Genomic DNA, 72,089 nt, shown 5'->3' with positions numbered 1-72,089 from the left:
CCACCACCCATTTTAATTTGTTGGTCTGGTGAGGACGGGTTTTGTTGAAGCTAGTTCTTCTGTGTTTACAGGGTTTTGAGGATTCTCTTTTGCTGTTGTTCAGTTGTTTGCCCCGGGTAGTTTCTCCACTGCTTAGTTTTACTTTCAGATAGGTCTTGGATTGAGGTTTGTGTGGTTTCTATTCCCTCTTTCACCTTCTTCTGTTGTTATCTATCAGTGGTTCCTTTGTTGGGTGTCCTCTTCCAGTGGGTATCCTGGTGTTCACCGCTTCCACCTACTCTTTTTTTTTGTGATCAATTGAACAGGAAGGCAATATGGTTTATGACAGCAGGAGTGTATTCTATGATATTTACAGTAACAGCCCGTAGAGAAGAGATAGGAGATACTTTGGGCATGTATAGTGATAACCATACTCTCCAACCCAACTAGCCACTTTTTAGAAAGGATAGAAAGAAAGCAAGGTTCTTCTTGGGGAGGGAAAGTTTGTGAGTTGGATCTAGAAAGCAGTGAGGTCATGGGAGGTCAGATCTTGAAGTAAGGTGAGAAAAAAGGATGGTAAATAGGTGTAGTGCGAGAGAGAATAGAGTTAACCACTAAAGTATTATAGTTCAGGAAACAAGGAAGTGGGCTAAGATCTGGGGGGGGGGGGTGTTGTGTAGTATTTACAATAGTATGGAATAGCTATTATTTACAATAATATTAGAGCAACAATCATATGACAGAATCTATGAGGTACCAAGAATAGGGAGTATTGGACCTTCAATAGTGTGTTGATGGAGCACAGGTGAAGTAAAGGCAGTAAATTAGCAATAGACTATGAATGAGGGGACAGGGGAAACCTGTCAAATGATACAATATATCCAGCCAAGGCAAAGAAGACTATACAGAAAGAGGAGGAATACAAAGATACTATTAAAGTAAAAGATGTAAGAATAATGAAAAAATAATGAAAAAAATAATAATTCAAATATGCAGTAACTTGTAGTTTCTCTGCTATAGCAAAGTGAAATTTGTCTCTCTTTCTATACTGTTGGGATGCCCCCTCTTTGGGTCCAACTCTGGTCTTTTTGCAGTTCCAAATTTTTGTCTCATTTGTTGGGGGAAGAAAACAAACAAACAAAAAAAGGTAGCAGAAGAGAGGAAAAAGTGATAAGTTTGAAAAGAAAGAAAGAAGGAATAAAACAAGAAAGAAGGAAAGAGGGAAAAATATCGAAAGATAGAACAATAGTAAAGTTGAAAAAATAAAGATTACTTAAAAAAAGAAATAAAACACCTCTTGTTGGTTTCTAGCTGGCCAAACCAGTTTTTGTGGTCTCAGTGGCTGCAGCAGTCTGAGGGGTGATTGGTGTGGCCTTTCTCCCTTCTCAGTGAACTCAGCCAGTCTCAGGAGCACTTTCCCAATATCCAGATCAGTGCCTCTCCCCAGCACCCCACCAAGGGAATTTAGGTCCTTTTTTAGAGCACTTTTTTCTGGGAGTTACTGCTGGGGGCTGGGGTGCGGGCACCCTACCAGGCTTCCCTGGTCCCTCGGGCTTGGGTGGGAACCTTTCTCAGGGCTAAGGAGGAATGCAAGGGTGACTCTCAATTCTCCAAAGCTGGTGACCACAGACTCCACGGGTGATCAAGGCCCCCTTGTTTGCTTCCTTGTGCCCATTCCTCTCTCTGACACTTCAAGCAAACAGGTCTCTCCCAGTATTTTTCAAACTGCTCCCAGCTGGGTAGGGAGTGAGCTCATGACCCTGCTCTTTCCCAAGGACCTTGCTGCCAGCCCTTAGCTCCCAAAGAGTCCGTGGCAGACCTGTCCCAGGCCCCTGGCACCTGGCCTGGCAGAGGGGGCAGCCATGGCCTGTGGCCTCTGTGCTGGTCCCTCAGATCTTATTGACCTACAGCCATCTCCTCGCCATCTTGTCTTTCAGCGTTCCCTACAATTTCTGGACTCCCATTTTCCTATATCCTGGGGCACTGTTGGCTATTTGCTGTGTTTCTCCGCAGATCGGCTGGGTTATTCTCCCATGCGTGGGGGGAAGCGTAATCCTTTTTGTCCTACTCCGCTGCCATCTTTCCCATTCCCCTAAAGAAAGAATATTTTTTAATGGGTGATAATATTGCTTAATGTATTATTTAAACTTTTAATTATATTGATAATTATAATGGTGTCAGAATTATATATATATAAATGGGATTATAAAAAATATAATACACTCATTTCATTCATCTCTTTGATAAACCAATATTATACCCCAGTGGCCATGCTTGCTATGATATAGTTCTTGTAGGCCGTGTTGCAGGTAATTACAGAATAGCAGCTAAGGGAGAGGAAGGGTATGTACACTGGGAGCATGATAAAGTTTTCCAGTTGTTTTCTAAGATTCCACACTGTTTTGATTACTATGGCTTCATAAATACATTTTGAAACTAGGAAGTATGATGCCTCCAGCTTTGTTCTTCTTTTCAAGATTGCTTTGACTATTGGGGGATTTTGTGGTTCCATACCATTTTAAGATATTTTTTTATTTTTTGAAATATATCTTTATAATTTTAATAGGGTTTGCACTGCATCTGTAATAGACTGCTTTGGGTTGTATGGACATTTTAACAATATTTATTTTACAGTCCATGAGCATGGGATATCTTTTAATTTATCTGTGTCTTCTTCAATTTCTTTCATCAGCGTTTTATAGTTTTCATTATACAGGTCTTTAACCTCCCTGTTTAATTTTTTTCTTAGGTATTTTATTCTTTTTGATGCAATTGTAATAATTGAGTTTTCTTATGAGGCTCATGGCTTTATAAAAGTGATCACTATTGAGCAGAATGTTTGAAGAAGGATAGGTATTTTCTAGAAAGAACAGCATGATGAAAGACATAAAAATGTGATATATCCTGAGGTATTGAGAGGTTAAAAGCACTTTGCCATGCCTTGAAGGGTAAGGCAGGGAAGTAGCAAAATGAGTGAGAACCTCACATACCAAACAAGTAGCTCTGATTAGGCTCTATTGGCAAGGGAGAGACACTGAAATATTTTGAAGTGGGAGAGTTAAAATTAATAATTAACTGCAAATCAAAAACTGTTTGCTTTCTTACAGAAATCCTCCACAGCTATGTGAAAGAAGGGTGCAAGGAACACAAGAGAATGGATCATCAGGATGCTGAAGATGTGAACACAAAAACTGTCCGAGGAAGGATTTAGAGAAATTGGTAGCTATATGGATATGCTCTTTGTTTTTTGATTTTGTGTCTGGGTGAATAAAGAAAACACCGAAAGGAGAGATGGGGGAAAGTTGAGGTCCTTTGTTACATTTATCTATTAGAAAAGCCAAATGGGTGGATTAATGTCAGGCACAGAAAATGTGGTAGACATGTAAAAGATTTGGTGGATGACTGTGTCTATGTATACACATACATACGTGTGTACATGCACACACTTATGTGCCCTTACTGATATATACTTTCTGTTTTCTTACTTTTATACAGTTTCATAGAAACCAGAAGCGTGAATGCAATTGCTCAAGAAAGTAAAGGGATTAGCAGGGATGTCCAACCTTTCTGTGTGTCTGGGCCACACTGGAAGAAGAGTTGTCGTGGGCCACACATTAAATACATTGTGATGTGTAATCACACACACGAAAAACTCATAATGTTTTAAGCAAATGTATGATTTTGTGTTGGGCTACATTGATAGCCATCCTGGGATGTGTTCGGCCCAAGGGGCACAGGTTGGACACCCTTGATTAGAGCATCGGTTGGGGTCACAGCCTTAGGGACATTCGCTTTTAAAGGGTAGGCAGAAGAACATGATCTAGAAAAGGATTCTGAAATAGAATGAAGAGAAAGAGGTCAGCTAACATTACCAAATAGCACCAAAGATAAAGTGCTGTAGATTGATGACTGAAACACATGTATTGACTTTACCCATCAAGAGTACGTAGATAACTTGAGCCAGGACAACTTGAATGAGATGATAAAGGAAGTAGGCTTGCAGTGGGTTGGAATGAATGCAACAAAAATGATAGAGGTACAAATGTATTTTTTTAAAATAAAATTAGAGTCTGTTTTTTTTTTTAGTTGCTATGATTGGCATCCAAATCTTCATATGGAAGGTAGAGCAAAATGTTAATAATTTACTAAAACTACAGAAAATTTCCCTAAAAGAACATTACATATTTGAGAAATTGAGGTTATAGCAAATCTAATGTCTTTATTTGATTCTCTGCAGAGTTATTGAGATTTGACTCTCAGCAGTTGCCTGAGGCATGTAGGTCACACTTTTCATACTTGGGATGGCCTGGAGTGTGACGCAGCCACAGAAGTACAGAGATAGCGACCAGCTCATTTAGTCTTATAAAGGAAAGTACAATTGGTTAACTAGATTTCCCTTTTCTTTCTGAAAAATTGATTTTGAATTAGTGCATGTTTTCACTAATATTTACAAAAAAGTTATTTCATTTACTGATGCTGATATAGGTGCCTTACATGCAGCTGAACTGAAATCTAACTTTCCATTTGTTATATATTTATAGTATTTCTCATTTTGCCTATTATGGACCATAGGTGGTTTATCCTACTTGTTATTTTTATTATTATTATTCAATTCTGTCTGTCAATATTTATGCTAGGGATGTGAATTTTGTGCCCTGTATACAAAGATGGCTTAGACATACTTCCTGCTCTTAAGGTGCTTCAATTTATCTGTGTTGGGTGGGAAGCAGATGTAGTAATTGAACAATTTCAATGTCTTTTTATTTATTTATTTATTTATTTATTCTTATTCAAGTACAGTTTTCTGTTTTATAGTCCCTGCCCTGCCCCCCTCAGTGCTCCCCACCTCCCTCCCATTTCTGCCCCCACCTTAATTATTGTCCATGTGTCTTTTATACTTATTCGTGTGAGTCCCTCCCCTTTTCCCCTATGATTTTCTCCCCTCTCCCCTCTGAACCCTGTCAGCCTGTTCCGTATTTGATTGTCATTGGTCATATTTTGTTTGCTTGTTTGTTTTGTTGTTTAGATTCCTGTTAAAGGTGAGATCATATGGTATTTGTCTTTCACCGCCTGGCTTATTTCGCTCAGCATTATGCTCTCCAGTTCTATCCATGCTGTTGCAAAGGGTAGGAGCTCCTTCTTCCTTTCTGCAGCATAGAATTCCATTGTGTAAATGTACCATAGCTTTTTGATCCAGTCATTTACCGATGGGCATCTAAGTTGCTTCCAACTCTTGGCTATCGTAAATTGGGCTGCTATGAACATCAGGGTGCATAGGTTCTTTTGGATTGGTGTTTCAGGGTTCTTAGGATATACTCCTAATAGTGGAATTGCTGGGTCAAAAGTCATGTTCATTTTTAGGAGATGACATGATAGTGTACATGGAAAATCTTATAGCCTCTACCAATGTCATATTTAAAATGTTGTAATAGCAGAATCTGTATTGATAATATTACAATTTCTAGCACCTACTGCATGAAAGGAACTATTTTAAATAATTTATGTAAGTTATGGCATTTAATGTAATAGCCCAAGTATTATTATCTGCATTTTATGATGAAGAAACTCTGACAGAGTATGGGCCTGTCACAAGTTGCAGTGCTGGGGAGTGGCCAAGTGGGACCAAGTCCAGAATTGCTTCCAAACTTTGAATCCCACACACGTAACTCAATGCTAAATGGCTTCCCCTTGCAAAGGCCTCAGGGGAGCACACAGGACCACAGATAACTGTTATCAGGGAGTGCTTTCCTGAAAAATTAAGAATGGATTTGGAGGCTCATGTCAGCATTGCATGTGGCAGCCAGTCTAGACATTGATAGTGAGAGACACCCAGTAGATGATGCAGACGGCAGAGCTTCTCTCCCTGGCTATGGTTCTTTCTGACTTGCTGCAACATGGCTCCAAAGCTGATGGGGTGCCTTCACCTTCGCAGATGTGACACTTATGTATTGTCTTGAAAGATATTTGAGAATGTAATAAATAGAGAAAAAAGGGAAAGACATTCCAGATAAAGGATTAGCAGGTGTGCATGTATAGAGTTATAAAACAGTGTGACCAGGGTATGATTAAAAAAATTCAGCTCATCTTCTCCCAGTATGCCTGGGGGGTGAGCAGAGAGGTGTGGAAGCTGGACGTGCACCATGCAGATAGTTTCAGTTGTATCCTGTGGCTCAGAACATCCTGAAAGTGGATCTCACTCCTGATAAGACCTAAGTCACCAAATAAATGGTGAAGAGCCAGGTTGCAGGATCTTTTTGACTCTTCCAGAACAAAGTGACAGCTTAGCAGTAGGACACAGGAAGGACAATCAAGATAAACATCGATGCAAGATAAAAATGTAACCAAACCTGATGTCAGTGATCTTGTAATATTCTTTCTACCTTCTGACTGTATTTATTCTTGCTACCTTGAAGTGTGCAGATGGGCCACATTTGTCTAGCTGATCCAACAGCACTGGTTGTCCTCCCAGCAACCACGCACTTAGCATGAAGAGAGGGGACAGAACGAAGTGAAATTGCTGTACAGTATAACAGTGATCCTAATACTGTAAATTATGTTAAGTATTATTTTTAAAATTTAAATTGTATTATTTTGAAATGCATTTTCACCAAAAGGACAATATTGGCAATGCTTTAACATTCAAGACTCTAAGCTCCAGTTTCACGTAACAATTTACTTAGAACTTCTAATTCCCCGAAAACCATTACTTTACTCAAGGTGGTGTATTATCATCCGAGTAAAGTTTTGCCACTGGCTGCTATATTTATGTGCAAATGAATGTGATTTAGTGAACACTATTCTGCCTGTAGCCTAGTGGCTTATTTAGCACAAATTAAATGAGTTCACCTCCTTTGGCATCATTTCTTTGACCTGAAAGAGAGGACTACTCTTTAGTGACATCTGCTGGATCGACCAGGTTTGTGGAGGAGGAAGAAATCTGGGACTTTCATCAGGGTTTCCTGTTTTCTCTGTTTCCATGTGTAGGAAGCCTACTCTTCAAAGTTATTATGTTTTCTTTTACATTTTGATGCTTTGAATGTTCTGACTAATGCAGCTGGACACTTGTGTCCTTGCTGACTTATCTTGGACTGGCTGACACTTTCCATTAACACCGTGAGTTCATTTGTACAAATAAGGGGTGCTTGTTAATTCTAACCACATATTCCTTGAAAGACTAGGGATTCAGAATAGAATACTAACTTCTCTGTTGGAGGGAAGTGGGAATTTGTTTAGGATAATAAGGTAGAAATTATACTGAGATAAAAGTCAGGAAAACTGTTTTCTGATGCATATGAAGTCAGAGGTTGGATATGTAAGACATATCCTTCTTTTAAAAAATTAAGTTCTTAAAGATTATAATATTAGTCCTTGTTCCCTATAACAAACTGGGACACAAGGGAAAAGTACAACTTTTAAGTTTTTATGTTTATGTGATGTGTTGCTACCTTTCAAGTTGTACTTCCTGTAAACCCTTGACAGTAGCTCAGCACTTTACAACTCATAAAGTTTTGGGGTCTTATTTTCTCATCCTAATGATTTTGTGAACAAGTACTTCAGTGGAGAGTTTCAGTCCAGCCTGGGTTAGTTCATAGCTTCAGAGGAGATGCAGTTCATTTCTGGAAAATAGTGTGGAACTGGGATGAAACTTTTATGAAGAAGCAAAATAAGAAACTAGATTTAAGAACTGGTATAAAGTTGTTTTAGAATCTTCTCTGAAGCCCTTATAGTATTCTGATTTATGTAAAAGCACTTTAGCCATTTTTGGCGATATGTAGATGAGTCTCAAACATGTGAAAAAATAAAAAGTAAAACAAAAACAACGCAGCACCATCTGCCCTGCACCAACTCTAGGCAATGTTCCTGTGCCTGCTTTCTTTCCTGTGCCCTTTACTTGGGGGTCTCAGTAGAACTGGTGAGATGATTCTCACTAAACACTACAGCAGCCCCTTTTTGGGAATGGAGACTCTCAAAGACAGTGCTCGGGGTCACTGTCCTTAGAACTTTTTGATATGCAGATCTGAGGTTGGCAGGTCCTTTACTGACTGCACATATTCTATATCAGTTTGGAAGTCCTACCTGAACCTCCTGGCCCAGGCTTTCAGCCCAGGAACCCAGGCTTGTTTCATTCATTGGCACTATATGCCCCACCCTTGCAAGGGATGGCACTTAGCCAAGTGGGGAAAAGGTCTTCAGAAAAGCCTCATTAAATGAGAGAATGGATGGACACCACTATTTTTACTTCAGCAGAGAGAGAGGGTCATATAAGGCAAACCAGAGTTCTTCAGAGAAACTGAACCAATAAATAGGATTAAAAAATCAATAAGATCTCAAAGAGGGAGAGAGAGAGAGGGAGAGAGACAGAGAGAGATGAGAAAGACAGATGAGAGAGATGATAGATAGATAGATAGATAGATAGATAGATAGATATTGATTTTAAAGAATTAGCTCATGCTGTTGTGGGAGCTACCATGTTCAAATTCTTCAGAGCAGGCCAGCAGGCTGGAGAACAGGGAAGAGCTGATTTGCAGCTCAGACCTGAAGTCACTCTGGCGGAGAATTTTCTCTTTCTCAGGGGTCCTCTAATTGTTCTTTCTCAAGGCTTTTAAGTGACTGGATGAGACCCACCCAGATTAAGGAAGATGATCTCTTTACTCAAAGTCTACTGATTTTAACTATTGGTCATATAACAAATACAACTTCACAGCAACATCCTGACTGGTATTTGGCCCAAAATTAGGTACCATGGCTTAGCCATGTTGACACATAAATTAGCCTTTACTAACAGGTTAATATCAGCCAGACAAAGAGTAACAGATGACGGTCTCAAGCTCTGGATGCTTGGCATTTGGTAGACAGAAGATGCACCTGAGTTCAAAGAAAAAGACATTTCTCAGCTGTGGAAATGATTGGGAATCAAGCATGTACTAAGTGGTGCTCTCAGCCATTTGGTTGAGATCTTTCTCAGGTCTGGAAAGAGGGATATCCAATCCCTACCCTGAAAGAGCCATAACATGAAAAGAAAAAGTAGATTTTTAGGGCAGAGGGGAGCTGCAGTGAAATACCTTACATTCTTCTCCTGACTCCAAGTTCTGGCAGTGAGGGTGGAATTGTCCAGACACTATGGATGGAGGGATGGCATGAAGGACAGGGGCTGAAGAAGAAAACAAAGGGCTATAGCAGCTCCATGGGCTGGGCTGAGTGACTGGAAGACTGGGCCACAGATAGCATAGTATGCACTGTGTCTGATTCCAGGGACAGACCAGAGGCGGGAGGGCAGAGATGTGAACTCCTGGCAAAGAAGATAATGACCAGCTGTCAGGAGTTATCTTGCTTCCTTCTCCTGCTCTCCCTGGAAGCGTGCAGTTGTATGCTTTTGTTTTAACAGTGACTTAGTCACCTCTCTTCTTTTAATAAGAATGCTTTGGGTTCAAATACAGATCTATTCATTTTTTATGAAGGTAGGCTTTCTACTAGAATGAATATTTCTCAGTTATGAGAGGAACAAGTAGCACACTCAGACAGAATACAACCTATTAAGATGCTGCTCTCTAAGAGTTTCACCTTATTTGTTTTGATCTCTCTGTACCAGATTCTCAGCTATATTGCTAGGAATGGGCACACTTATTGCATGTGTTCACTTTGTAACTTGAAAGATCATTTACAGTCTGGGACATTACTAGGAAGAGTCATATACTGTAGTGGGACCAGATGAGCTGCGTGGCCTGGGTCTCACCTTTGTCAAGAGACTCAAATTTAGACTTTTGATTTTATTTCCTAATGAAATTGTACATTCAATTGCAGAGCTAGACTAAAAATATTTTAAGAGCAATGCCATCTTACAATTTAACCTATACTGTAAACATTGCACATAATATAATATCCTCAAAATGAATTCCACAATTATTTTGTGAATTAGAGAATTATAGACAATTTTATATACTAATCTGTTTTTGTATATTAATTTGTATGTTAATTTACTTGCTTAATGTACTTTTATATATTAATTTAGTTGTTCAATGTTAACATTTGTTAATTTTAAGTTGTCCACTTATTTAATATTAATATAAACTATGCTCTAAATTTTGTAATTTATAAAGTATACTGGGATCTGAACAAGTTCTAGTCTCTCTCTCCCTCTATGTGGTCTTTCTCTGGATGTTTCCACACATTTACATGGCATAACTCCATTTAACCCTCTGAGAGGAGATATATCAGGCTGTGACATAGGGGCTGGTCTCTGACACAGTTCCTTAGAGGATTAAATGGTGTAATCTTGAGCTCTACTAATTTTTCGGGGAGCTAATTCATGCTGTTCTCTCCCCATTCTTGCTCTCTGAACTCTTTCTGCAACGGGGAATCATTTTAAACTCCTTTGGCAGAAGAACAATCTGAGCTGAGTTTGAGCTAAAAACTCATCTCTTACTGGTTGGAAACATGGATATCAAATTTCTCACTGTGAACAACACTGAACATTTTTTCCCCAGCTTCAGCAGTATGGGCTAGGGAGGCAGGAGAATCAGAGAGAAAAACAGAGTAACCTGTATTTAGTCAATCCCAGTCAGCTCCATGTGCCCAGCTTTTATCTTGGTGCTATTCTTAGAATTGCTTCTAAACTGTGTAGAAGTAAAACTGATGTTTATATATTAATTTTGTATCCTGTGACTTTACTGAATCCATTTATTTTTTAGCAGAGTCTTTAGTGTGTCTATATACAATATCATGTTACCTGCAAAGAATGACAGTGTTACTTCCTCCTTTCCAATTTGGGTGACTTTTATTTGTTTTCCTTGCCTTATTTCTGTGCCCAAGACTTCTAATACTATGTTGAATAAAAGTGGTGAGAGTGGGCATCCTTGTCTTGTTCCTGATCTTAGATAAAAATCTTTCAACTACCTTGTTGAGTATAATTTTAGCTGTGGATTTTTCACATGTTGCCTTAATTATGTTAAGGTATGTTCCCTCTATGTCCACTTTGTTGAGAGTCTTTGTTATAAAGGGATGTTGAATAATGTCAAAGATTTGCTTCTAAATTGAATTCCAATAAACAATAGTTGGAATAAAAATTGTGCTGGAGAGTGGTTGTTGTTATCACAAACATTATGTTACCAATATTATATATATCATAATGGAATATTTCAATTTTCACTCTAATTATGTAAAGAGTGAAAATATAATGCTACATGTTATGATAAGGAAGGTTTTATGTAAATGACAAATTTTGTGGGGGTAAAATCACCAGTGACACATCTTGACCAAAATAGAGGCAATATGGGGAAATTAGTTATATTTTGGGGTAAACTTATTTATACGGAAAGCAGCATGATCCAAATTTGGTGATCATTTGAATTAAAGTGATCTAATTTTTAGTTTAGCTATATAAAATATTTGGTCTACTAAAATAGGAAAAAACACCTTTTTTTTGCCTGTGTTTTTTCTTTCTTACAAAAAACACTCCTACTTCTGGTTACCAAATTTGCAAAGGCTTTTTGTCACATTAAACAATCTTCTGGATGCCCTACAACTTAATTCTAACACTGTATTAGGAAATAATGTCAGTTTCTATAGATTAAAGTCTCATTATACAAGATTCAATCATACTTCAGATGTCAGTCACAAGTAGTAGGTCTCCAGGTGACCCACAATATCTGTTCATTTTGGCTACAAATTGAAGGTTCCCACAACCCTCTCCTCAAGTTTGATTAGTTTGCTAGAGCAGCTCACAGAACTCAGGGAAACACATTTACTGATTTATTAAAGGATGTGATAAAGGATACAGATGAAGAGCCAAATAAAATGACACCTAAGGCAAGGTCTGAGCACAGAAAGTTCTTTCTTGTGAAACTGAAGTGTACTACCCCTTTGGTATGTGGTTGTGTTCAGTAACCTGGAAGATCTCCAAACCCTATACTTCTGGGATTTTGTGGAGTCTTCTCACCTAAGCATGATAAATAATTAAGTCCATTTCTAGCCTCTCTCTCCTCTCTGGAAAATGGTGGGGGGATGTAATGGAATGTAGATTGAGAGGTCTCAGGGCCTCCCAAAGGGAGGATTTGTAATGGAGTCCGGAATTTGGGGTATCTAGGAATGTAGGACATTTCTATATACCTGGGTAGGGGATTGGAGACATAGAGCTAGGTCATTGAGAGTTATTTTGCATATCAATTATAGCAGAGTTAGCTTCCTGCCTTCCTACCATATATGAAAATGGTTATTCTGAATATCAAAAGCAGGCTAGCTGGGGAGATGGGTGTGACTTTGACCCGTGATGTAGCTGGGAGGCAGCTTCTCCTGGTTACAGCAGCTGCATGAGAGCTTGGAGCCTGTTCACTCCTTGACACCAGGCCACACCTCTCTGGATGAACTACCACAGCTAAAAAAGGCTGAAAAAAAATCTAATAATGTTGGCAGGTGTAGCCAATTGTGGGAGGAGTTGGAAATGGGGTTACGAAGGAGGTTCCAGGCTGGGATTTAAACTATAGGTGGTCCAGCATGAGGGAGAGAGACAGCAGGAGACAAGGAAGAGATCATGTAAGACCATGTGGGAAGGAAAGCTGTGAAAAGACTCTGGCTGGTGGGCCATATGGAGGTGCCATTGGTTTTGGATTAAGAACTGGAGATCATGGTGGCAACACAGCTGATGGTGCTGGGGACTGTGGGAGACCTGCCCAGCTGAGCACAGATTGCTAGGAGGAACCGGAAATCTAACTGAGCCAAGGACTTATATTTCTTTCCTGAGATATGGTATACCTGAGACTGGCCTGAATGGGAAAAGGCAGAACTGTGTGTATGTGTTTGTTTCAAAAGGGACTTTGGGATTTTAATGGTGGCATTCTGCCATTACTCTAAACCTGTATAACTTTTTAAAAAATATTTTATTTATTTATTTTTAGAGAGAGGGGGAGGGAGGGAGAAAGAGAGAGAGAAATATCAATGTGTGGTTACCTCTCATGTGGCCCCCACTGGGGACCTGGCCCATAACCCAGGCATGCACCTTATGATCTAGCAACCCCAGTTCCAAATATTTAACCCAGATGACATTTTCTTCATGTAGACAAGGGAGAATGCATGAATATATATTGCAATACTGTTTGCAAATGGTGTTGTAAAAAATTCAAAGTGACCAAAATGTTGTTAGTAGAGGAATATACAGGATCCAGCAAAAATAATGCCCCTTTTTTATTACAAAATTATAAGCTTGTAATTCTGTAACATAATATCACACTTAATCACACCATATGACCTTTTAGGTGAAATGTTCAAATTCAAACTATAAATCATTAAACCCATATTATTACCCTACCAATCACACTCAAGCAGGTGTTATTCTTTTATATATATATATATATATAAGAATAACTTCCAGGTTACTGAATATTATACTGTAATGGTATAATCAATAATATATATATATATTATTATTGATATATATATATTATTGATATCTATCTATATATATATATATATTATTGATTATACCATTACAGTTGTTCTATTCCCCCCCTTCAATCCCCTCCACCGGCATACTCCCTCCCCCACCATTCTCCCCCCCTTAGTTTATAACCACGTGTCTCAAGTTCTTTGGATTCTATATTTCCCCCACTATTCTCACCCTCCCCACTACCTATTTTCTACCTACCATCTATGCTATTTTCTGTGCCTTCTCCCCCCTTCTCCTCCTCCCACCCCCCTGTTTCTAACCCTCCATGTGTTCTTCATTTCTATGGTTCCACTCCTGATCTAGCTGTCCTCTTGGTTTGCTTTTGTTTTAGGTGTGGTTGTTAATAACTGTGTGTTTGCTGTCCTTTCACTGTTCATATTTTTCATCTTCTTTTTCTTATATAAGTCCCTTTAGCATTTCATATAATAAGGGCTTGGTGATGATGAACTCCTTGAATTTGACCTTATCTGAGAAGCACTTTATCTGTCCTTCCATTCTAAATGAAAGTTTTGCTGGATAAAGCAATCTTGGCTGTAGGTCTTTGGATTTCATGACTTGGAATACTTCTTTCCAGCCCCTTCTTGCCTGTAAGGTGTCTTTTGAGAAATCCGCTGACAGTCTGATGGGTACTCCTTTGTAGGTGACTGTCCCCTTATCTCTTGCTGCTTCTAGGATTCTCTCCTTCATTTTAGTCTTGGCTAATGTAATTACGATGTGCCTTGGTGTGTTCCTTCTTGGGTCCAACTTCTTTGGGACTCTCTGAGTCAAGCAGGTGTTATTCTGCTGGACCTTGTATAAACAAGCTGAGGTCTGTCTTCATGGTGGAGTATTAAAAAACAGGGATAAATTCCTAGAGTTTGATGTGTCAACAGGAATGACTTAGAAAAGGTGTAATAGAGGGGAATGAAAGGAAATTTTTAAAAACTGTGTATAAAGTTTGATATTTTTATAAATTTAAAGTCACTGAGCATTTTATATTTACCTACACTTATTTTAATATTTATATATGTATATATACACTTTATCTTATATTTATCCATATACAAATACATGTATATCTGAAGGAGGGTAGCAAACCCATAGTGATTACATCTGGAAGAGGAGACAAAGTTGTTGTTATTATTTCTCCCTTTATTATTTTCTGAATTTTCAAAACTTTCAAATCTTCAAAGAAAGAAAAGTATTCATCCTATATTTTCTTCCTTCTTTTATTGTTGAAGTCCCAATTTGGGAGGATCATGGTTTACTGAGGAAGGAAAGTCTCCTAATATAAAATTTACATTTTTAAGGGAAACCAATGATTCTAAGTTATTTGAATTGTTAACCTAAAAATAAAGACCAATGTGAGAGGCAACAAGCATTTATTTGAGATCGAAAGAATCACAATCTGGGAAGCCTTGACTCAGGCAGAAACCCAAACAGTGTTCTGACTAGTTGGGGAAGGCAAGGGTCTTTATGAGGAAGGGGAGAGAATAATTACACGAATATATGAATAAATTTCTATTAGTATTAATTAATCAAAAAAGTAATTTCTGTAGGTGCTAATAAGCTAAGTTATTCTTTAGCTGTAGGTGATGGTGGGAATACTAAAAAGTGCCATTTTAGTATTATACTGGAAATATCATTTCCAGTCTGGTAGTCAGATACGTGTTTTTCTGTTACCATTGTAAACAGTTGTTTGCAATACAATATTGCTTTGGCTTAGCCCAAAGGTTATTTTGCTCAGTTCAATCAGGCTAAAGATTTGAGTAGGAAGACGGAAATGTCTTTGGGATGGTGGCTCCAACTCCATTTTGAAGTGTCTTCATTAATATTATTTTTCAAGGGGCCTATATAACTTTATGTCTTGTAGGTTTATGTGGAAAGTCTCACATAACTAATAAAGTTTCATTTAAAATTCTAGACACATAAAATAATAATGGTGCTTAAGCAGTGCATTCTATTTCACAAAAAGGTATATTCACAGTGAGATATTTTAATTGGATGATTTTAACTAAAAACAACTTCTAAGAAATTGTGCATATTTTTTCTAACTCAGTTCCAGAGAAACAAAGTAATAGATAAAATTTTAAGCTAATTTTACAAAGATTTGTGAATCAAGTAATTTTTGAGAAACTGAGGGGAAATAGAGGCTAAAGAGAAGGCAATGACTTAGATTTCATGCCAGTCTCACTGGGCTGGGAAGACAAAGATCAAGGTTTAAGGCCACCAAGACAACCAGCATTAGAAGTTCAGGATACCCAACAGAAGGCAGCTGCAGAATGGTGAGGTGAAGAATGTGCAGCCACTTCAGCAGAGACAATTGCTAAATTAGAACCTACGCCTAAGGGGAGTGACTACCAAAAACTGATGGAAGCAGCTGCTAGCTAAGACTTGAATAGCTAATCAACTTTTGGTAGATTCAAGATACTAGAAAGACAAAATAAAAAGTTTAGGGGCCATCACAGAAAAATATAATCAATCAATCAAACAAACAAACAAAAAACAGGTCCTGATAAATACTTCAGGTTTTAATTTTGTACCTCTGCAGAGCTTTGCACTAAGGGCTCTGGGCCATCCTAGACTGGGCTCTGGGACACCCTAGTCATCCTAGACAGATCATGATGATCTGCTATATTCTGTCTACCTCAGAAAAGCAAATGTAACTGTCTCTGGAAAAATATAAAGTCACCCAAGTACTCTATACTTTTTCATTCATAATGCCTGGCATTTGATAAAAGATTGTCCAAGCATGCCAGAAAACCATGAGAAAAAACAGACAACTGAAAAAGTCATGTTTAAGATTTTGAGCTTATAACATAGGTTTTTAAAAAAAATATTTTATTGTTGTTCAGTTACAGTTGTCTGCATTTCTACAGTTGTCTCTATCACTCCTCCTCACCCCAGCCAAACCCACCTCTCTCTCCCTTGCTTCCACCCTCTCCCTTGGTTTTGTCCATGTGTCTTTTATACATGTTCCTGAAAACCCTTATCCCCACTGCCCCGTTCCCCCTCCCCTCTGGTTATTGTTAGATTGTTCTTAATTTCAATGTCCCTGGTTATATTTTGTTTGCTTTTTTCTTTTGTTAACTATGTTCCAGTTAAAGGTAAGATCATATGGTGTTTGTCCCCCTCACTGCCTGGCTTATTTCATTTAGCATAATGCTCTCCAGTTCCATCTATTCTGTTGCAAAGGGAAGGAGCTTCTTCTTTCTCTCTGCTGCATAGAATTCCACTGTGTAAATGTACCATAGTTTTTTGACTGACTCATTTACTGATGGACACTCAGGTTGCTTCCAGCACTTGGTTATTGTAAATTGTGCTTCTATGAACATTGGGGTGCATAGGTTCTTTTGAATTGTGTTCCAGGGCTCTTGGGATACAGTCTCAGCTGTGGAATTGCTGGGTCAAAAGGCAATTTGAGTTTAAAGGCAGTTTTCCAAGGAAATTCCATACTGTTTTCCACTGTATTTTCTTCCAACAGTGCACTAGAGTTCCCTTTTCTCCACATCCCCTCTACAACTTGTTTGTTGATTTGTTTATGATGGCCATTCTGACCAGTGTGAAGTGGTATTTCATTGTGGTTTTAATTTGCATCTCTCTGGTGGCTAGTGATGCTGCGCATTTTTCATGTGTCTCTGGGCCCTCTGTAACTCCTCCTTGGAGAAGTGCCTGTTCAAGTCTTTTGCCCATTAAAAAATTTTTTTGTCTTCTTGGAGTGGAGTGATGTGAGTTCTTTATATATTTTGGAGATAAAATAACAATATTAATGTATCTAAAATATATGAAAAATAGTAATTTTTATCAGAGAAAAAGAAATTGTTATATGTTTTTCTTAGAATTGAAAAAGAAATGTTAAATTTAGGGATTGAGGGGATTGGTTCAGTAATAGATTAGAATATTGCAGAAGAAAATGTGGGTACAGGATAGATCATTTAAAAATCCAGGTAGTAACACATTAGGAAAAAAGATGATAAATATGGGAAAGATAGTACAAATATGACAAAAATATCTACATGTAATTGGAATCATAGACAGATCAAGGAGAAAATGGGTCAGGAGCAATAATTAAAATAATTTAAAACACATGTAGTTTCTCAAAAAAAAAAAAAACCCAAAAACCTAAGCCACAGATGACACATGCACTGGCTCACAGTGCCCGTGGCATCATGGATGAGACAAGAGACAAATTCACACAGACTACCGAGTTCTGTGGAGGAAATGGGACGTCACGGCTACTCCTTCAAGGGGGAAGTGACTCGGAGCAGCTTGGCAACTCTCTCAAGGGGACAGTGCGCTGACCCTTTGGGTGTTTTGCACAGGAATTCAGGTACAACTTATTAATCACTGTCAGGCAGTAAACAGTAGATAGCATACAGAGAACTATTAGGGCTTCTTCTGAGTCAGGGTCTATTAGCTAAAAGGCTATAAAACTGTGGGAAAATAAACTCAGTTTTTGCTGGGGCCTCTATCATTTAACTAAAAGCATTCTTAGCAAAGCAGACTTCACAGGGATTGTTAGAATTCTTTCTTTTGCCAGATCACCCCGGATTCCACTCTAGCTGGCAAGGGGCTGCACTGTGTTCCCTGTTCACAGGTTTTCAGTGGATTAGAGCCAGGAAGCACTTCTCCCAGAGGACACGGGGACTTGGGCTATGTCAAAATAGCTGGGGGGTGAGGGTCCATCAGTCCCTGTTTGTTGCAGTCCCTCAAGTCCTTCCATGATGGCCTCCCAAGTGACGATGTCTGGCTTAGGTTGCCCCTCCCCTGAGGGGTCATACCCGTCATGGACTAACCGACCAAACATTGGGGGCAGGGGAGGAAGCAGAGACAGCACTTGCTTCTAGAGACAAGCTTTGTCTCCTGCGGCTTGCATTCCGGAGGTCGCTGACTCAGCCTTAGCCATGGGAGTCAGTTACAACTCCTGAAACCAGGCAGAGCAATTTTCAACACACAGATTTAAGAAAACTCTATAAAACATACAGAGCAATAAAAAGAAAGATATACTCAATAACATTGTAATATAATTGCTAAAAACCAAAGACAAAGGGATAATTTAAAACATATTCTTAGGTAAAAATGCATTATCTTTGAAAAAATAACCACAGAATAATGTAAGTAACAAGGAAGATCCATTTTTGAAGTGCTAAAAGAAAGTAACTGAAAGACTTGAATTCTATTTACAAGGAAATTCTTCTTTAAAAGTGAAGGTCAGCCCTGGCTGGTGTGGCTCAGTGGGCTGAGTGCTGCCCTGTGAACCAAGGGGTCACTGGTTCAATTCTCAGTCAGGGCATATACCTAGGTTGCCAGCCAGGTCCCCAACTGAGGGGCAACTGATCACTGTTTCTCTTGCACATCAGGGTTTCCTTCCCTCCCCTTTTTTCTCCCTTCCCCTCTCTCTAAACTATATAAGTAAACTCTTTAAAAAAACCACAAACTAAACAACTGTATTTTGTTTAAAGAGTTAATATAAAGGCACATAAAAATCAGGAGTTTAATATGACAAAAGAAAGCAATTTTGTTATAATAATTGTCAAAAGAATAGAGTTCATGCTGAATAAAAGACCAATTCAATGGGAAGATACAATAATAAATTTGCATGCACCTATAAAATTTATAAAGCTGAAATTAGAAATTAAAAGGAAAAACAGAAATATCCACACACATGTAGTCAGAGATTTTAACACAGTGCTCAGTACAAAGAGAAGAATGGATAAAAATAGAAATGATTTATAACAATCAAATTTTAAAAATGAGCAAAGGACCTAAATAGATATTTCTCCAAAGAGGACATAGAGATGGCTAACAGACATATGAAAACATGCTCAAAGTTCTGGGGGCAACTTTCCTCGCAAGTACCCCCATGTGCCACGAATGAAAGTAAACATGACTGAGACATGATGTGATCTGCTTGGGGAAGAGAGGTGGCCAGTTTCCCAGAGGAAAAAGGCCTTGAGCAGTGGCCAGTTTCTCAGGGGAAAAAGGGGTTGAGCCCCTTCCTCCAAGGGCTTTTATTGGGTTGTAATACACAGGAATATAGGAAGCAAGTATCAAACAGTAGATAACATTTCAAAAAAATCTGAGGGCTCAGTCTGAGTCAGTGTCTGTCAGGAAAGGGGGTTTTGCAGAAACTTTTGGAGACATACTCATTTCCTGTTCGGACCCTTATCATATGAATGAAAGCACTCTTAGCAGAGCAGATTTCACAGGTTTATCAGGAAGTCTTTATGATGCCAGATTTGTTTCTAGGACACACTCTAGCAAGGCAAGGAGCTGCACCCCTCCCCAACAGGTATTCAGGCTTAAGGGAATTAGAGTCAGGAAGCACTTCTCCCAGAGGACATAGGGACTCGGTCTACATCAAAGCCGGGGGTCGGGGGGCCAGAGTCTATTGCTCTTTGTTGTAACCCCTAGAGTCCTTCCATGAGGCCTCCCAAATGATTGTGTCTGGACTAGGTTGCCCCTCCTCTAAGGGGTCTTACCCGTCAAGGAATTCCAGCCATGCTTTGGGAACAGGGAGGAAACTGAAGCAGCATTTGCTACTAGAGACAAGCTTTGTCTCCTGCGGCTCACATTCCAGAGGTCGTTGCTCGCTCATCCTTAGCCACAGAGGGTAGAGTTATAATTCTTGAAATCAGGCAGAGTGGTCCACAACACAATGTCACTAAAAATCAGAGAGATTCAAATGAAAACCTCAATGATATATCACTTTATATCTGTCAGAATGGCTACCATCAGTAAATTTTTTAAAAAGCGCTGGTGAGGACGTGGGGAAAAGGGAACCCTAGTGCGCTGTTGGTGGGAATGCAGACTGGTGCAGCCAGTGTGGAAAACAATATGGAGTATCCCAGAAATTCCACTTCTGGGAATACACCCTAAGGATCCTGAAAAACCAGTACAAAAAAATGCCCCCTTATGTTTATAGCAGTGCTATTTTTAATAGCAAAGTTTTGAAAACAGCATAAGTGACCGCTGGTAGATGAGTGAATGAAGAAGCTTTGGTATATTTATTTACACAATGAAATATTATGTAGAAGTAAAAAAAGAAGAAACTCTTATATTCTGCAACAGCATGGATGGATCTGGAGACTATTATGCGAAGTGAGTTGAGTCAGTCAGTGAAAGAGCAGTACCACCTGATCTCACTTATATGTGGAATCTAATGAACACAATAAGCTAACAAACAAAATAGTAACAGAAGCTTAGATACATAAAACAGACTGACAGCTGCTGAAACAGAGTGGGGGCGGATGGTGAAGAAATTAATCAAAGAACATTTATGTACAACCCATGGACATGGACATGGACAACAATATAGGGATTGATTTGGGGTGCAGAAAAGGTGAGGCTGAGTGGACATGGGGAAAAGGAAACAGCAGGGATAACTGTAATAGCATAAATAATAAAAAAGAAAGAATAAATTGCTGAATACAGTAAAAATGAGTAATAAACATTCTAATTAATTAAATACTAAAAACTTTCCTTCTAAAATAAGAGATGAAATATGGATGCTTATTTACTCTTATAGCTTATAATTAACACTATATTGCAGACTTTTTTGTTGTAAGGCAAGATAAAAATACAAAATGATAAGGATTGTAAAAGAATAATTAAAACAGTATTATTTACATATATATTTATACACACAGAAAAATACTATTCAGATTGACGATTATAATAACTAACAATGTAGTGATGGTATAAAAAGCAAGTATATTTCTGTATTCTAGCAACAACCATTTCAAAAAAATCTTTGTGATTCAATTTGCAATAATATTAAAATATTTAATTACTAAAAATAAATGTAACAAAGCCTGTGAGAAAAACTATAACACATTACTAAGAGAAATTAAGAAATCTGAAATAAATGAACAAATATATCATGGTTATGTATTGGAAGACTCATATTATTAAGATATCACTTTTTAAAACTTGATTTATATATTCAATGACATCCCAGTCAAATATCAGCAGATTGTTTTGTGGAAATGTGTGAGCTGAATCTACAAAGGGCCAAATATAGGTTTTCAAATGTTAAAGAAGGACATGGTAGAAGCCCTGAGGCCACAATATGTCAAAGACAAATACCATATGATCTCATGTGTAACAGGAACCTAAACAACAAAACAAACAAACAAGCAAAATATAACCAAAGATGTTGAAATAGAGAACAGGCTGACAGTGACCAGAGGGGAGGGAATTTCAGGGGAAAAGGGCAAGAGTTTACAGGAAGAGTTTACAGGGACAAGTATAGAGGACACATCGACAAAAACAATGGTGGAAGTGAAAACAGGAGGGAGGTGGGGAGGGCTGGGGGTTGGGCTGGGATGGGAGTAAAAGACAGAAAACTGTACTTGAGCAACAATTAAAATAAAAATAAATAAATAAATAAATAAAAAGACTTATAAACTGTGGGGGCGACTTTCCTCGAAAGTCCCCCCGAGTGCCATGTATGAGAATGAATATGACTGAGACATGATGTGATCTGCTTAGGGAGGAGAAGTGGCCATCTTCCCAGAGGGAAAAGGCCATGGGCTGGTGGCCAGTTTCTCAGGGGAGACAAAGGTCAGCAGTGGCCAGTTTATCTGAGGAGAAAAAGGCCCCGAGTCCCCTCCTCCACAGCCTTTTATTGGGTTCTAATACACAGGAATACAGGACGGCAAGGATCAAACAGCAGATAACATTTCAAAGAAATCTGAGGGCTTCAGAGTCTGTTACGAACAGAGTTTTAGGGTTTCCTGCTCGAATCCTTAACACATGAATGAAAGCACTCTTAGCAGAGCAGATTTCACAGGTTTATCAGGAAGTCTTTGTGATGCAAGATTTTTCCCCAGGACACGCTCTAGCAAGGCAAAGGAGCTGCACCTCTCCCCATCAGGTATTCAGGCTTAAGGGAATTAGAACCAGGAAGCACTTCTCCCAGAGAACATGGGGACACTGGGCTATGTCAAAGCCAGGGGAGTGAGAGTCTATTGCTCTCTCTTTGTTGCAGCCCCCCAAGTCCTTCCAGGAAGGCCTCCTAAGTGATTGAGTCTGGCTTAGGTTGCCCCCTGCTGTGAGGGGTCTTACCTGTCATTAACTTCCCACCAAGCTTTGGGGACAGGGAGAGGAAACTGAGGCAGTGTTTGCTACCAGAGACAAGCTTTGTCTCCTGCGGCTCAGGTCGTCTCTTGCCCTTAGTCACAAGGGGTCGAGATACAATTCCTAGAACCAGGCAGAGTGGTCTACAACAATAAATAAAAGAAATTAAAAGTATGTCACTGGTTCAGTAAAAAAAAAGATTAATGAAACAGAATGAAGAGTTCACGAGCAAACATGTAATGACCACTTGAGTTATTATACAGGTGTACTTCATGGCAGTGGGAAAATGACAATTTTCAAATACATGGTGCATAGGCATTTGGATATACATGTAGAATAGATGGATTTTGCCACTATTTCACTACTTTACTTCATACAAAATAATCTATTCCAGATAGATCATAGATCATGTAAAAACTAAAAATATCAAAGATTATAGACGATAACGGAAAATATATTTATACTCTTTAGACAAAGTTTTCTCAGTAGACACAAAAACTGTAACAATAAAGAAAATAATTGATAAATTTGAGTTTATTAAAATTTAGAACTTTAGAGTACTAAAGATCTATGTGACCAAAATGAGAAGTCAGACTGGGATATTTGCAATCATGTTTATTCAGCAAAAGGTTTGTATCAGGAACTCTTAGAGATTCATGAGTGAAAGACAGAAACTAAACTAAAAAATGGGTAACACTTTTAAATTGCCACTTGGCAAATAACATCCAAATGGCCAGTAAACTCATGAAACAATATTCATTGTAATTTTTCATCAGGGATTACTGACTTCCAGCTTTATTCCAATCGTTTAGAGAAGAAACTTTGTATGATTTCAATCTCTTTAAATTTATCAATAATTGATTTATGGGTTCACACATGCTCTCTTTTAGAGAATGATCCATGTGCACTTGAGAAGAATGTTTATTCTTTTCTCACATTCTAAAGGATGCTTATTCTCTTCTGTTGTGTAGTGTGATCATATAACATACACATGTAATATATACAATCTTACACATGACTATAATTGTCTACAATTGACTACAATTACAAAGATCTTTTATTAAGTTTTAAATAAAGATAACCATTGATAGTTACAAAGTCAAATACATCTATTTGAATAAATACATATGCTTTGTTGATGTTAAAGATATAATTAAATGTGCTGTTGTAAGTGTATTAGACTCTACAGTGAGAAAGGATGCATTCAATGTAAGTTTGGCAGAACAACTTCACAACAGCAGAGCTGATGTGAACAGAAAGCCTAAGGTTACTGTTACTCTGCACTGGGGAGTGACTTCCCCAGGAGTGGAAAAGAAGGGTGGGGCATTTCTGCCTCGCAGGGTACAGCTCGAGGGAGAGGACAGGATGCCCTTTTAATAGTGAGAGGTGAAGTTTCACAGCAAGAATCATAGAATTGTTCTGCTTATTATGTAAAAATATTAAAAGTTTTATGTTGAGGAGAGCAGGTTTTGCATAAGTGCATGTTATGGCACAGGCAGTAATGCCCTGGTCTTCCCACTCAGACAGGGGTAATAAACAGCCCTGGCTTGTTACAACATTCACTGCTCAGTGTTGGTGTTGGGGCAGGGGCACAGCGGTGAACATTTGATTTGGGAGAGACAAGGGGTCAGTAGGTTCAGGTTGAAGGTAGGACCCTTCCGAGGTTTGAGGCTTGATTTTGTCTTCATCAGTTACAGAAATAATTTAGTACACATAACTGCTTTTGGAGAGACACTGAGGCCCAGACTGGATAGGCAGAATCTGGCCCTCCACCTTGTTTTGTCTGACCTGGCACCTTGCTTCTACCCTGCAGCAGCACCGAGCTCTCACTTAACTAACTGTTAAGGAGTTACATTTACACAACCCTAAAATTACATTCGGCCCTTTGAAGGCAACTGTGAGGATGATGTGGCCCCTGGTGAAAATGAGTTTAACACCCCTGCCTTAAGTCCTCACCCCAAGCCATTTCTGCTGCTGTTTGTTCATCTTGCTACTGATGGCTCTTATGCTAATTTACTGTCCTGTGGTACTCTTCATTAGGCTTTCACTTCTTGAGAGGTCATATTATAAAAATGTGTGATGCATCATTCTAGGTGTTATAAAAGTCACTTACTGTCCACATTGTTATTGCTACATTGTCAGGCATTTGGCGGACCCGCAAAAAAATGAAAAAACAAAAAGAATTATCTTCTGGAGGGCAGGCCCCTTGTAGTACAGGCTTCCCCAACTAGGTGAGTATCCATGTATGGGCTGGCAGGTTGTTGTGAGAGGCTGCATTCAGCTTTAGTGAATTTTTGTTTGAAGACTCTTTCGACGTGTTTGCCCATTGCATGATGGGTGATTTACTAGCACACCTGCTCACATAGTGCTGACTGTTCAGCAGTTTTTGATCAAAACCAGCATGCCTCACCCTCCGTATTAACCCCATCTTGCCCCAAGTGACTTTTTTTTTAATTTACCCTAATTGAAAAGTCCTCAAAGGGAAATCTTTTGCAGATGTGGAAGAGATGAAACAAAAAACAGTGGAAGCAGTAAAAAGTTTTGAGCAGTGAAAAAAAGGTCTTGATAGGTGTATTGCATTAAATGGAGAGTACTTTTGAAGGTGACAGAAGTTTATACATGTAAGAATAAATACACAGTATTTTATAAATCAATTCCATTTTTTAATAAATCAATTCCATTTATTTTATAAATCAATTCCATGTTGTATGGGGGGGTTTCCCCTCATACAACATCTTAAACTACACAAAATATCCATCTCTACTAGTTTCCTATTGTAGCTTGGTAAATTACCACAAACTTTGCTGCTTAAAACAATGCCTGATTATGAGCTCATAGTCTAGAAGTTCTGTGAGCAGAGGCCTGGTGGCCTGAGCTCTCAGCAAGGCAGCAGCAGCTGAGCTCTTCACTGGAGGCTGAGGTTCATGAGTTGTCTCAGAATTCAGATCCAGCCCTGGCTGGTGTAGCTCAGTGGACTGAGTGTGGGCCCGTGGAGCAGAAGGTCTCTGGTTTGTTTCCCAGTCAGGGCACATGCCTGGGTTGTGGACCAGGTCTCTGGTAGGGGACACATGACAGGCAACCACACATTGATGTTTTCTCTTTCTCCTCTTTCACTCTTTCACTTTCTCCTTCCCATCCCCTCTCTCTAAAAATAAATAAAATATAAAAAAAAGAAAAATAAAGAATTCAGATCCAGCCAATTATAGGGGAGGTTTCTACTTCTTTACTTGGGCGTCATTCTCACCTCCTACAGGCCTCTCTCTAGGGACAGATGCACCCACCCCCGGACCCATCATCTTCACAGATAGCTTAGGCCCACCAAAGTCTTCCTATGCTTTAAGTCTCTCTAACTTGCTCTTCTGCCAGGAGTAGAAAAAACACTGTTTCTGGCAGTGGTCCCCAACCTTTTTAGCACCTGGGACCAGTCAATAGCAGCAATAGGGGGAGTGGGGAGGCAGAGCTCAGGTGAGCTTTGCCTACAGCCCAGTTCCTAACAGGCCAGACTAGTAATGGTCTGCCTCCTGGGGGTTGGGGACCCTCAAAGGACTCAGGCGATTATATCAGGTCTGTCCAGGTAATTCCACTTTGAGGAGCTCTAAGTTAGCTGTCTAGTATCTTCACATTTGAAAATTCCTTTTTCAAGGTAATTTAGTCACAGACATAATATATCATCATATTCAAAGTCTTATCTGTGGGGAGTAGATTCTGTAGTGGGGCATCTTAGAATTCTGCCTGTCATTCCCTCTCAAGTCTGAATTTCTGCTGCGCTATTCATTCACTTATATACTATATACTATATACTACATATTATATATTTTATGTATAGGGCACAAAAGTAGGCTTAAAGTTGAGTATGCAAAAGTTTATTATTGTATTATTATTTTTACAATTATAAAGTACTTGTGCCCACCCTCTGTATGTATGTATTCTTGTAATGTATTTTAAACTAATGTATCATTTTTCTTAATAAGATTTTATGCCAGCGCATATAGGATATTATTAAAGTACTTTCTAACTTTTGCTATCATTCCATTTATGCTATACAGAGTACATGCTTATATATTACTATAAAGCAATTAAGTACTATTCTAAAACCTACAGATTAGTAGCAACTTTATGATGTGTAGAAACCTATAGGTAGGATGTTGAAAAATGGCGGCAGAGTAGGACAGAGCGACTCCAGTTCTCCTACCTTTGGGAGAAAATCCTGGCAGTTCTACTGAGGAACAGTGCAATCAATTCCCCAACCAACAATTCCCCAGCATTTATGAAAATAAGAGACCAGAGATAGTGACGAACCAGACAGCTACAGGTCATTGGGGTCTCAGGGACGTGAGTAAGGACGGTGGTGGCCAGGCTGCAGCGGCCCTCAGCTGGTGCATAATGGCCCTGGAGCCGCAGCTGCCCAGCAGTCAGGGGCTCAGAGGCTTCTGTCTGTGCCCAGCCATAGGGGCGTCTGCCATGGAGAACTCATCGGGAGCCCGGCAACCCTGAGTAAAGTCAAGGGCAACGGCGGCAGTGGTTCGGCAGCCATTGGCTGGCGCATAAAGACATCAGAGCTGTGGCTGCCGCAGCGGTTGGGGCCCAGAGGCGCCCAGCGACAGGGGCGTCTGCCACAGAGGACTCATCAGGAGCAGGCGCCTGTGAGTAAAGACAAAAGTGGCAGCGGCAGGGCCGGCTGCCCTCGGCCAGCCCAGAATGCCTTGGAACCGCTGCTGCCAGCGCATTAGGGGTGTAGAGGCTTCTGTCTGTGGCCAGTGCCACAGAGGACTCATAGGGAGCCCAGCACCCAGTGGAGCAATGGGCCAGCTGCGGGGTTCTTGGAAGAGCTGGATCCCTCCCTCACCATCTAGGTGGAGCTGAGTGGCAGAGACCTGTCTGCCTAGGTGTGCAGGGAGGGAGGCAAGGACAGGGGGCCGTGTTCAGTTGCGATCTCTGTGGTCCCCAGCCCACCAGCCTGCCAACCCAGGAAATTTGAGAGGAGCATTGTCCTAGCCAGTCAGGTTGGGGATTGGGCTGGGCTGAGAGGCAGGCTTTCTGGAGAACTTTTTACTGGAAAGTGGGCTGAGGTATTCTCCTGTAAAGGCAGCTTGACTTACTTCTCACCCAGCCACAGGACTAGAAAGGACCAGTACCAGATCCCGTGGGACTCAGGCAGCCTGTCGGGTGGGCGGGCGCCCATACCCTAGTCTGGTAGCCTGGCCAGCGGGCGGGTGTGCGCCAGGGCCTATAACTCAGCCCACAGAGGGGTCCTGCCGAAACCATAAAAATCGGATTGGACAGTTTGAAACCAACAAGGGAGGAGTTTTTTGTTTTTTTTTTAAACTTTTTTTTTACATTTTTGTAAACTTTTTTTTTTACTTTTTTAAAACGTTTTTCAGAAATTGTATATTTTTTAAATTTTATTGTTGCTGTATCTTTCAGTACTCTGTTCCTCTCCTTTCTTTTTTCCTGTTTTAGTCCTTCTTCCTTTCACCCCAAACTTATTGCTTTTTCCTCACTCCTCTTGCCCTTTTTATGTGTGTTTGTTTGTTTGTTGCTTTCTATACCACTGTAAATACTTTACAGCACATCTCTCGGGTCTTAGCCTACTTTACAGGTTCCTGAATTCTATTACTGTAGTGATTAACTCTACTTGCTCACATGCTACATCTATCTACTATGTTTTACTCTCACCTTACCTCAAAATCTGACCACCCGCAACCTCACTGCTTTCTAGATACAACTCACAAGCCTTCCCTCCCCAACAAGAGACTTATCTTTGGTCTATACTTTCTTAAAAGTGGCAAATTGGGTTGAAGATTACTGTTAACACTATATAGAGCCTAAAGATCTTCTATCTCTTCTCTGCCAGCTGTGACTGTAAATATCATAAAGTACTCTCCTGCTATCATAAACCATTTTGCCTCCCCCTCCAACTGATCACACACACACAAAGAAAAAAGTAGGTGGAAGTGGAGAACATCAAGATAGCTGCAGGTGGCTGTACCACTGAATTTCACAGGTATTCTACCACAGAAGTTCACACCATAAACCTAGGGAGTCAGAACAGATCAATTTAAGAAGCTGAAGCTAACAAGAAGAGTCTCATAAACAATGGGAAGACAAAGAAACAATGCCCAAATGAAAGAAAAGGTGGAAGTCTCAGAAATAATGTCAGATGAAAGAGAGGCAAGTCAGCTATCAGATATTGAATTCAAAGCACTAGTTATCAGGAAATTCAAAGAGCTCACAATGAGCTACCAGAAACTAGAGGGGAGCTACCAGAAACTAGAGGGAAGCTACAATGAGCTCTCTGCAAACCATATCAACATGAAAAAGGAAATAGAAAGTATCAGCAAAGGCCAAGAGGAAATGAAGAATACAATTTCTGAATTGAAGAACACAGTAGAAGAAATGAAAAGCAGGATCGATGAGGCAGAAGATCGGATCAGCGAGTTGGAGGACAGTAGAAAGAATCTCCCAGAAAGAGCAAGAAAGGGAAAAGAGGCTCAAAAAGAATGAAGAGGGATTAAGGGAAATGCAAGATAATATGAAACGTAATAATATCCGAATAATAGGAATACCAGAAGGAGGAGAAGAACCTATTTGAAAGAGTAATGATGGAAAATTTTCCCAATTTGATGAGATAAAAAGTTACATGAATCTAGAAATCACACAGAGTCCCATTCAAGAGGACCCAAAGAGGCCCACTTCAAGACACATCATCATTAAAATGGCAAAATTTCAAGACAAAGAGAGAATCTTAAAGGCAGCACGGGAGAAAAAGGAAGTAACATACAACGGAGCCCCAATAAGGTTAGCTACTGACTTTTCAATGGAAACACTCCAAACAAGAAGAGAATGGCAAGACATATTCCAAGTAATGAGAACCAGAGGCCTACAACCAAGGCTACTTTGCCCAGCAAGGCTCTCAATCAAGATAGAAGGCCAAATAAAGAGCTTCCAAGACAAAAGAAGTCTAAAAGAATATACCTCCACCAAACCAGCTCTACAAGAAATACTAAAAGGACTGCTTTAAGGAAAGGAAGAAAAAGAGAGAGACAGAGAGGAACTTTGGTAACAAAAATGGCAATGGATAAGTACGTATCAATAATAACCTTAAATGTAAATGGATTAAATGCTCCAATCAAAAGACATAGAATAGCTGAATGGATAAGAAAGCATGACCCACAGGTATGCTGCCTACAACAGACCCACCTGAGGACAAAAGACCATCACAGAATAAAACTGAAGGGCTGAAAACAAATTTTCCAAGCAAATGGTCAAGAAAAAAAAAGCCAGGGTAGCAATTCTAATATCAGACAAAATAGACTTCAAAAAAAGGGCCATAAAGAGAAACCTAGAAGGTCACTTCATAATACTCAAGGGAAGAATCCACGAAGAACACATTAACATCATAAATATATATGCACCCAACATTGGAGTACCCAAATATATAAGAAAACTTCTAGAAGACTTCAAGAAAGATATTGACAGCAACACAATTGTAGTAGGGGATTTTAACACCCCACTGTCAAAAATGGACAGATCTTCCAAACAAAATATCAACAAAGATATAGCTGCACTAAACAACACCCTAGATGAAATGGACTTGACTGATATATATAGAGCCCTTCATCCCAAAGAAGCTAAATACACATTCTTTTCAAATGCACATGGAACATTTTCAAAGATAGACCACATGATAGGACACAAAACAAGCCTCAACTAATTCAAGAAAATAGAAATCATACCAAGCATTTTCTCTGACCACAAGGGACTGAAATTAGAAACCAACCCCACAGAAAAAAAACCAATATACCCCAAATCATAAAGACTGAATGGTATGCTATTAAACAATGAATGGGTCAAGATTGAAATTATAAAAGAAATCAAAAAGTTTCTGGAAACAAATGAAAATGAACTTACAACAACCCAAAACTTATGGGACACGGCCAAGGCAGTCCTGAGAGGGAAGTTCATAGCAATAAAGGCTTACCTAAAGAAAATAGAAACATTTCAAACAAACAACCTAACCCGCCGCCTGCAAGAACTCGAAGAACAACAACAAAGACAACCCAGAGCAAGTACAAGGAAGGAAATAACCAAGATCAGAGCAGAATTAAATGACATAGAGACTAAAAGCACAATTGTGAGGATCAATGAATCTAAGAATTGGTTTTTTGAAAAGATAAACAAAATAGACAAGCCTTTAAGTAGGCTCATTAGGAAAAGAAGAGAGAGGACACAAATAAACACAATCAGAAATGAAAGAGGAGAGATTACAACTGATGTCACAGAAATAGAAGGGATTGTAAGAAATTACTATGCGGAACTGTATGCCAAGAAATTTGAAAACCTAGGTGAAATGGACAAATTTCTAGAAAAATATAATCTTCCAAAACTCAATGAATAAGAAGTAGAAAGCCTGAAGAGACCAATAACAATAGATGAATTTGAAGCAGTAATCAGAAAACTCCCACCACACAAAAGCCCCGGACCAGATGGTTTCACAGGAGAATTCTACAAAGCATTTAAGGAAGAACTAACCCCTATTCTTCACAGACTATTCCAAAAAATCCAAAATGATGGGAAGCTCCCAAACTCTTTTTATGAAGCGAGCATCATCCTAATTCCAAAACCAGATAGAGACACAACAAAGAAAGAAAACTTCAGGCCAGTATTGCTGATGAAAATAGATGCTAAAATTCTCAACAAAATATTGGCAAATCACATCCAACAATACATCAAAAAGATCATACACCGCATCCAAGTGCGATTTATCCCAGGGATGCAAGGATGGTTCAATATCTGCAAATCAGTAAATATAATACACCACATAAACTAAAGCAAAAACAAAACCACATGGTCATATCAATAGATGCAGAAAAAGGTTTTGATAAAGTACAATATCCATTTACGATAAAGGTACTCAGCAAAGTGGGAGTAGAGGGAGCATTCCTCTATACAATAAAGGCTATATATGAAAGAACTACAGCCAACATCATACTGAATGGGCAAAAACTAAAATCTTTTTCACTAAGATCAGGAACAAGACAAGGTTGTCCACTTTCACCACTTCTATTTAATATAGTATCGGAAGTTTTAGCCTCAGCGATTATGCAAGAAAGGGAAATAAAAGGCATTCAAATTGGAAAGGAGGAAACAAAACTGTCATTGTCTGCAGATGACATGATAGTATAGATGGAAAATCCTATAGACTCTACCCAAAAACTGCTCGAACTAATAAATGAATTTGGCAAAACAGCGGGATTCAAAGTCAATATCCAGTAATCAAAGGCATTTCTGTATACTAACAATGAATCAGCAGAAGCAGAAATCAAGAAAAAAACCCTATTCAATATTGCAAAAACAAAAATAAAATATCTGGGAATAAACCTAACCAAGGAAGTAAAAGACCTGCATGCAGAAGACTACACAACACTGAAGACAGAAATCAAGGAAGACACAAACAAATGGAGATGTATACTGTGTTCATGGATTGGAAGAATTAACATCATCAAAATGTCCATACTTCCCAAAGCAATTTACAGATTCAATGCAATACCTATTAAAGTACCAATGGCATATTTCACAGACATAGAACAAACACTTCAAAAATGTGTATGGAACCATAAAAGACCCCGAATAGCAGCTGAAATTTGTAGAAAGAAGAACAAAGTAGGAGGGATCAAAATACCTGATTTCAAACTATTACAAGGCCACTGTAATGAAAACAGCCTGGTACTGGCACAAAAACAGGCACATAGACCAATGGAACAGAATAGAGAACCCAGAAATAAACCCAAGTCTCTACAGTCAATTAATATTCAACAAAGGGGGCAGTAACATAAAATGGGGTAAAGATAGCCTCTTCAACAAATGGTGTTGGGAGAACTGGACAGTGACATGCAAAAAAATGCAACCTGAGCAAAAACTTACATCATACACCAAAATAAATTCAAGGTGGATAAAAGATTTAAATATAAGCAGTTACACCATTAAAGTCCTAGAGGAGAACATTGGCAGGAAAATCTCAGATATTTCACGTAGCAACACTTTTACTAATATGTCCCCTAGAGCAAGGAATATAAAGGAAAGAACAAAGAAATGGGATGTCATCAAAATAAAAAGCTTCTGAGCAGCTAATGAAAATAGTATTAAAAGAAAAAGACAACCAACTGTATGGGAAAACATATTTGCCAATTATACCTCAGACAAAGGTTTATTCTGCAAAATATACAAAGAACTCACATGACTTCGCTCTCAGAAGACAACTAACCCAATTATAAAATGGGGAAAGGACTTGAACAGGCACTTCACCAAGGAGGACATACAGAGGATCCAGAGACACATGAAGAGATGCTCAATATCGCTTGCTATCAGAGAGATGCAAATTAAAACCACAATGAGATACCACTTCACACTGGTGAGAATGGCTATCATAAAGAAAGAAACAAACAACAAATGTTGGAGAGGGTGTGGGGAAAAGGGGACTCTGTTCTACTGTTGGTGGGATTGCAGACTGGTACAACCATTATCGAAAACAGTATGGAATTTTCTCAGAAAACTAAAATTGGACCTGCCTTTTGACCCAGCAATTCCACTGCTAGGATTGTATCCTAAGAACCCTAAAACACCAATACCAAAGAACCTATGCACCCCAATGTTCATAACAGCACAATTTACAATAGCCAAGAGTTGGAAGCAAACTAGGTGCCAGTCAGTAAATGAATGGATCAAAAAACTATGGTACATGTACACAATGTAATTTTATGCTGCAGAAAGAAAGAAGGAGCTCCTACCTTTTGCAACAGCATGGATGGAACTGGAAAGTATTATGCTGAGTGAAATAAGCCAGATGTTGAAGGACAAATACCATATGATCTCACCTTTAACAGGAAGCTAAACAACAAAACAAACAAGCAAGCAAAATATAACCAAAGACACTGAAATAGAGAACAGTCTGGCAGTGACCAGAGTGGAGAGGGGAGGGAATTTCAGGGGAAATAGTGGAGGGATTTAGAGGAATATATATAAAGGATACATGGACAACAACTGAGAAGGGTGGAAATGGGATGGAGGGGGGAGTACAGGGGGTGGGGTGGGATGGGAGTAATAGACAGAAAACTGTACTTGAAAAATAATTAAATAAAAAATTGAAAAAAAAGAATAAAAAGGCAAAAAAAAGAGAAACCTATAATACTAAAATCCATTTGAATACAGATATACTTGATATATTTTCCTACTCATTTAATGGAGATACTGGCAAGATAGTACTTTTTCTGTTCATTTTGCAATATAGTAGTAATATAAAATTATGACTCATGTACCAGTCTTTTGCTAAACTGTTAAATGTTAAACTATATTGCTATTCAGTAATTTAATTTTCATTTCTTTTGAGGTTCATACAAATAAGGATATAGTATCCTGAGGAAGCACACAAAAGTAACTTATTTAGCTGTCAGGAAAAATCATTTTTGCTTCTATAAATGGCTGAGTTGTAAGAAAATCTCAGCTGGAACTATGCAAATGCCATGGTTACATGGTTACCTTAAGAATTAAGCTTTTGTAATATCTAGAATCCTAAGAAAACAATCAGTAATGAGCAAGACATTAAGGGAAAATGGCTGCAAAATGTTGCCTAAAACCACTCAGAATAAATGATAGTATTACATGTAACAAATTAAAAAAATTACTTTTATTGCACATTTTAAGAGTATTTAACCCTCTCCCTTCCACCCCCAGTATTAAAGGCATTTGTAAAACTTTCAAAATATGGAAAATTTCTCCAGGATATCCATAAATAAGGGTACAAGCCGCATGCCATAAGGCAGGGGTGTCAAACTCACTCTCACTGGGGGCCATATCAGCCTTGTGGTTGCCTTCAAACTGCCAAAATAATTTTAGGACTGTATAAATGTAACTACTCCTTAACTGTTAAGGAGTTGAAATTACATTCAGCCCTTTGAAGGCAACAGCAAAGCTGTTGTGGCCCCCAGTGAAAATGAGTTTGACACCCCTGCCTTAGGGGTTACTTTCAGTTTAGTGATAAATTTCATCCACATTTTTCATGGTAACTTCACTGTGTTCAAAAACTACATTTTCAAGTGGCCCCTTAAATTACAATAGGTTTTCATAGCAAAATTTTTGAAGTCTGATCTATATTATATATAGAACATATGGTCCAGATTATGTATTTTAGTCTAAAAATACTTCCCCAGATACATAAGGAATACCTAGAACCTTCACTTATATAAAAGACTGTGGGAATCTAGAAGACCTACCACCTGTTTAAGAAGAGCCATCAACATTTTTTGAGCTCTTGTTAGGAGCAACTTGTGCTACTTTAATTTTCCTGACAATTGTGTACCGGAAGGCATCATCCACCTTAAAAACGAAAGTTGACCAGGTACTTTGTCACCAAAATAATTTATTATGGGAAAAAACAAAGCATTGAAATGCAGTATGCATAGCCATGGTGCACCACATAAAGGAAGAGAGGGAGAAGAATTTAGAAGGCCCTTTTACAGAGGGAATGAAGAAGTTAAGCAAAGGGAGGGCTATTAAATCTTAGAGTTCTGCAGTAAACACGGAGTTCTTCCTGCAGGTCTCTCTCCCTGAGAACCCCTTCCACAGCCATCCCTACTTCTGCTCTGGTTAAGGTCTGTGTCATAAACTTGAACAACTTTATTATTTTTCCCACCGTGCAAGCTAAGATGGCAGATTTGAATGTAGAATTCAAGCTTGAGTCTATATGAATCCAGAGCACCAAACTTTAGCCACCGCACTTAATGACATTCATCAGGAATTACCAGTTGCCACATGGAGCAGTATCTTGTTTTTAAATTTACCCTTATCCAGAGCCCTGCTCTTCCCTAGGAGAGGCCCAGGCACTGTCCTTTTGTGATAGGCAGTTAGACATGAGTAGAGTAAGGATGATCGGCAAGGTATGGAAGGTCACCAGGGTGAAGAGACCCAAGTGCCTTCTAGCAATGGACAAAACTGGGAAAACAAAAACCTTGCTTTCAGGGTGAGCTTTCTTCTTGCTGGCCATGTGGTTTAGAACCCTTGACCTTTCCTATCACTGGTTGTGCCACCCAGACCCTCCCCTGGCCTTTCCTCTCCTGGCATGGCACTATCATGCAGTAGATCCCCTTGGAGGAGGAACAAGGGGCTGAAGAATGGTCTCCTGGGCCTTCCACACAGGCCTTGGCCTGATCACTCCCTTAAGCATCAACCCCTTGAGATAAGGTCTAGGTCTCAGTTGTGTTTCAGCTCCAGGCCCAGAAAAAGAGAAAAACTGAAAATGGAAACAAACAACCTTCATCCCTGTCACATACTGAACCCAATAAGCAGAGACAAGGATTGAATCTTTATGGACGCTTTATTCAGATGGCTGGCAATCTGAGAAGGAGGTGGGTTCACATCCTAATGGACAGTCTTACATTTTGTTCAAGCCAGCCTTTTTATAACACGGGAATATACAAAGTACAGTGAGGGGGTTTGAAATTCAGGGAAAATTAGGTAAAAGAAAACTGCAATATTCTTTCCCTGGGTGGTTAGCCAGTCCCCACCCCCGGGCAGGGTGGTCATCTGTCTCTCTGGGGAGTGGTGGGCCTTATCTGTAGTTCCTGAAACGATAACTTTAACATATGCATCACCTATTAAGCTTATTAACTATTTACCTTAAACTAAAATTTTCCAACTCTTGAGTCCCCTATCAAAACCCAATAAGCAATGCCCTGGCTGGCATCAGGACCAGCTGCATTGATTAAAGACTCTCAGGCCTGGCACTGACCAATCCGTGGGGACCACAGCTAGGAAGAACACGCCTGGAAAGGTAATGAATAAGCTCTTGAGATCCTCCCCTGGGACTCCCCCTAAAAGCCCCACCCTTAAAAGCCCTTAGGAAGGAGGACCCAGCACAGCTCTCTCTCTAAGGTTCTGTCTTTATGGAGCACGTCAGAACCTTTCTCCACCCCTTTCACCCAGACTCATTTTCCTTGACCCTCTCTCTTTCTCCTGAGCTCCAAGGGCCCTTTCTTTTGCCTCTGTAACTTGTTTTTTGAGCCCATTTCTTCTATGGCTCGTTTCTTCTACCTCTGTGACTTTCTAAATGAACTTTCTTTTACAGTTTGAGGCTTAATTCTGAGCTCTTTCCTAGCCAGAACTCAAGTACTGAGAGGTTGTTGCACCGAGGTCCAACACCTGGTGCTCTTTTTGCAGCTTTCATCCACCATGTGGGCATTCTTGGGCACTAAACGCCCGGAACTCATTTCAGAGTCAACCAAAAATGGGGAACTTATATAGGAACAGCTGGCTGGTAATCGGAGACTAGTGTACTTTTTTCTTTAAAAGCAGTTACGTTTTTTTTCAAAGGAACATAGTAGCAGTTTTAGAGTATCTGGTTCTAAGATTGCAGTTCCATCTTTATGCTGCCCAGTAGGTTTTTATTCAATTTTCCATTTTCTACTTGGTTTGTTGAAGTCCATGGGAAGGATTTTTTTCCTGAATGTCAACACCTGCTGACTTTCATACTCTAATGTCTCACCTTTCCAACTTTGCTTTGTTGTATTTCCTATTTCTGGCTCATTCTGTGCGTTGGTAATCAATGGTGTCTTTGCCCTTTAGCTTCAGCCCTGCTGCTGCCATGTGGAGAGCCTGGTGACTGGCAGCTTTCTAGAGAGAGGCATCACCTGGGTGCTCAGAAGACCATTTTCATTGCACAATGACTCACTGGGGAGCTAGAACTTGGCAACCAGAAAAAAAAAGGAGTAATTTCAAATTGGTGGAACTTTCTTCAAAAGACCTTTCATAACTACTTGGAAATCTTTGTATTTGAATAAAACTGGAATAAAAGACTCCTTAAAGTGTGCATGTGTGTGTGTTTTCCACTAGAGTTAGAAGGAAAGAGGACAATTTTCAAACATTTTGACTTTTTTCTTTCTGTTATCAGTAGAAGTAGATCTAGTAAGTTTTTGAAAATCCATGCATCATTTGTTTCTTAAAATGTGTACTTGTTTCATTATAAAATTATTGCATAATTGTATAGAATCTTATAAAATAGAAAAGTCAAACATTAAGAGTCAAACTTAAAGCAACAAACATCCCAACATTCAGAGAACAACATCTTGCTAACATTTGTATGCTTTCATATCCTGATTCAGAAATTATTACTTTTTTTATAATAATTTCTGTGGTGAAAGTAAAGGTGAATTTGTGACTTTTAAAAGATTTTATTTACTTTATTTTTAGACAGAAGGGAGAAGATGAAGAAAAAGAGAAAGAGAAACATCAAAGTGTGGTTGCTTCTTGCATTCCCCCTACTGGGGACCTTGCCTGCAACCCAGGCATGTCCCCTAACTGGGGATCAAACTGGTGACCCCGTGGTTAGCAGGTTGGTGCTTAATCCACTGAGCCATGCCAGCCAGGGGAGAAATCATTACTCTTTTAAAAATATTTATATTTTCTAGATGGAAGAAACTGAAGGAGAAAGATCAGGAAAAGACGTATATGTGAGAGAGAAATATCCATTGGTTGCCTCTTGCATGTGCCCCAACTGGGGACTAAAACTGCAACTCAGGCATGTGCCCTGACCGGGACTCAAACTAGTGACTTTTTTCTTTGCAGAACGATGCTCAACCAATTGAACCACACTGGTAAGGGCAGGAAATACTACTTTTAAGAATTATATTTCTTTAAGCTTCTCAGGCACTATGCAGCACATGTGGAAACCAGACAGAAATGCAGCATTCTTTTTGGTATTGCTATTTTCGGTGGCATCAGTATAAGCAAAAATCTTGTGGCACTTAATACAAAAGTATTACACTTGAAGAATAAAATTGTAATTTGAAGTTAATTAATAGAGTGTTTATATATTTTATTAGCACTATTGTTTTGGTACCTTTTATTAATCTTCTGCAAATTAGGTGTCCAAATATATAGCACCAAAGGTTATGTTTTTATGTCACTAACATCAAAGAATGGGTAAATTAATTTTTTAGTGCTATTAATTTCATTAGCATTTATTTAACTTAAAAAGGTTGGGGAATTGAGAGGGCCTTTGGCCAAACTTTCAAATTAACAGAGTTATTCTGTTAATTTACTCCTTATAAGCTTTCCCAGGTTTCTCTGTTAACAGTCCAACCTCCTGACCCTTCTCAAACTTTCTTAACCTCTTTTACATGTACATGTATATGCACACAAAACGCATACATACACAGATACAAATATAGTTATGGATAAAAGTGTGTGAGTGTGCATTTTGTTCTAAAATTTTTCTCTTTTTGTTTTAGTTTCTAGCCCAAAGGAACCCCGGGCCATAGATTTATACTTTGATGCTTATAACACCTTAATTATAATCTTTCTCAAACTGTATTTATGGCCAACCTGACTCAACAACTTCTATCCCTCTGGCTCTATTTTCTTTTTTGGTAAATTGTGACATCAATACCATTCTTCTGATGATCCAGATCTGAAACTTGGAAATAACATTTGTTATTTATGACCCCATATTCACTTACTTATCAACTATTATTGATTTTACCTCTGAATCATTCAGATTTTTCTTCTTCTTATTTATAGCCTTAATTTGGGTTCTTGTCAAGTCTCCCTAAGATTATGTCAACAGCCTCTTATGTCAGGCAGTCTCTGACAGGAAACAATGGCACACACAAGTTGGGCATTGTGAAGAGAATTTACTTAAGGGACTATTGCAATGGTTTGGGCATAGTGTAGAAAAACACAGTAAAAATGGTGATATCCCATGTGAAGTGGATTTTATCACCCCTGAAGGGACAGTGGAGGGGAGTATATATAATGTATAAATATAGAGTTATATATAGAGAGTTATGTGTGGAGAAATGCTTGATAGCAACTATGGTATTTAGATGGAGGCAGTCAGTCTTCCTTTCAGGAAGGAGATTGGGGAGTAGATATCTCAATTTTACTTTCCTTCCTGTCTTCAATATCTTGCTGTTCCTTCCCACTGGCTGACACCACCAGTCAGAAGAAAGAAACCATTGTTTCAGCCCCTACAGGTCAGCACAGAGTTGCATGGAAAAGGTCAAGGAGTGGATCCCAGGAGCAAACAGGAAATATCCCACATACTTTAGCCTCCTTTCACTGTTTTCCTCTACCTCACTCCAATCTAAACAAGCAAGACAACACAAAACAGAACAACAGTACTTTTTTATCCTATTTTCAGATTTATATTTGTAAATCCATTATTCCTTTGTCTAAAGAGTTCCGATGAGTCTCCAGGACTTTCAAGATAAAAAGGGAACTTGTAGGAAATCATATAAGTCATTCAAAACTTATCCCACACCCAAGTGACCCTTCTGATCTGCACATCTCTAATGTCTTCCTGCTGTGATAGATATCCACAAATGTGAGAAATTCCCTGTATTATCTCCAGAACTCTCTCTCGGCACACTGTCTTTTTACTTCTTTATATAATTCCCATCTGTTCTTCAAAATTCTATGTTCTCTCCTTTTGGAAACCTTCCTTAACTTTCTGGGAAGCTCTTTTTTTTCTGACTTGTCCCATAACTCTTTAACACAAAAATTTATTAAAAAATTGTGATGTGTTATTTGGTTCCTTTGTTAAACCTTTGAGAACATTGAAGGAAGAAGCTTCACTTTATAACTCTGAAAATAGAGTTGGGTACATAGAGAACTGTTAAAAACTATTCAAATATGCATTATATAATATTTAAGGTCTCTTAAAATGTCTAATAATGAACACTAATGTGAACATCCGAGTTAAGAAATAAATCAACAGTAAACCTAATTGCATCTCTTTTCCTCAGCATCAAGGTAACTACTATGATAAAATTACTATTTTTTATTTCTAATATTTATACTTCAATAGGAGTGATATAGATCTCTAAATGATGCATCATTTTATTAAGTGATATCACACTGTAAAGCAGTGAGCAGTTAATATTAATAGTGATATTTTGATGTATATATGAATAAATCCAAACTGTCTGCCTTAACTGCTAACCCAAGACTCAAGATGGCAGGAGTTATGACTGCCAGTGACCCACACATTGACCCTTCTCTGGAGTATGTGTGCTACTTATGTGTATAATAATGTATAAATCTTATGGTATTTACATTGCATGGCATAGGTAAAGAGGGGTTTTATATTTAATAAAGGTCTCACTCTAATTAGTTGACTTTTAATAAATCACAGCTATTCCCTGTGAGCCAAACCTATTCAGCTGAGCCCTTTACAAGTGACTTAAGTAGCAGACATGCTTTCCCACTGGCATGGAAGGAGAAAACCAGTCAAGCTATGAAGGGGAGGGGTGGCTTCTAGCAGCTGAAAGCCTCAGCCCTCCAACTGTGAGGAACTGAATTTTGTCTATAACCTGAATGAGCTGGGAGGAGGGTCCCAGGCTCCAGATGAATACTCAGTCCAGCTGACGTTTTGGTTTCAGCTTGGTGAGGCATTAGCAGAGGATCCAACAAAGCTGTGCTTGGACCCGCCACCCATGAAATTCGTGATCATAAATGGGTGATATTTTAAGCAACTTAATTTTTGGTAATTTGTTTCATAAAAATAGAAAACAAATCATGTATTTATATTTCTTTCTCTAATTACTTTAGGGACACTTAAAATAGTTCCCTTATTAAATATCTTTTAAGAATATTTTGACATAAGGAGAAGGAAAAGCCTGTAGTTCTTTGAATGCTATAATAATATTAGAATTATATCAGCAAACATTTAAATTTGTTTTTTATTTTATCCATAACATTTATTTATACTATTATAAATAAAATTTTTTATATTTATTGAGAATGTTTTCCATGGAGGTCCAGGCACAATATTAATGATGTATAAGAAACTTAAAAAACAATTTAATTCATGTAGAATCCAAGCTCCTCTAGTCTTAAATCACTTTGGGCACGGTGGCTAGCAATTGATGGGAGCAGAATAGGGTGGTTAAATTAAGCATCTCTTTTTACAAGAACCAGTTTTGACATAATTTGTGTTTAGGGCCAATATCTCAAGGAACCAAACCTTTGGTAAAACCCCTTTACTCTCTTTTCTTTTACTGTGATTAATTATAAAATATTATACCCATTCCTGGATGCTATAACTGAGTATTGAAAAAACTGAGAGGTTAATGAAGAAAGCCAACATAATGCGATGCAGTTATTGGGTTGGCCAAAAAGTTCATATGGTTTTCTCTGTAAAATAAAAAATACATTTTTAATTTTCACTAATAACTTCATTGATTTGGATATTTTCAGTACGTCGGGTATCTCCTGTGTGATATAACATTGATTGTTTCCCGTTAATGTCTCGATTTAATTGTTGTCAGCTTCAATTGGTCTACCTGACTATAGAACATCATCCAGAGAGAAATCTCCAGCATGAAGTTTTACAAACCATGTTTAACACATTCGGTCAGTCACAGCACCTTCTCCATACACGGCACCAATCTTTATTTGCGTTTCAGTTGTGTTTTTACCTTTCTTGAAATAATGAAGCACAATATACTGAAGATGCAGTGTATTTTCTTCCATGTTTAATATTAAAATGGCTAAATAAAAATTCATCAATTTTGATATTTTTAGATGCATGCTGATATGGCAGCTGTCACAATAAAATCTCACAAAATTGTTTTGAATAAAGTTGAAGACAGCTAAGCACTGCTAGAGCCACCATGCAGAAAAAAAATGATGAACTTTTCTGATAACACAATGCTTAGTCTTACTGGGAAGATAGTAACAAATGAGTATAAAGTAGGGCTTTGAGAACATGGTGTAAACAAGACAGTGAGACACAGACATTTGTGGTGGGGGGCAGCGGCTAAGCAGTGGTTCACGTGCACTGGTTGTTGCCTGGTGATGTCAGAAGCCTCTCCCTGTACACTTTAGATGTTGGGAGGTTCTCCCAACACCATGAGGAACAAGTTAAAATAAAATACATTTAAAGCAGTGAGCAGTCATCAGTTTCATTTGGGAACTACACATGCACACTTGTTCCTCTTTTCCCTTTAATTATCCTTGTTTTTTTCTCATTTCTGCCCATAATATTCTTGCTCTTGGACTTATCCTTACACCTGCATTGTAATTTGTTTCACTTTTGTTTTCCATTTCTTACAACCTTTATGATGATGTTGATCCTTTCTTGCTTGATTTACATTAGTTTTCTGTTTCCTACCTCTGGATTTCCCCCTGCCATCCTCCTCTCCTTCTTTCACATGCTCTGATGAGTCCTAATACTTAACCTGTAAGGAAATGGTCAGCTACCACAACACCAAAATAAATTTCATAGCTACTATATATCATTCTTATCAGTTATTAATTACAATGTCCTCCTTTATATGTGAAAACTAAGGCTGGGAAACTGGAAACTGGCTTACATCATTCTCAAGGCCCCAGAATCCATGGGAGTTGTTCTCAGCCAGGGGTGTTTTCTCTCTGTAGAGGATATTTGTCAACATTGGACAAGGGGATGTTCCAGTAACGTGTGGTTAGAGCACAGTGTTGCAGCTAACTATCCTGCAATTCACAGATCAGAATACCTCCCAGTGTGGAAGTATCTGGCCACTCGAGGACCCTGGTCCAGTGGACACTATAATCCATCAAACTTCCTGAGGTGTCTTCCTAGGGGGAATCCCATATTTCCATGTAGTTCTTTATTACCCTGTCCTTATCCTCATACTATATAAATAAACATATTGACTTCCCTCTAATTTTCTTTTTTCATGTACATTATCTTGTTTTAATCCCAAGTCAACTCTGGATATATTTAAATTAATTGTTTTTATTACCGTTTTTAAAAAAGTTTACAGATGGGGAAACTCAAACTCAGAAGTATTAAGTAATCAAGAAAATTTATTGAGGATTCAAATAAATTATTTTGTTATTAAATAGTGCTTTTTGTAGTGCACTGGAGTCTTTTTTCAAGGTTGCAATTTATTCTTAGAGAACTATAAATACCATAAAATGGCTTTATAACAAGAAGGCATAGTTAACAGAATGCAGTCTAGAAAGTTGTCAGGTAAATCCTGATAGAATTGGTAGGAGGCTGTGGATCTAGTTAACTGACTTGAGAAGAACACCTTGCCAATTTGAGTATTTTTATATTTAAGAGTCAGAAAATTAAGTTCAAAGAAAACAATGAAAGAAGCCTTCCTTTTGCCTCACTGAATTAAATATATTCTATTTTCCTTATTAGTATTTTGTGATGGTATGATTAGAAAGGTAACCCCCCAAAAATCAATGAAAGAGATGCTTTTAGGAGAGGAGTCTATGACACAGCAACTTCCACCTCTAAAGTTACTTGTCTGCTTTCTTGTTCTTTGAAGTATTGGTAGGCATTCCTAAGAGTATAGTGGTTTTTCAACAGCCCTAATCAGTATGCATAGAAAATTATTTGAGAGTTATAGTAAAAACAACCAGCCCAAGAGCCAAAAATATGAGCTTGTCACCTTTGTTATGATCATTAGGGATCATATGGTTGACCCCCAAAATGAGGTTATATTGATTACTCTTATTAGTGCAAATTGCCTTCTGGAGTGGCCAGCAGTGTTTGGCAGCTGGAATGCCTTGAGCTATATATGAACTATTACTTGGGGGGCTTAGGAAATTTCTTCTAGATGTGCTGCTTCCCATTTCCCAGTCCCACTACTATATGGAATGGATTATAGAATATTAGAATTGGACGTCCAACTAAATATTTGTCTTTATAGTGCTCTGTTAAATGTATGAGTCAAGCAAATGATATTTACAATATGTTTAAGGATATTAGTTTACCAGAAAGAAAGTATCCCAAAACATGTTTTAGTAAATTACATGAAGAGGAGAGGTGAGTTCTTTCTGAGGTACAGGACTATTTTTTTAGAAAAGAAAGGATTTTTTATAAAAGACTGTGGGTAATGTGAGGAAAATAACAGTGCTGCCTAATATGGTAGCCATGTATACCAGCCATGTATGCCTATGGATCAATTGATATGTGGCTACCCAGAAATGAGATGTGCTGTAAGTATGAAATACACTCAGATTGCAAAGATGTCTCAAAGTAATACAAAATTTCTTTTTAAAATAGCAACACAAAAAGTAGGAGACTTTATAACTCCATTTATATAAATGAATAGATCCTACAGAGAGAAAGTCAACAAGAAAACACTGACTCTAAATGGCATATTAGACAAAGAACTTAACTGACATCTATAGGTAATTCCATCCAAAAGCAAGAAAATATGTATTCTACTCAAGTGCTCATGGAACATTCTCAAGGACAGACCATATGTTGGAACTCAAAATAAGTCAAAATTAATGTTAAAAGATTGAGGTCATATCAAGTATTTTTCCAAACAAAATGGTATAAAACTAGAAATTATCTGCAAGAAGAAGGCTGAAAAATCATAAATATATTCAGTTTAAACAACATGCTACTGAAAATCTATTAGGTCAATGAAGAAATATTGATTCAATAAAATAAGATACAAATGATACATAGAAACAAATGCAAATGAAAATAAAACCTCCCTTTTTTTTTACTGCAGCAGAAGTGGTACTAAGACGGAAATTTTTAGTAATACAGGCCAACCTAAAGAAACAAGAAAACTTTCAAATAAAAAAAATTACACCTTAAGGAACAGAAAAATAAAAACAACAGGGTCCAAAATTTATAGAAGAAATAAGTGAAACAGACAGACAATAGAAAATGTTAATAAAACTAAGAGCTGGTTCTTGGAAAAGAAAAAATATTGTCAAACCTTCCACTAGATTCACTAAGCATAAAAGTGAGAAGACTCAAATAAATAGAATCAGAAATGAAAGGGCAGTTACAAGAGATAAAATAGAGTTACAAAAAATTAACAGAGAATGGGCATGGAGAGGGCATGGCCATGGCTATGAAGATGTCACTATTTTGCTAACAAAGCATTTGAAGGAATCTAAGTCCTGTACAATCTAAGGGAGTATATGGAAGATTCAGTTGCTCTCACTGTTCCACATTCTATAAAGGAGAGATCCAAGATGGCAGAGGAGTAAGTAGAAATGACACTAACCTTCTTCCAGGACCAATCTACAACTAAACTATAAAGAAATCATCCAGAATAAACAACTGAACAATAGTGGGAGAGGAGCCTTATAACCATGGACAGACAGAAGATTGTAACTTCATCACAATGTGACTGGTACAGAGGGCAGAGGAGACATGAGAGGGTTGTTGAGCTCCAATGGGTAGCAGCTGAAGTGGTGGATAAATATTTCAGAGGCTGAGGGTTCCTCCTGAGAAGTGTGAGATCTAAACCCCAAGCTGGGATCCCCAGCCTACAGCACCAGCGCCTGAAAAGAGCCCAGATAATAGTGAATAGCAAAAATCAGTAGGGTTTCTCTTTGCCAGGGACAGATGGCTAGAGTCATACAGAGCATTTTAGATTTCACTTGTAGCCACTTACCCTGAGCTTGGGAAAAGGGGTGGGGCAGAGTGGATACTGAGGATGATGGCTTTGGCAAGAGCTGAGAGAACAGTCAACAGGATCCCTGTGCTGAGTCATCCGCCATACTGCAGGAGCCATCTTGCACAGGCAGACCACTTTCCTCCAAGTGACTTCAACCTGTAGGGGAACAATAGCCCCATGCACAGGAATTACTGTACTCCACCCTGTGGTGCTTAAGCCCGTCTGCTGATTACATACTGAACAGATTAACAATTTAAGGAGTCAGCCATAAATGGTGGGTTCCTGGTAGTCTCAAACAGGTTGCCTAATGTCAGACAGCGTCAACATCTGACATCATCAGAGGTGAAATCAGAAAAAAAAAAAGTGGTAAATACTAGATTCTACCGAGAGAAATTCTACTGTGGTCTTCTTCATGATTTGCAATATTTTCTTTCTTACATGGCTTTTTAACATCCATTTCTTGTCCCTCAAGTTTGTGCATATTCAGTCACTAGACTGTTTATTTCAAATCTCATATTTTTTCCTCCTTTCTGTGACCCCATATTACCTTCTTCTTTACTCTTTTAATTTTCATTTTAAATTTTGTTTTCTCTCTTGTTATAACCTGTTTTCATTCTGTACATCTTAATGTTTCTTCACTCTCCAGGCTCTCTATACCATTTTTCTTGTCACTGGTCACTTCACATTCTTTTTCCCACTCTTAAAATACCTTTGTTCTCTCTCTACCTTTACCAGTCTTTGCTCATTCATTTTATATTGGGTGGTTGTTGTTGCATTTCTTCAGTTTTATCTCTAGAGCTTCACTATTTTGGTATTTCAAATTTCAAATTTTACCGTTCTCTTCTCCTATTCCATACTTCTTCCTGCTCTTTCTCTCTCTCTTTTTTTTGTCTCAAACTTTATTTTTTTCATGTGTTAGCCTGGTTTTTTTTCCTCACTCTTAGTATTCCTTTTTCCTCTGTCATCTCAAAATCACTTCCCTTCCTTCTAGACATCACTTAAGTTTTTTTTTTCTTTCTTTTTTTCCTCTTATTCCCATCCCCACCCATATTAGTCTAAGTTTATTTGTTGTTGATAGTGCTGTGGTGGATCTTTTTCTCTAATTGGGTTCCTGTTTTTCCCCACTTATTTATTTATTTTTATTTTACTCTCTCACTATATATATATTTTAAATTTCTGTTTAATTGCAATACTATATGCTTCCCTTATCTTTCTCCATTCCACCTTCTTCATTCTCTTTTTTATTTATGATATAAATTTTACTTTCTCTCTCTCTTCAATTTTCTTCAATTCCCTGTTCTTATTATTGCTTCTCCATCTACACTCTCAAAATCAGTTTTCTTTCAGGTAGTCATTTTATATTCATTTCTCCTTTCTTATAATAGTCTTAATCTCTTTACTCCCTAATTAATACTGGCTCATTTGTTGTTGAGAGTGTGATTGTGAGTAGGCGTTTTTTTTTTTTTTTTTTTTTTGTGTGAGTGTGGGCTTGTTTTCTTGGCTGTGAGGTTTTGTTCTGGCAGCACATGCACAATAGCATACAAGATGTAGTTGGTGTAGTAACTCTCAGTTGGCCAGCCAGAGGGAAGAACCCACCAAAGAATGACCCCACAACAATCAAAACCCAGTTACAACCAGAGAGACAATGTAATTGACATAAAGGACATCCAAAGATCATCAAGTTCAGGAGATCAAGAAGTCTGCATATCTGAATCCCACAGGTCTCCTACCATAGAAGTTCACATCACAAAGACAGGGAGTCAAAGCAGATCAATCTAAGAAGCAGAAACAAATAAGAAGAGTAACTAAAGTGGGAAGACAGAGAAACAACCCAAAGTAAAGGAGTAGTCTGCAGAAAGAGTGCTAAGTGAAATAAAGGCACATAAATTATCAGACATTGATTTCATTATACTGGTTATAAGGAAGCTCAATGAGCTCAGTGAGAACTACAAAAAATTACCAGGAAGTTACAAGGAACTTACTGCAAACTATATCAGCATAGAAAAAAAATACATGGAAACTATCAGTAAGAGACAAAAGAAATGAAGAATACAAATATCTAAAATGAAGAACACAATAGAAAGAACTGAAAGTAGCCTAGATGGAACAGAGTATCAAGTCACTGATCGAGAGGACAAGGTAGGAAAAAATCCCTAGACAGTACAACAAAATGAAAATAGACTCAAAAAGAATGAAGAGGGTTACAGGGAGCTGCAGGACAACATGAAACACAATATCTGTATCATAGGAATACCAGAAGGAGAAGAGAGGCAAGGCACAGAAAACCTGTTTGAAAAATTAATGACAGAAAGCTTTCTTAACTTGATGAAAGAAAAAGTCATGCCATTCCAGAAAGCACAGAGGGTCCCTATCAAGATGAATTCAAAGAGACCCACTCCAAGACAAGTCATAATAAAAATGGCAAAATTTAAAGACAAAGAGAGAATATTAAACTCAGTAAAAAAGAAATAGCTAGTAACATACAAGGAAACCCCAATAAGGCTATTAGCTGATTACTCAACAGAAACACAAGCCAGAAGGGAATTGCAAGAAATATTCCAACTAATGAAAAGCAAAGGCCTGCAATCAAGAATACTCTACCCAGCAAGACTCTCATTTCAAATGGAAGGTAAAATAAGGAGCATACCAGGCCAAAAAAAAAACAAAAAAAAAAACGCTAAATTGATACATCTCCACCAACCCATTATTGCAAGAGAGGCTAAAGTGACTGTCCTAAGAAGTGAAGAAAAAGAGAGACAAAGAGGAGCACAAGAACAAAGGAAAAGATGGCAATGAACAAGTTCCTATCAATAATAATGTCAAATGTAAATAGATTAAATGCTTCAATCAAAAGACATAGGGCAGCTGAATGGATAAAGAAAACATGACCCTCATATATGCTGTCTAAAGGAGACTCACCTCAGAACAACAGAGCTACACAGACTGAAAGTGAAGGGATGGAAGAAATACTCCAAGCAATGGACCTGAAAAAACACCTGGGGTAGCAATACTTATATTAGACAAAGTAGGATTTTAAAAAAAGCCTTAAAAAAAGACAAACAAGGTCATTTCATAATACTTAAGGGAATAATCCATCAAGAGGACATTACCCTTGTAAACATATATGTACCTAGCATATGAGCACCGATATATATAAGGAACATCTTGGAAGACCTCAAGAAAAATATTGACAGCAACACACTCATAGTAGAGGATTTTAACACCTTATTGTCAACAATGGATAAATCTTCCAAGCAAAGAATCAATAAGGATATTGTGACATTGAACTGCAATTTAGATGAATGGGCTTAATTGATATATATGGAAACTTTTACCACAAAGATTCAAAATATACATTCTTTTCAAATGCATATGGAACATTTTCAAAGATAGACCACATGATAGACCACACAAAACAAGCCTCAACAAACTCAAGAAAACTGGAATCATATCAAGTACCTTCTTGGATCACAATGGCTTGAAACTAGAAACCAACTTCAAGGAAAAAACTCAAAAACATTAAATTCATGGAGACCGAATAACATGTTATTAAATAATGAATGTGTTAACAATAAGATCAAGGAAGAAATGAGAAAGTTTCTGGAAACAAATGAAAATGAACACACAACAATCTAAAACCTAGGAGACTCAGCAAAGGCAGCCCTGAGATGGAAGTGCATAGAAATGCAGTCTACCCAAAAAAAGATAGAAAAAACTCAAATAAAAAAACCTAACTCCACACCTACAAGAATGAGAGGAACAACAAACAAACCCAGATTGAGTAGAAGGGAGGAAATAATGAAGATCAGAGCAGAATTAAATGATATAGAGACTAAAAGAACAATTCAAAGGGTCAATAAATCCAGGGGTTTTTCTTTGAAAGGATAAATAAAATTTACAAACATTTAACCAGTCTGATCAAGAAAAAAAGAGAGAACCAAAATAAATAAAATCAGAAAAGAAAGAGAAGTTACAACTGATACCACTGAAATACAAAGGATTGTAAGAAATTACTATGAACAACTACATTCCAAGAAATTTGAAAACCTGTGTGAAATGGAAGAATTTCCAGAAACATATAGTCTTCCAAAACTGAATCAAGAAGAAGCAGAAAGCCTGAAAAAACTGGTAACAACTGGTGAAATTGATGCAATAATAAAAAACTCCCAACGTACAAAAGCCCTGCTCTGGAAAACTTTACAGGCAAATTTTACCAAATTTTAGGGAAGAGCCAACTTCTATCCTTCTCAAACTATTCCAAAAAAAAAAAAAAAATTCAAGAAGAGGGAAGACTCCCAAACTCTTTTTATGAGGCCAATGTTATCCTGATTCCAAAAACTGGGTAAAGACACAACAAAGAAAGAAAACTACAGACCAGTATTGCCAATAAACATAGATGCTAAAATCCTCATCCAGATATTGGCAAACTGGATGTACCTATACATTAAAAAGATCATACAACATGATCAAGTGGGATTCATTCCAGGGATGTAAGAATGGTATAATATTCTCAAATCAATAAACATAGTACATCATATAAACAAACAAAAAAGACAAAATCACATGATCATATCAATATATTCTGAAAAAGCAAAGGTGTTTGATAAAGCATAGCACTCAAGGACATGGACAACAGGGTGAGGATTGACTGTGGGAGCGGATGGAGGGCAGGCAAGGGGAGAGCAATGGGGGAAAATTGGGACAACTGTAATAGAACAATAATAACAAAAAACCCCACAAAAATCATTAAAAGTTACTAAAAAGGCCATATGCCACCAAATTGGATAATCTAGAAGAAATGGTAAAATCTTGGAATAATCTAACTTTCCTAGAATAAATCATAAAGAAATAAAAAAAATATTAACACACTGAGCACTAGTTATAAAATTGAAACAGAAATCATAAAGCTCTCCCAAACAATAATCCAGGACCAGATAACTTCATGGGAGAATCCACCAAACATTCAGAGCAGAAATATTACCTATCCCTCTCCAACTCTTCCAAAAAATTGAGGAGGAAGGAATGCTTCTTAACGCATTTCATGAGGCTAACATTGCCCTGATACAAAATGTAGGCAAGGACAATACAAAAAGGGAAAATTATAGGCCAATGTCTCTGAACATTAGTGCAAAAATCCTCAACAAAATCATAGCAAGTAAAATATGATAATACATTTAAAAGAATATACATGATAATCAAATAGGATTTACTCCAGGATTTTAAGGATGACTCAACATCTACAAATCAATCAATGTCATACACCCCATTGACAAAAGGAGGGATAAAATCTATATGATCATCTCAATAGATACAGACAAAGCATTTGACAACTACAACATCCATTTATGGTAGGAGCTCTAAACAAAATAAGTATAGAAAAAATGTACCCTGACATAATTAAGGCCATGTATGACAAGTCCACAGCTCACACCACACTAATAGAGAAAAAATGAAATATTTTCCTCTAAGATCAGAAATAAGAGAAGGATGCCCACTTTCACAACTTTTATTCAACATCATACAGAAAGTTCTAACCAAAGAAATTAGGCAAGAAAAAAAAATAAAAGCCATCTAAATTGGAAAAAATAAGTAAAACTGTCATTATTTGCAGATGACATAATTTTGTATAGAAAGAAATCTAAATACTGCCCCAAACTGTTATAAATAATAAACAAATAGAGCAAATTTGCAAATATAAAATTCACATGCAAAAATCTGTTGTGTTTCTATACACTAACAACAAACTATCAGAAAGAGAAACAAGATAATAATCCCATTTTCAATCACAACAAATAGTTTAAAATACCTAGCAAGAAACAACAAACTACAAGACATTGTTGGAACAAATTGAAGAAGACACAAGAAGTGGAAAGATTTTCTGCATTTATGAATTGGTAGAATTAACATTGTTAAGATGTCCATATTATGTAAAGTGATCTACACATTCATTGCAATCTTAATAAAAATTCCAATAACATTTTTCACAGAACAACTAGTGTAAAGTATTTTAAAATTGTTTAAAGTATTTTAAACAATAGAAATAGTATAATATTTAGTATTTTACATATTATAAATAAATAGTATAAAGAATAGTATAAAGTATACTTTATAGTATACTTTATAAAGAAATAGTATAAAGAAATAGTATAGTATAGTATAAGGTATTTTAAAATAGTATAAAGTATTTTAAAATTGTTTTCAAAGATTTTATTTAAAGAAATAGTATAAAGTATTTTAAAATTGTTTTCAAAGATTTTATTTATTTATTTTTAGAGAGAAGGGAAGGGAAGGACAAAGAGGAAGAGAAACCTCAATGTGTGGTTGCCTCTTACACACCCCTTACTGGGGACCTGGCCCACAACCCAGGCATATGCTCTGAATGGGAATTGAACCAGTGACCTTTTGGTTAGCAGGTCAGCACTCAATTTACTGAGCCACACCAGCCAGGGAAAAGTATTTTAAAATTCTGCATGGAACTACAAAAGTCTTCAAATACTCAAAGCAATCCTGAAGGGGAAAAATAACAAAGCCAGAAGTAGTATACTTTGATTTTAAACTCTACAAATTTATAGCAATCAAACGAGTATAGATTTGGCAGAAAAACACACAGAACAATGGAACAGAATTGAGAGCCCAGAAATAAACTCACCCGTATATTGGCAACCAATTTACGACAAAGGAATCAATAAAATACAATGGATAAAGGAAAGTCTCTTTAATCAAGGGTGTTGAAAAAAACAGACAGCCACCTGCAAAAAAGAATGAAACTAGATTGCTATCTTACACAACACTAAAAAATTAACTCAGAATGGATTAAAGATTTAAGTGTAAGACCTGAAACAAAGTACATGAAAAAAAACAGACACTAAGCCACTGAACATTGGTTTTAGTGATTTTTTTTGTGTGAATTTTACTCTAAATGCAAGGGGAAAAGAAAGTAAACAAATCTGACTGTATCAAACTCAAAACGTTCTGCACAACAACAACAAAACATCGATGAAATAAAAAGTAAACTGACCTGATGGAAGAATATATTTGCAAATGATATTTCCAATAAGGAGTTAATACCCAAAATATTTTTTAAAACCTTACACAACTAAACAAGAATAGTAACAAAAATTGATTAAGAAATGGGCAGAGGGTCTGACAGATATTTTTCAAAGGAGGACATACAGATGGCTAACACACATGTGATTTTCAACATTGCTAATTATAAGGGAAATGCAATTAAAGTCACCATGAGGTATTGTCTCATACCTGTTAGATTGACTATTATCAAAATGATAAGAAATAACAAGTGCTGGAGATGCAGTGGACAAAAGGGATCTCTTATACACTGCCGGTGGGAATGTCAATTGGTGCGGCCACTATGGAAAACAGTGTGGAATTCCTCATCAAATTAATAATTGAACTACTGTACCATCCTACAATTTCTCTTTGGATATTGAGCCAAGGACTATGAAAACATGTATTTGAAAAGATATATGCACCCTTATGTTTATTGCAGCATTATGTACAATAGTCAAGACATGGAAATAGCCTAAGTGACCACTGCCAGATAGAATGTTTTATGTATGCATTATATATTAATATATGTAATAAAATAGTCATAAAAAGATGAAATAGTGCCATCTGCAACAACATGAATGCATCTTGAGAGTACTGTGCCACATGAAAGAAATCAGGTAGAAAAGGAAAACTCAAATCAGAACCAAAGTCAGACATACAGACAACAGATTGGTGGCTACAGAAGGGAAAGGCGAGTGGGGTAGGGCAAATAAGTAAAGGAGATCCAATATATGGTGATAAATGGAAACTAGACTTTGGTGGCAAACACAGCACAGCATATTCAGATATCAAATTATAATGTTGTATACTTGAAGCTTATATAATCATTATAATGAAAATTCCCACATTTAACAGAAAGAAAAATTCTTCTAAAATGTACTGAGCTATAAAAGATGATTTAGTAAATGAAAGGACAAACCTTGTTCTTAGATATATAAAGTCAATATGATAAAATGTAGATATTAATTAAAACACTTAAAAGAGATTTTTAAAATTTGAATAATACTCCTAAAGTACACCCAGAAAAAAAAGTCTGTAAAAATAACCATTAAAACAGTATAAGAGAGCCCTGGCTGGTGTAGCTCAGTGGATTGAGCGCAGGCCTATAAACCAAAGGATTGTGGTTCGATTCCGTCAGGGCACATGCCTGGGTTGCAGACCAGTTTCCAGCAGGGGATGCATGAGAGGCAACCATACATTGATTTTTCTCTCCCTCTTTCCTTCCCTTCCCCTCTAAAGATAAATAAATAAAATCTAAAAAAAACCCAAAACCCAAAAACCCAGTACAAGAGAGATACTATATTAGGAAAAATATTTCTAATACATGTTACAAGCAAAAGTTAAATTTTTAAGTGCAAAGAGTTAATAATAAATCAATAAAGACAAATCGATTTATGGAGAAAGAATATAGTTAATTTATATCAAATTTCTCTTCATATAAAATAAAACAGAAAACAATACTTTAAATATTTTCATTTTAGTATCTATAAATAGACTCAGACACGTCAGAAATTGCATATGATTATGTCAGCATTGTAGCTCACATGGAAATATAGATATATCAATAGTAATGACAATAATTAATATAGAAAAAATAAAATTAATTGCATATATAAATAATATTAATTGCATATAAAAATAAAATTAATTGCATTTAAATGAAACCATAATAGCTTAAGAAAACAAGTAAGGTTATAATGTAATTTTAAACTCACGGAAGTCTAAGCATGATATAAGACACAAAATGTTGAAGGAAATGACCAATAAATTGCATTACATAAAATTTAAAACATCTGTGTGGTACAAATAATAAGAAAGTCCCAAAGTACAAACTATAAACTTAAAAAAATATTTCTAATACATATTAATAAGCAAAAGTTAATTTTTTTACATGCAAAGAGTTAATAGTAAATCAATAAAGACAAGCAAGTAAATATATGAAGAAAGAATACAGTTAATTTACAGAAAAAGAAAAAATGAACATAACTACAAATTTTCAAAATATCTATTTTTTACTACTGAATATTTAAATTGTGAAGTCTTAAAATTTCCAGAGAGAGGACAGTCAATCTATTGGATGTGTAAAAAAATTTGTCACTCATAGGAAGATTTGACATGTAAATATGCTTTTTCCTTGGGAAATGTGCATGTCCAATTGATAATAAATTTATGTTCTTTAATTCAGGCTGACATTTTTTATTCCCTTTCCCCCTGTCCTCTTTTTGAATGTTTTGAATTATAATTGATTTATGTGGTACTTACAATAATGCAAATATTTTTAGTGGTATTGAGGATGGCACATTTTAAAAAAATAGTCATTACTGATTTTGCCCACATATCTCTTTGCAGCTACACAAATCACTCAGGAATTATGCTTTATGTATATTGAAAGTGTGGCTCTCTGTTTACTTCAGTAAGCATGGAAATGAAGTACACAATCCTGCCATGTTAATGGCAGCAGGACCAGATTTCTGGAGAGTGTCCAAATAAAAAGGAAACATAATAAGCAGAAACATCAACATTATTGCCACTTACAAAAACAAAAAGAATATGTTATTTGCATTTAAATGTGGATATAATGATTCACTTTCAGAGTAAATCTTGCCATTTTCTCGAATGGAAAATTTTACATTACACATGAGAAACCTCTATTCTGCTTTTTTCCACTTTGATGGGTACATAACTATGCAAAAAGCTCTTACCTTTCCTAATAGTTCCTTGTTGTTTTTTCAACAAAATATTTCCAACCACAGTATATTTTTATGTAACATCAGATGTACAAGCATATGTGTGCACTGTGTTTATTTAAGACACTGTATGTCAGCAACAAAAGATGTAGCTGATAAAACAAGCTTATTGGTTTCTGCTGTTTCTTCTCTTTCCCCGAGGATTTAATCATCAGGATAAACGGATCTTCTGCCTTCAGAAATTATTTTATTTCTTCAGTAAAAATATAACATTTTTTACTTGGGGATTTTGTCCGCGTCTTTTATTTTTTGTCGGAATCATAGGCAAGAGTAGAATACACAGACCCATCATGACTTTCCTCAAGCTTGCACTGATTTTTGGTGAAGATGTGTTAGGTTCTGTTTTATACTCTGAATTTCAGCAGAAGCATTCATAAATTTTGAATGTATCATCCTTATGAAAAATGATATAAAAATAATAAATGACAGTCTCTATAATCACTTAACCAAAACATTGTTAGAAAAAGGTTTCATCCATTAAAATTATAACAAAAATTTTGACGAAAAGCATAGGCTTTGAATAAACTTTGACAGAAATATATATTTGTGATTGAAAAATGCATTCAACTGTTAACTATCTTAATAAATTTGTTTCTTGTCAGTAATAAAAATAGTTCTAAGAAAACTATCTCATGCTTCATATTATTAACATTCATATTGAATTACAAGGTTAAAGAAATAGAAACTACTTCATTGAGACCTTTCAGGCAAGAAGGGGCTGGAAAGAAGTATTCCAAGTCATGAAATCCAAAGACCTACATCCAAGATTGCTCTATCCAGCAAAGCTTTCATTTAGAATGGAAGGACAGATAAAGTGCTTCTCAGATAAGGTCAAATTCAAGGAGTTCATCATCACCAAGCTCTTATTATATGAAATGTTAAAGGGACTTATCTAAGAAAAAGAAGATAAAAAGTATGAACAGTGAAAGGACAGCAAACTCACAGTTATTAACAACCACATCTAAAACAAAAGCAAGCTAAGAGGACAGCTAGATCAGGAGTGGAACCATAGAAATGGAGATCACAAGGAGGGTTAGCAACAGGAGAGTGGGAGGAGGAGAAGGGGGGAGAAGGTACAGAAAATAAGTAGCATAGAGGGTAGGTAGAAAATAGACAGTGAGGAGGGCAAGAATAGTATGAGGAATATAGAATCTAAAGAACTTGTGACACATGGACATAAACTAAAGAAGGGGGAATGGTGGGGGAGGGGGTGTGCAGGGTGGAGGGGAATGAAGGGGGAATGGGACAACTGTAATGGCATAACCAATAAAATATATTTAAAAAGAAAAAAAATGAAATTGAATGTTTTATTTTTTACCAAAATTTAGATTACTATGTAAGAATATGCAGAAACATAGGCTTCAAGCACTTCTTCTATAATGAAAAATAATAAATTATGATAAGCAGTATCTTTTCCTATCTCAACAGTAGTATTAAAAGAGAATTAAGCATTAATGTCTGAAGGCATCCTTTGTATGAAATAGAACAGCTTCTTTCCTAGGCACCACATTTGGGATAATTAAGAAAAGAGTCAAACATATTGTTTCCTATGTTTTGTGGTCTAGGTAAGATTGAGATTGTATATACATACCATGTATCATGCATAAGCACATATCACATAGATAATGTGCAAATTACACATATACAATACACGCACAAACCATTTGGGCACATGTAATCATGTATGTAGCCACACACATGCATATAAATATGCACACATAAAATGTGCTTGCATGCACATACTTTATGGTACATGCATTTGTGTATATAGTTATTAGAGTATGGAGACAGACGAGTAGTTATGCTTCAAGTAAAAATAGTTCTATACTGGTAGTTTTGAGACCTAAAGAAGTGTAGTAACATATTCTCTCAGGACAACATTTGTGACTGGTATCAACATATAAATGAGCCATGTTGCCTTTAGCAAGTTTAAAAATTCTTTTAACATACTGTGAATTCTGAAGTTTATTGGACTGTTTACTGAAACTAAGAATAAACCACAAAATGGACATTATTTCTGTATGGTGTCAGCTCTAATGCTTAGTGTAGATTGATGGTTTTACCCCGATACCCAGAACACTACACAGTTGTAAATGGTGAGCAATGGTTTCAGTGCCATAGATGGGATATCAGAAAGTGGCTTTGGATGCTGCTTGGGAAATAGAGTGGCTGAGCCTTTAAGGGTGAGGCATGTGGTAAGCAGGTTAGGAGTAGTTGAGACTGAAGATGTTTACACTGTCTGTGTCATTCTGTATAACGACTAAGATAATCACCTGCTTCATTGGCCAAAGCACTTCTATTTTCCTAATCAGTTACATCAAATAATCCCCCACAAAACAAATAATTTACATATAGTAAAAGTGAACCTTCTAGCATTTGACTTTGACAATGGCTTTTAGAAGATTTGGATTTTTAAAGACTATAGAATATTCAGAAATACATGCCACTATAATTAGCAGATTTTTCCTGTACACTTAGGCATGCCGTAATTATTTAAATTTGAAAGAAATTTAAAGTATATTTACTGAAAAATCTATAATTTTAACTTACCAGAATGCTTTTTTAAATGCATTCATAGTTGCTAAAAGATGATTTTCTGTAAGTTGTTTTGCTGTTCAGTTTATTCTGCCACCTGTTATTGTTCTCCCTGGATTTTCTAGAAGTCATTTTTGAACCATTTGATAGTTCTATAAAAAAAGCTTCACTTTCTATGGTATAATAGACTCTGGGTTTGACAGTTTAACAAATACACACTGAGAGTTCACTGTGTGTGCCAAGAGCTATGATATTTATTTTTCCAAGGGAAATGCTTAAGCCAGGGTGTATGTACCTCTCCATCTATTTATTTAGGAGTATGTTTCTTTGTAACCATGATTATGTTCATAATTTTCCTTTTAAATAATAGGCTTTGGGAAAACAAGAATTTTGTCTCTGTGTTTATTGTGATTTTGGGTGTATTTTAGGGTAATTTAGTAAATACAAATTATTTTTAACAGTCTTTTGTTACAAACAGTATACTGTTTTAATATAGCTTTTTTTGAATAGAAAATTAGAAATTTTTAAATTTGGTAAGCCATGTCAGTAAATGTTTTTCTATTATATAAAGCACTATATCTGGTAGAATTCTTATATTTGTAAAATATGTTTCTCATTGTGGAATTTCATTCATTTTTGTTTTTCAGTCTCCTTAACAACCACCAAATCAGAAAGTTATCCAGATATGCTTTTGAAGGACCTGAATATTTGTTATATCTATGAGTCACAAGAAAGGTCAACAATAACATATAATACTGATGGATTATTTTGACCTTTTTGTTGATTCAACTAAAGTAATCCTTCATTTTTTTGAAAAGGAATATCAACTTTTGCACAAAATTCACATTTTAAATGAAGTCAATTGTTGCTTCAAATAAATGCTTCATCAAAAAAACATTCAAATACTTATGCACATATCTATCTCTATCTCTGCAACAAAAATTCTAAATTAGAGAAACACAACAAAACAGAATTTTCTCAACTTTCACTTTCAAATCTAATTAATCAATAATTGTAAAATCTATAGGTCCAAAAGAAGCTTTATGTCAACTCAGCCATCTAAGACATTCTATAGCCAATGATCAAATATAATTAGGAACTATTGAACCTGGTTAAGAACCAAATTTTGGAGACTTGGATCAATGGCATGGGGGCGAGGACAGAGGGTCAGCCTTCCACTGCCGTGGTTCATTGGAACTGGAGAAGTGCCAGGACAGCCAGATAGGACTCCACTCAAAGGCTAGACAGAGCCCTGTGGTGGGAGAAGTGCCCTGGAGGAAGTGCCCCTTGCCTGTAAGTGAGCAGTCTGGCCAAGATGGAGGTATAGGTAGAAACACGTGGCTTCCTTGCACAAGCAAAAGGAGGATAACAAACAATTTAAAAACAAAACCAACCACAACCAGCAGAAATTCAAACTGCATGGAAGTCTGACAACCAGAAGTGAGAGAAACATTCATCCAGACTGGTAGGAGGGGCAGAGATGGGCAGCATGGGCCAAGAGGATGCATCGCAAGGCTGCAGGTGGCTGACCTGTTGGTCTCACATTCATTTGCCAATAAGCCGGGAAGAAAGTCCGGGGAGTGAGACAGACCACAAAACCCAGGGTTTCGGCATGAGAAACTAACAACTCAAAACCTCTGGTTCTAAAAATTTGTGGGGGTTGTGGCAATGGGAGAAACTCCCAGTCTCACAGGAAAGTCCATGGGAGAGACCTGGGTGTCCTAAAATGCACACAAACCCACCCACCTGCAAATCAGCACCTGAAAGGGCACAATCTGCTTCTGGGAAGTGAGGGAAGTATTGAAAAGTGGGTAGAGTGCTGAGCAATTGGTACTGTTCCCTCTCTGATCCCTACCCCACATACAGCACCAAAGCATGGTGAAGAAGTTTGCCCTGCCCTGGAAAATACGTAAGGCCCCTCCCCTTACAACATAACAAGTGAGCCAGGACAAAACAATGTGGCCCAAATGAAAGAACAGATCAAAACTCTGGAAAAAGAACTAAGTAATCAAGAGATAGACAACCTATCAGATGCAGAGTACAAAAGACTGGTGATCAGGATGCTCACAGAAATGGTTGAGTTCAGTCACAAAACAAAGGAAGAAATGAATGTTATACAAAGTGAAATAAAGGAAAATATATAGGAAACCAAAAGTGAAGGGAAGGAAACCGGGACCCAAATCAATTATTTGAAACAAAAGGAAGGAAAAATATCTAACCAGAACAGAATGAAGGAACAAGAATTGAAAAAAAAAAAATGAGGAGAGGCTTAGGAACCTCTGAGACAACTTTAAATTCTCCAACATCTGATTCATGGGGACACCAGAAGGAGAGTAGGAACAGCAAGAAACTGAAAGCTTATTTGAACAAATAATAAAGGAAAACTTCCCCAATCTGGTGGAGGAAATAGACTTTCAAGAAGTCCAGGAAGTACAGACATGCCCAAAGAAATTGGACCCAAGGAAGAACACACCAAGGCATATCATAATTACATTAGCCAAGATTAAAGATAAGGAGAGAATCTTAAAAGCAGCTAGAGAAAAGGAGAGAGTTACCTACAAAGGTGTGCCCATATAGACTATCAGCTGATTTCTCAAATGAAACCTTATCAGTAAGAAGGGGCTGGAAAGAAGTACTACAAGTCATGAAAAGCAAGGACTTACTACATCCACAATTACTCTATCCAGCCAAGTCATCATTTAGAATGGAAGGGCAGATAAAGTGCTTCCCTGATAAGGTCAAATTAAAGGAGTTCATCATCACCAAGCTTTTAGCATTTGGAATGTTAGAGGGACTTATCTAAGAAATAGAAGTAACTAAAAAATTATGAAGAGTAAAATGAAAACAAACATAACTATCAACAACTGAACCTAAAAAACAGAAACTAAGCAAACAATAGAGCAGGAACAGAATCACAGAAATGGAGATCACATGGAGTGTTATCAGAGGAAGGGGGAGGTAGAGAATGGGGGGGGATGGTATAGGGAATAAGAAGCATAATAAGTAGGCACAAAATTAACAGGTGGAGGTTAAGAATAGTATAGGAAATGTAGAAGCAAAAGAACTTATACGTACAGCCCATGGACATGAACTAAGGGGGTAGGAATGCTGGAGGGTGGTGGAATGTAGGGAGGAGGGGGATAAAGGCATTAAACAACTTAGTCAACTGTAATGGCATAATAAATAAAATATACTAAAAATAAAAGTAGAAAGTACATTAGAAAAAAAGAATTAAATTTTGGGAAAATGAGCTTACCAATATAACCTTTAAAAATGTTGTTCATTTTTTTCTAGGTGATTTTTTTTTAACTATCTTGTCTCAGCTTTAGTCACTCCTCTAGGACTAATGCTAGGTCAAGTAAACCTCTCCTCTTTTTTTCTCTACCATGATGCTCGGTTTATGTCATTTATTATGTATACCACAACATTCATGATTTTCTCTCCTATTTTTACTTCATTATTTTTTGAGTTTCCATGGATTCTGTGAAGACAAGTAGCCAAACACTTCTTATTTACTGCATAGTCCAGAATCTAGAACATAGTAACTGCTCATTAAATATTTGTTGAATAAATAAAGCAACATAAGGAACTTAATAAATATTTGATACTTGATTTATGAATACTCTTATGTTGAGTTCATTAGTGTTTGAGGAGAGTGATAACACAATTAAATGCCTCAGCTTTTTCAGTAATATGAATCAATCTATTATTTATTTTGTGCTTTTTTTGCAAGGACTTCAGTTGTTTGTAGTAGAGAAGGTAGTTATGGTGCAAGTCTAATCAGGAGGCTGGTTTTCATTAGACTAAGTATGCCACAGAAATGCTGTTTTGCCCCTCTAAACAAAAAGGAGAGCACGCATTTTTCTAAAGCAAATGCATTTCTGAACTCTTCTGAAATTCTAACACATTTTGGTCCAAAACATATCAGTGATTCCGTTGGACAAAAACCAATTGAAACGTCTTAGGACAAATTTTGGTTTTAGAGTTACAAGTAAAAGTACAATTGTTTAAGAGTATCTTTGGAAACTATGGTTCATTTCAGATCAACTGAATTTACCCCTCACCGGTGTTGCTCAGATGATTGGGCATGATCCACAAATCAAACTGTCACCAGTGCAATCTTGATGGGGCTCATGCCTAGGTTGTGGATTTGATTTGATTCAGTCCTTGGTTAAGTGTGTGCGAGAGGCAACCAATTGATGTTTCTCTCTCACATTAATGTTTCTCTCCCTCTCTTTCTCTCTCCCTTACCCTCTTTCTATAAGTAAACATTTTAAAAAGTTTAGCTGAATTTTAGAGCTCAGATAACTTTGCAAAACTGAGACCAAATTTTTCTTTCTCTCAGTTTAGCAGATTAGTAAGTGTTAAGCATAGCATACCCTATATTCATTATTGTTAACCAAACTAGAAACAGTCTAATGAAAAACTTCCAAATTAAATGTACTTATTGAGTAACATCTTAACACATACAAAGTGATAAATATATCATCATATATGAGCACTGAACATTTTAAAAAATTATTCATAGAGCAAAAACTGTTGCATATCTATGCATGTTAGAGATAAATTCAGCATGATTTGGAAATATTTAAAGGGGAATTTTATTCCACATTTAAATCCATGATTTTGTTTCTGGCTATGGTTCCCATTTCCAAAGTGTAGTTTCTTCTCTGAATTATAGCTTCCCCCCACCCCTCTAGCCCAGCTCTTGGCATTATTGTCCTCATGAACTCTAATTACCGAATGCTACTTCCTCTGCAGAAAATTTGCCTTCTTAAATCTTTGGAAAAATGTATCATTTGCAGTTGTGTATTTAGCACTGGCCTTTTCCATCACTCTCCAGTCTCAAAATATATTTGGAGTCTTCTCCCCTCCTTTTCCAGCCTATAGTTAAAAGTATCCTCTTGTGGAAATATTGGGCAAGTGAATGTAATTGAAGAATCTGACCTTTGTCGGGAGCCAACCAGCGGCCATCCCTTGACACAGTAGGGATGGATGAGATGTATCTGCACAGCAGAGACGACTGTGGCTGGATTTCCTGTCTATTTCTCCTTGCATGTTTGTTTTTACAATGAATAGGTGGTGGGATTTTTAGACACCTACATTTCGTGCCCAATGATCTGCATAATTCCAGTGAAGTTATACAAAATAATTTCTTGGCCAGAGAACAACATCCCCCCTAATGAAGTAGTGCCTGAATAGCTAAAAGTTGATGGAGTAACAGCCCCTCCTCTACCTTGAACAAGAATATACATCAAGTAGAATTAGACAGATAAAAGAAGCAGGACAAGCTAATTAACTATTACAAACTAAGCACATAGAAATAATTACCAAAGAGTTAGAGTTCACAGTACATAAAGAAATATTTTAGACAGAAAGATAGCTAGCTAAGTTGGACATCACAAAGGCCTTGTGATAAATTTCCTATAACCACTGTTCAGTGTAACATATCCTTTTGCCCCATGCCTAATTATAAGAACTTTAATAAATAATAAGACATCTAAAGCTCTGTACATACAGCTAGTTCTAATTGTCTGATTAATGACTCCCCTGGTCAAAATAACCTTTGTTTAACATAACTTAATCTATGGAATTTCCTGTACTTTTTCCAGTTACCTCTGCATTAATCTTTTCTGCTTAATTGATCATGCCATTCACCTGTTCCTTTAATGTTATGTAACAGTCGCTATAAAAATAAAGTTTAAATCAAACCTCGAGTTTGGCCAGACCCACAAAGGTTGGCTGCTCTTCGGCATCCAGTTGGGTGTCTGACTCTTCATTCGACGCCTGTGCCATTCATCCTTTGGGGACCCTGAAACCTGCTGAGGCTGGACCCTGGCAGACCTTTATGGTGTAAACTTGAGGAACACAGCTCACTTTTTTGGCCACCCTTTTAACCCTCTCTGAGGATTAATGACAATCTAACAAAATGAGTGTGTTTCTTGTTCACTCTACCCATGAGCTTTTGCTATGTGCTAAAGTACTCCAGAACTTAGTGACAAAGCAATAAAGAGTTACTGTTTGTCACAATTGATTTATGGGTTGAGTAGGCAGTTCATCTGGTTTAGGCTGGCTCAGTTGGAGCTGGAAGGTCTAGGATCACTTCCTTCACATGGTTGGCAATCACACAGTACCAGTGAAGATGGCTTTCTCCTCCATGTGAACTGTCTTTCTCTAGCCAGTGAATTTTGCTTGTTCATAAAGTGATCTTACTCTTAGTGCCATCAGGAATGAATGTCTCATGCCTTACTTGGGTCATGTTTGCTACTGCCTCATTTCCCAAGGCAAGTGCCATGACCAAGATCTGATTCTAGCAAAATTGGAGTAATAGATTCTAATCTCTTGGTAGGAGAAGTAGCAGAATAACATTTCAAAAGATATGAATCTGGAGGAGAGAGACTTGTGGCCATTTCTATAATCTACCACATTCACTTAAGAATTGAGAAGTTACAAGAGTGAGATCCAGGTTGCAATCATGATCAGTCACATCCTGGGTTAGTCACCAGGGTAGACATGTGCAATGGGTACCATATTCACAAAGGGAAAAGAGGTCTTGTCTACTTGGGGAAACTGGGCAGGGTAGACTTGATGGAAGGAAAAAGGCTTCAGCTCAACCTTCAAAAGAAGATGTTTTAGAAAAGGCAAGACTTGGTCTGGTATTTTTCAGAAATTGTAAGTATTTTTTAATGATTAGATTGTAGGGTCCAAATAGGACATGATGAGAGCTAGTGAGTTTGACAAAGGTCAAATAATGGGGAGGGTTTTATGCCAAGTTCTCTGTACACACTTATTAGCCTCTTATTTACTTCTACACACCCCAAATCAGCCACCATTTTTATGACTGCACTTGAAGTTCTCTAACAAAGGACACTTATGTTGTTGAACATATTAAAAACATTCTGTTACATACTGTGTTAAATGGTGCCTAGTGGTTTCCTTTGTTCGTCACTCATCTTTTTGGACATTTCTTTGGTGTTAGTGACACCTCATGCTCCTGGTTTTTCTTGTTGTTCTGCCTGCTCCTCAAACTCCTTCACCTGGAGTTCTATTGCAGGCTCTGTCATTTTCCTTGTTCATACCTTTCTGTGGTTGAATGTATCTGCTTCCATGGTGTAAGTACAAGTTTTTATCTACATACTACTGGTTCACAAATATTTATTTTTAGCCTAAATTGCTTTGATGTTTTAAAACGTATACACACTCATATTTGTTTACTCAATGTTTCCACTGATGTTTCCCATGTCAGCTTCAAACTCAACATGACTTAAACTTAACTGATTATCTTCTTCATTTAAAGCTACTCTTTATTTTCCTCCAAAATACTAATTTTGATAAATGATGACAGGCTCATACAGTCATTGAAATGAAATATTTCATTATTCTTACAATACATTGGCTTTCTCCCAATACCTCACCCACTATATAGTTAGTTGAAAAGTCCTATAGATTCTACTTGTACATTGTTCATAGCTTTCCCTCCTATTTATTATTCTGTGCTAAGTTCAATTTTATCTTTGTTAACCATAACACTGACTGTAAGAAAACCTCATTTCTCTCTTAAATTCTTTCCTCCTCCAACTCTCTGGAGGACAGCCATTTCTGTTAAAAACAAAACACAACAACAAAATGTCGATTATGCCATTCTGGCTCCCTACCACTGTTTGGATGCACAATAGGTAATATTTGACTTCATTTACATTTTCACATTTCTTGACAATCACCTCCTTAACTGTGCTACAAAGTTCCTGATGGGTGATAGCTGATGCCTTCCTGAACAACTGCTTTAAGATCCTCTCTGGCTTACTGGATTATAGAAGGGAATTGTGTTTTCCAGTGAATCTTTCCTGCTCTCTGACTTTGATACATATAGGAGACCATTCCATGTGACAGTGGGGAATATACTAATATGGAGTGAGGTCGACACACAGGACCCATAGTCATGGATAGTTTTTCCCATGGGGAATCAGGCCTGCATTGTATGTAGGCTGCTATGAGACTTTCTTTTGCTAAAACTCCCTCACTCTGAATTGAGGCAGAAAATGTTTACTGCATATCTTTAAAGTAATTTCCTAAAATCTGAGCTAAACCTTCCAAGTATGAAGCATAACCAGTTCAATGGCTTTTCCCTTTGCATCTGCAATATCCTTCTCCTTGAAGTAATTAGCAACACTCTTTTTTTAAAATATTTTGAAATAAATTTTCTTTTTTTAAAAAAAACATTTATTTATTTATCTTTTTAGAGGGGAAGGGAAGGAGAGAGGAAAGAAACATCAATGTATGGTTGTTTCTCATGCATCCCCTGCAGGGAACTGGCCCCTGCCGGAAACTGGCCTGCAACCTAAGCATGTGCCCTGACTGGGAATCGAACCGCGATCATCTGGTTCGCAGGCCCGTGCTCAATCCACTGAGCTACACCAGCCAGGGCAGCAACACTCTTTACTATGTTATTTGTAATAGGTAATCACCTACAGCAAACCTGTGCATAGTAAATGATGACCACTCTGGATGTAATGTACCAAAAAAAGCAATAAAAACCTGTCCAGGCAGGGGTCAGGGCCCTCGCTCTCACTTAGAAAGTGGCCATCCCTTTTTCTTCACAGGACTTCTATAGTCTGTGTGAATTTGTTTGTTGAAGCCACAACACACAGACCTCTCAGGCCAGAGTCTGTATCAGATACTCAGATCATATCACAGATCTATTGCTCATTATCATCTGCAACATGTATGGCAATACACAGTATCAGTAATCTGTGCAACACACTTATAAAGTTTAATATATGGGAAAAATGAAGACAGAATAATTAAGTTTGCCAAGGACACAAATGTGGAAATACTCTGACTTCTAAGAATAAATTGGAGAACAGAAGGGGAAAACAGAGACTAGGGTGGAGAGGAGTAACACAGATCTCTACCTTGTGTGAGAGGGAGTGCCCTAATTTACTGAGTAAGTGGTCTTGTTTACTTAATTTAGATAGTTGCATCAACTATCATAACATAATGAAAACAAGCATCTACATAATATAACTCTGAATCTATTTTCATTTGTAATTATCATCTAATTCCCATATAGGTTTACTTTCAGGAAAATAATATACTGGCTAGCTAGCTAATAAGAGTAGTCTGATCTTCAAGAAACTCAAATTACTTCTATTCTCCTCTGAGTTTGGCTTCGGTGGGTCAGTTTCCAAAGGTATAAAATATATTTGGGTGCTCTGACTAAATCCATTTTATAGTCCCTGCTGAGGAACCATGGTAGTGATTGCTAAAAGAGTAATGCCTTCTGGGAGATCCTCTTTGTGCCATTAATTCAGCTTCCCTTTACAATATCTGCTTTCCCTCTCTATGCTTGCATTTCTTTTTTCTGTATAGAAAAAGTAAACAGAAGGACACTGCAGCATTGCTTTATAATTTTGAAATATAAAAAATTTTGCATATTTGGCTAGGAAATTTTAGTTTTTATCTACCTGTCTATTCTTCCATCTACTCATTCATCCAACCATCCAGGATTCTACACATTTAACATCTATTCACCCATCCATCAATCATGTAATAAACATCTACTATGTACCAAGTAATGTACTGGTCCTACAATATTGTGGTGAGCAAAAAAGAAATAATTGCTGCTATTATCAAGTCTATAGACTGATTGATCAGATGAACATTATTTGTTAATTTTCTTTCTTAATATTTTAACTGTAGATTACCATATATGTGAATGTAGAATCAGCGATGTCCAAATGAGGTTCAGGAAATCTGAGAAGGGATGTTTCAATTTGACCCAAACTCTCTTGATGTTTAATTTTATGCTTTCATGAATGTCCAAAAAAGATTTCATTTTTTCTGGCATATATGAATTTATGAAGCACTTTGGTGATATAAGCTCAACCTTATACAGGAAAAGGACCAGAAAGACTTTTTTTCAGATCCTAGTTGGAATCACCTATGGGTACAAGAATTCTTTTTCATTTAGAGATTTCTCTTACTCTTTCCTCCTTCTTGATTTCTATTTCACTTCAAATCTTTTGAGACCATGTTTCTCAAATCCAGCACATCGCTGTCTCTGACCTACTATTCACGTAGGCAGTGTTTGTAGTGAATAACTTCCAGGTTGGAAAAAAAAGGAGGGAGGAGTGGATTCAGTGTTGCTTTTAATTGTATATTCACTAGTAATGCAAAAACTGTCTTTGGAACTTGAGTTCCATTAAAAATATATTTAATGAACATTTAACTATTCACTTATCTATGTAACTTTTAGTTTTTAATTTAAAAATTATTTTATCATTGTTCAATTACAGTTGTTTCCATTTTCCCACCATTATTCTACCCTGCCCTGCTCACCCCCCACCACATTCATATTGTTTTCAACTAGAAGTTCTCCTCATATTTGATATAATTTCTGAGCAGCAATCAGCAACTAGGTATCAACAAATTTATTAAATACTTTTGTTTTTCAGGCTAAATATAACACAGTCCCTGGTAATCAGAAGTATTAAATAAATGATTATTACATTTATCCATATTTTTAGTTTATAAAATGGATGACTTAGAAAAAACACAACATTCAAAAGTTTGATGGATAGATGTATAAAACAAATTGGGACTTACATAAATTTTCAGAAAGAACGATTTCAGTTAAGTTATTCATCCATTCAACAACCTTTTTTATTCTGTATTTTTAATAGATGTTTTTAGGGTAACATTCATTAATGAAATTACATAAGTTTCAGGTGTACAGTTCTATAATACATCATCAGTTTATTGTATTGAGCATTCACCACCCCAAGTGAAGTCTCCTTGTATTCACATTTATTCCCCCTTTACCCTGTTCTATCTCCACCCATTCTGGTTTCCTTCCGATAATCACTGTACTATTGTCTGTCTGTGTCTACAAGTTTTTTTAAAAAATCTTAATCCCTTCAACTTTTTCACCCAGCCCCCCAACCCACCTCCCCTCTGACAGCTGTCAATCTGTTCTCTGCATCTATGAGTTTGTTTCTATTTTGTTAGTTTATTTTTTATTAGATTCCACCTATGAGTGAAATCATATGGTATTTCTCTTTCTTTGGTTTATTTCACTTACCATAATATTCTCAAATCCATCCATGCTGTGGCAAAGGATAAGATTTCCTTCCTTTAAAGGCTGAATAGTGTAAATGTACCACTGTTTTATCCACTTACTCATAGGCACTTTGGCTGCTTCCAAATCTTGGCTTTAAAAATGCTGCAATGAACATAGAGATGTATATATCCATTTAAATTAGTGTTTTGGTTTTCTTTGGGTATTTTCCAGAGGTGGAATCACTGTGTCATAAGGCAGTTCAATTTTTAAATTTTTGAGGAAATTCCATACTGCTTTCCACAGTGGATGCACAAATTTGCATTCTCAGCAACAGTGCATGAAGTTTCTTTTCTTCACATCCTCATCAACCTTGTCATTTTTTGATTTATAGACAATAGCCATTCTGACTGGTGTGAGGTGATATTTTATTGTGACTTTAATTTGTATTTCTCTAATGATTAGTGATATTGAACATCTTTTCATATCTATTGGCCATCTGTAAGTCCACTTTGGAGAAGTTTCTATTCAGGTCCTTTGCCAATTTTAAAATTTTTTTAGTGCTGAGTTGTAAAATTTCTTTATATATTTTGGATATTAACCCCTCATCAAATGTATCATTGGCAAATACATTCTGCCATTCAGTGGGTTGTTTTTTTCATTTTGTTGAAGGTTTTCTTTGCTGTGTCCCATTTGTTTATTTTTTCCATCATTTCCCTTTTCCAAGGAGATATATCATAACAGAAATACTGTTATGAGAAATGTCTGAGATTTTATGTTTATGTTTTTTTCAAGGATTTTTATGGTTTTGAGTAAAGCATTTAAGTCTTTAATGCATTTCGAGTTTTTTTCTTGTGTATGGTATAAGAAGGTGGTTTAGTTTCATTTTTTTCACGTATCTGTTTAATTATTTCAACACCATTAATTAAATAAACTATCATTACCTTATTGTATGTTCTAGCCTCCTTTTGATTACTGTGGCCTTGAAGTATAGTTTGATATCAGGTGGGGTGATTCCTCCAACTTGGTTTTTCTTTCTGAAGATTGCTGTGGCTATTTGGGGTCTTTTGTACTTCCATATAAATCTTTGCAATATTTGTTATAGTTCTGTGAAACTATATAAATTTTATGTTGATAGGAATTGCATTGAGTATATAGATTGCTTTGGTTAGTATGGATGTTTTAATAATGTTAATTCTTCCTAGTGATAAACATGGTATAATATTTCACTTATTTAATTTATCTTTGTCAATTTCTTTCTTTAGTTTCTTATAATTTCCTGAGTACTTTTAATGTTTTTCTTCAGTATGCTGTTTTTTAATAAAAGAAGAAATAGCTAATAATCACAACTCCCCAATAACTAATAACATTTCTTTGTTTTTACTGTGGTAAAGTATACATACCTAAAATTTACCATTTTAATAATTTTTAATTGTACAATTCAGTGACATGCACAATCACAATGTTATGCAACCATAACAATTATTCATTTTGAGAACTTTTTCATTATCACCAATAAAAGCTAGGTACCCAATAAACAATAAATTTCTATTGCTATCTCTCATTGGCCCCTGGTAGTCTCTATTCTACTTTATGTCCATATGAATTGGCTTATTAAAAGCACCTTGTAGAAGTGGAATAATTCAATATTTGTCTTTTTTGTCTGACTTATTTCAATTAGCATGATGTTTTTCAAGTTTTGCCTATGCTATAACATGTATCAAAATATAATTTCTTTTGAAGTTCTCAATAATATTTTATTGAAAATATTATTGGAGTGCGGATGAGGGCTATCTGGGCTACAACAGGTGGCAGTTGAAGTTCTGGAAGGATATTTCAGTGGACAGGAAGTTCCACTGAGAAGACTGGGGTTTAGACCCCACTGGGTTTTAGACCCCTCAAGCTGGGCTTCCCAGCCTACAGCATCAGAGCTGGAAAGAAACTCAAATAACATTCAGCTGTGAAAAGCAGCAGGGTTTTTGTCTGCCAAGGAGAGTTAGATGGATGGCCTCTTAAAGGACCAACACACAAATTTTTCTTTGCAACCACTTACTCTGAGCTTCAACAGATGGAGGGCAGAGTGGACTAGGGACACTTGCTGAGACTCTGAAGTTGGTGGCTCTGGGGAGAGAACTAAAAAAACAGTCACCAAGATTCTCATGCTGAAATTTCACATGCTGCACTTTTGTCAGGCAGAACACTCCTCTCTGAGTGGCATCAGCCTAAGGGGAAGCAATAGCCCCCTCCACAGCAATCATTCTGCCCCACATTGTGGAATTGCTGATTATAGCTTGATTATTTCAACAACAGATCAGCTTAATAATAGATTAGTTTAACAACTAAGGCAGAAAATAAAATACAAAGCAACCAAAATTTGAAGACAAAGACGCAGACCCTACATGAAAGTAAAAGGGAATTCTCCAAAAGCAATAGATGAAATGGAGGCAAGCATTTATCAGATAGAGAGTTAAGAGTAATGATTAAAAGGATACTCAACAGAATGAAAAAAATGCATAGAAAACATAAAAAATGACTAATCATAAATAAAGAATGAAATATCTGAAATAAGTAATATACTGGAAAAAATAAATACTAGGTTCGATGAAGCAGAGGTTTGAATCAGTGTTTTGGAAGACAAGGTAGAAAAAAAACACCCAGGCAGAGCAGCAAAAGGAAACAAAGAAGTTAAAAAAAATGAGAATTTAGGAAACATTTTGTAAACATGAAGCATAACATCTTTATCATGGGAATACCAGAAGAAGAGAACAAGCAAGGGATTGAGAACCAAT

Source organism: Sturnira hondurensis, unplaced genomic scaffold (assembly GCF_014824575.4).
Source record: "Sturnira hondurensis isolate 20B ecotype Veracruz unplaced genomic scaffold, ASM1482457v3 Scaffold0024805, whole genome shotgun sequence".
In the NCBI taxonomy this organism is placed as follows: domain Eukaryota; kingdom Metazoa; phylum Chordata; class Mammalia; order Chiroptera; family Phyllostomidae; genus Sturnira; species Sturnira hondurensis.
The sequence above is the reverse complement of the archived record's forward strand: the minus strand, read 5'-3'. Positions refer to the sequence as shown.